Source organism: Culex quinquefasciatus, chromosome 2 (genome assembly GCF_015732765.1).
Source record: "Culex quinquefasciatus strain JHB chromosome 2, VPISU_Cqui_1.0_pri_paternal, whole genome shotgun sequence".
NCBI lineage: Eukaryota > Metazoa > Arthropoda > Insecta > Diptera > Culicidae > Culex > Culex quinquefasciatus.
Genome location: NC_051862.1, coordinates 89,787,950 through 89,860,038, shown reverse-complemented (window position 1 = coordinate 89,860,038; position 72,089 = coordinate 89,787,950). Strand labels below are relative to the sequence as shown.

Here is a 72,089-nt window from a genome sequence, read left to right as displayed (position 1 = left end):
TCCAGTCGCCAAAGTATTCGGAAAGAACGTCAAGACCCTTCTGAAGACGGCCAACTAAATATCTGGTTATTTTACCCTTATAAATAACGGCAGTGTCATCAGCAAAAGTGACAACACACCATTACCAGGAAGAGTAGGCAAATCAGATGTAAAAATATTGTACAGAAGTGGGCCAAGAATACTTCCTTGAGGAACCCCAGCATCAATGTTGAATAATCCAGAAGCAATCCCATTCAGAAAAACCCTGAACGATCTCTCCGAAAGATAGTGCTGGATAATTTTGATAAGATACATTGGAAAACCGTATAAATACAGTTTATGTATCAAACCATCATGCCAAACATTGTCAAAAGCCTTCTCAACATCCAACAAAGCCATAGCAGTTGATTTAGACTCAAGCTTGTTCTGCTTGATGATTTTAGTTACTCTCGTAAGCTGATGAGCAGTATTATGTCCTTTCGGAAGCCAAACTGCTCGTTCAAAATTATATTATTATCGTTGGTAAAATCCAAAAGCCTTGAATAGATGACCTTCTCAAAGAGTTTGGACAGACTACTCAAAAGACTAATGGGACGATAACTTGTTGGCGATGTTGGATCTTTTGAGGCTTCAAAATTGGTATGACTTTGCCCAGTTTCCAATTGGTGGGGAAGTAACCAAGTTGCAAACATTTATTGAAAATATTGGCTAGATGTTGAAAGAACTGATCACTCTGTTTTTTCAACACTAGATTAAAATGTTATCAAAGCCAGGAGCTTTCATATTTTTCATTTGTTTAACTGCAACTTTGACTTCCTCACCAGAAACATGGGAATCTGCAGGAAATTCAAAGGTAGAGTTATTGATTGTTGAAATACTATTGGCAACTGATGTTTCTTTACGGCTGGTCATGGAAGCGCCAAGATTATGAGAACTAACAAAATGAAGCCCAAGTGCATTTGCCTTTTCCTCGGATGTAATCAAAGGAGAATCCTCAACAATAAGAGGAGGAATAGGCTTTGGTTTGTTTTTAAGAACTTTTGAAAGTTTCCAAAATGGTTTTGAATAATTCCCAAGCTGGCTTACATGTTTTGAAAATTCTTGATTTCTGATATTGTCAAGTCGGTCTTGTATGATTTTGTTCAAATTGTTTACTGAAATCTTTTGTCATAGTCCCCAGTCCGTTGATATTGTCTCCTATAAACATTCCTAAGTCTAATCAAGTGTTTAGTATCTACGTCAATATCAGTTACCTTAAAATTAACAGGAACCTCCCGAACGTTGGCAGCCTCTGCTTGGTTGATAGCCTGCTGGATCACCTCCAGCGAACGATCAATATCAGCAGAAGTTTCCGGGTGTTGATCATAGTCGATGTTGCTGTCGACCACTTGCTGAAACTGCTGCCAGTCAACGTTGTGGTAATCTTTCCGGGTTGGTTGCCGCTGCGGAGTAACGGAAGCTCCAACCTCCACAACCACCGGATAGTGATCAGAACTCAACTCTTCAAACACCTCAGGATGAGCCACGTTCTCAGCCATATTGGTAATGAAGAAGTCGATGATTGAGTGATTCCCAGACCGAGCCACCCTCGTTGGACGATCCGGACTCACAACGTTGTAGTATCCGTTTTGCAGATCGTTGTGCAGAATCACTCCGTTCCGATTCCTCCTGCTGTTGCCCCAAACTTCATGCTTCGCGTTGAGGTCACCAGCGATGATGTACTTTGCGCTCCGCCGTGTCAGCTTCTGGATATCGCTCTTCAGTTTTGCTGCTGAACCATCTCTGGCATTCACCTGACGTGGGCAGTATGCAGCAATGAAGAGTACTGGGCCAACCGAAGTGGGAATTTCCACCCCAACGGCCTCGATGATGTCCAGCTTGAAGTGTGGCAGCCGGCGTGGCTTGAGATCACGATGAACAGCGACAAGCACACCTCCTCCTCCAGAGGTGGTCCTGTCGAGCTGCGTCGCGATCTTGTAGTTTTGCAGATAAACTTTTTCACCGGGCTTCAGATGAGTTTCCGTGATGGCAGCTACGTCGATCTCCTTCTCGCGAAGAAAATCCACCAGCTCTAAATTCTTCCTCCTAATGGAGCAAGCGTTCCAATTCAGCAGCTTGAGGGACCTACGATCCATACTGGATGACGAACGAGGTCAGCACTTCAATCTGCTGGGTCTTGGTTTTGCATCCACGCAGTGCAGCGGACATCTGTTTGAAAATATTGAGGAGTTCGGTTGAGGTGTAAAGATCATTACCATTTTCCTCAACTGCTGGTTCTTGGGTTGGTCTTGGCTCCTGGCTGAAGCCCGGTGGTGGCGGTCTCGGCTCCTGGCTGAAACCCGGCCGTGGATGATTCATCTCAGCTCTCTTCCTGGGATCCAACGGCAACGGTGCCAAGTTCGGGACCTGGCGTCGCGGTTGAAGAGGTGGAAAATTTTGCTCCACCAGGGCTGGAGGAGTTCTACGACGCTGAGGCTGATTCTTCGTCGATGCTTGCTGCCGAATTTTCACGAACTCAGCTCTCTTGGGGCACTTTCGGTCGGTTGACGAATGCTCACCGTTGCAGTTGAGGCACTTCACCAGCGAATCTTGGATGCACTGGGATGTGATGTGCGCATCGGTACCACATTTGGCGCAACGACGCTTTAGGTGGCAGTTCTTACCTCCGTGCCCGAAACCCAGGCAGTTGAAGCATTGTGTGACGTCACGATGCACTGGTCGGTATCGCTCCCACGACACGATAATGTTGAAAACCGCTCGGATTGCCTTCAGCTCAGGAAGCGTCGTCGATCCCTTAGCCAAATGCAGCAGGTAGAGCTGGTCACGGTACTTGATGTCTTTGTTGCGTCGGCTCATTTTGTGCACGGCCAACACATCCAGTTTCAAAACTTTTAGCTCGGCAGCTAATTCCTCCACTGGCATGTCGTACAGACCTCTGACGACGATTTTGTACGGCTTATCCATGCGACATCATGGGTAAAGTACTCCGCCTCGTTTTCGGTCAAGTATTCCTTGACCAGTTGATAGTGCTGCCTGGATTGCACCAGCACCTTAAATCCGTCCTGACACAGACGAATGTTGCCTTGGACTTTCCCAGACTTGATGAGTTCAACCAGCCCCGCTCGAAAGTCGATCGTTGCTGCTGATTGCCGTACATAAAAAGGAGGCAGTTTCTCCTTTCGCTGTTTCACTTCATTCTCCTTTGCTTCCGCTACCTGGTCCTCGTCAGGCAGTCCAGCAAACTTGTTGTTCTTCAATAGCTGCTCCTCGTGCGACGAAGAGTTCTCCTCCTCCTCATCCATCGGTACAGTACCGTCGCTCTTTTTCGTCTTTTTGCTGTTCGATGTCACTTCCAAAAGCACCTTCCTCTTGGAAATCCCGGTTTTTGGCCATCAGTTGAGGCCTCAACCTTCCTTTGGAAATTCCCACTTTTTTGCCTGCTTGAGCCGCAGGTAGGGCGATATTGCCGGCGTTTTGCGCCGGGACGCGACGAGTCATGTTGAATCAGACAACCTTCTCCAACGAATGCTCGATGAACAATGATTCTAATTTGCTACGTTTAGATAAACTTACTCTATTCCACAGTTTTCAATTCTGTGAAAAAAAGTCCAAACTACAAAGCACCGATCGGATTAGTTTGATCCGATCAAAATTCCCAACATTTAGCCGCTTGTAGCGCCCAACTGGCAGCATTTGAGGTCTGTGAAACAGTTGTCGAGATTTTGGCTAGATTTTCCCCCAACTCTGCAAATGAGTCTGAAAGCTCGTTAAACTTTTAAGTTGCTGCCACACGAATGCACTCCTCGTCAAATGTTTGTCGTTTCGGGCTTTAGCTTAGTCATTGCAACAAACAAAAGTAAAAGCCTTTGGACAATCAATAAAAATCCGCTTGTTTACAATAATGAAAAAGCTAAACCGACACAAATACTTGAAAAGAAAGAATCGTTGTTCGTTTGATGAAAACCAAACAAGACCAAACAGTCTTTGCAACAAGGTGGAAAACCTTCACCAAACTCCAAACCTTTTGAAGGATGCATAACTGTTTTATCTAGAGCGCGCTAGCCCTGTTAGTAAGTGCAATTTAGAACCAAATTATCAAAACATGACTTGTTTTGAGTTTGTTTTAGCTTTTTTGTTCGCGAAGCACTTTCGCCGTCCTCAGTTATCCATTGTTTTGTATCTACACTAACCACCCACCACTTCAATTTACCTGTGTTGTCAGTTGCATAAAAAAAACTCTCAAAAAATATTTAAAAAAAAGTGTTACAAATTTAGTAAAAAATAATGTTTGAGCAAAAGCAAAAAAGGGTTATTTGCCAAAATTAAGAATAAATTCCTATCCATTCTTTTCAACGCAACTGAGTGCAGTCTAGCCAGAGAGCCCGTTCTACCCTCCAAAGTCACAATAGTCGCTTGCATCAGCAGCATAAGTGCAGTTAGTCAGTGATTTAGTACACAAACATGGCCGGGCAGCACATGATGCGCAAAACTTACCAACACACGAGGACTCACGGGGGTTGTTTCTAGTTGGTTTATCTATTGGACCACCTTCTGCCTCACCACGTGTGGGCAATGCTTGCTGCAATTGCGCCCACTTTTCGCGCTCCAGTGGAAACGAAATGAAAACAAAAGTGTTTTCCCACCCACTTGCTTGCTTGCTTGTTTGTTGGCTTGGCAGAAAGAGGCCTCTTCTAGAAGGAACGTTCCTTGGGCTTCTGTAGAAGGCAACGCGGGTGGGATCCATTTGCGAGATAACCCAGAAAGGAGCGATTTTAAGGTTTATCTAAAAAAAAAGAGTTTTAGCCTAATGGGTATTAGTCATCATTTGATGGAAATACTTCGTTTCTACAAATAATTTTATTTCTCTTCGTTTCTCAAGATTATTATCAATCATATGAAAAACATTTTTTTCATTGTCGACGAAAATAAAGAAAACATCAATATTTATCTACAAAAATGTACCAAACCATTAAAAGTTACTCTCTGGTCCTTCATGCTCAAGCCTAGTAAAATATTAAAATTTCAACTATTAATGAAACAGTGAAGTTGTTTATTGATTGAAGATGATTTTTGAAACATTTTTTTCATGTGATGGGAGGTAATTCTTGCAACTAGATACACAACAAATCTAAATAATTAATACACTGATTTTTTTGTACACGTTTGCAACGGAATTACCAGAGCAGTTCTCTACGGAATCGGTCTTTTTTCTTTAATTTTAATTTTTGTATTTTTTAATCCGGCTGAAACTTTTTTGGTGCCTTCGGTATGCCCAAAGAAGTCATTTTGCATCATTAGTTTGTCCATATAATTTTCCATACAAATTTGGCAGCTGTCCATACAAAAATGATATGTGAAAATTCAAAAATCTGTATCTTTTGAAGGAATTTTTTGATCGATTTGGTGTCTTCGGCAAAGTTGTAGGTATGGATATGGACTACACTGAAAAAAAATTATACACGGTAAAAAAAAATTTTGTGATTTTTAATTTAACTTTTTGTCACTAAAACTTGATTTGCAAAAAAACACTATTTTTAATTTTTTTTATTTTTTGATATGTTTTAGAGGACATAAAATGCCAACTTTTCAGAAATTTCCAGAATGGGCAAAAAATTTTTGACCGAGTTATGATTTTTTGAATCAATACAGATTTTTTCAAAAAATCGAAATATTGATCGCAAAAATTTTTCAAATTCATTTTTCGATGTAAAATTGAATTTGCAATCAAAAAGTTCTTTAGTGAATTTTTGATAAAGTGCACCGTTTTCAAGTTATAACCAATTTTAGGTAACTTTTTTGAAAATAGTCGCAGTTTTTCATTTTTTAAAATTAGTGCCCATGTTTGCCCATCTTTGAAACAAAATATTTTTGAAAAGCTGAGAAAATTCTCTATATTTTGCTTTATTGAACTTTGTTGATACGACCCATATTTGCTGAGATATTGCCATGCAAAGGTTAAAAAACAGGAAAATTGATGTTTTCTAAGTCTCACCCAAATAACCCACCATTTTCTAATGTCGATATCTCAGCAACTATAGGTCCGATTTACATTGTTAATATATGAAACATTCGTGAAATTTTCCGATCTTTTCGAAAAAAATATTTTCGAAAATTTAAAATCAAGACTAACATTTCAAATGGGCGTTATATTGAATGTTTGGCCCGTTTGAAATGTTAGTCTTGATTTAAATTTTTTTTAAATATTTTTTTCGAAAAGATCGGAAAATTTCACGAATGTTTCATATATTAACATTGTAAATCGGACCTATAGTTGCTGAGATATCGACATTAGAAAATGGTGAATTTTAGACTTTGCATGGCAATATCTCAGCAAATATGGGTCGTATCAACAAAGTTCAATAAAGCAAAATATAGAGAATTTTCTCAGCTTTTCAAAATATTTTTCAAAGATGGGCAAACATGGGCACTAATTTTAAAAATGAAAACTGCGAAAAAAGTTACTTAAAATTGGTTATAACTTGAAAACGGTGCACTATAAAAATTCACTAAAGTACTTAATGATTCCAAATTCAATTTTACATCGAAAATGAAGTTGAAAAATTGCGATCAATATTTCGATTTTTGAAAAATCTGTATTGATTCAAAAATCATAACTCGGTCAAAATTTTGCCCATTCTGAAATTTCTGAAAAGTTGGCATTTTATGTCCTCTAAAACATGTCAAAAATAAAAAAATTAAAAATAGTGTTTTTGCAAATCATGTTTTAGTGACAAAAGTTAAATTAAAAATCACCAATTTTTTTACCGTGTATTATTTTTTCAGTGTAGTCCATATCCATACCTACAACTTTGCCGAAGACACCAAATCGATCAAAAATACAGATTTTTGAATATTCATACATCATTTTTGTATGGACAGCTGCCAAATTTGTATGGAAAATTATATGGACAAACTAATGATGCAAAATGGCTTCTTTGGGCATACCGAAGGCACCAAAAAAGTTTCAGCCGGATTAAAAAATACAGAAAAAATCGAATGACCGAAATCTCAGAGAATTGCTCACCAGAAAACAATCCTAATCCTAATTTTAAGAATATGTTTTGTTTTGTGGAAGTTTTCAAAACTAATCACATCTTCTTTTCCTCTAACTTTCCCTCATCCATTAGCTATTACGAAGGTTATTTTTTGAATTTTCCCCCCTTTGTTCTAATTCTTTACAATTTGCAATTTTTCAATATTTAAACAAATTGTTTTGTAAAAGTTTTGATAAAAAACTTACTTGCTCACTTCCCATTAAGCTATTTATTGCTTGAAAAGGGTCAACCTTTGCTTGCTGTAAAAATCTGTATTCAAACGCCAATGCGCTGATATGATAACATTAAGTGCCCGATAGAAATATATCCCATTCCCTTGAAATGAAACGCAATGAAAAATCAAACCATAATTATGAAAAGAACCAGCCAAACGAAGGACAAGTACGAAAGTTTATCACCCCTAAGCTTGCTTTGAATACGCCCGGTGGGTATGCAACTGTCGCGTGATATAACATTGTGTATCACCATTCACCGATTTATGTTGCACGCTTGCTGTACGTGTTCAATGCTCGTGTTGCACAGTATGTAGGCAACAATTTTATAAAACTCGACAAATCGAGAAAATCGAAATTATCAATTCTATTCAAAATAAATTTGATGAACTAATGACAGAATGTAGAGTTTTGGAGATCCTTACAATTACAAATTGAATCAAATACCATTATTGGATGAAATAAATCCCAATAATTTAAGTCAATTATGCGAGTGCGAAATAAGGTTTATAACTGCTACTCTTAAGGAGAATCCATTGATCATTTTGAAGATAATTGATCATCACTATGAAATATTCTGTATTAAATTCAATTTAACGAATTTCTGCACCAAAATGAATCAGCATGTGCCGATTGTTGCCTTCTTGAAGCCACTGAAAGAATTTTTGATCTAAATCAAATGTACTTCAAAATTTATATAATTTTGTGGCACAGTCATAGACGTCCTAGTTGGCAATCATTGATTAATGACGATTTCCATAACTTTACAATGAATGGAATAATCGTTACCAAAAGGAATCAGCATGTGTAGGGCACTATTCTAAACAACTTGTTGAAGGAATTTTGTCAAAATATTGAAAGCGACGCAAAATTTACATCTTGAACGAAAAATCATGACAATGAGGGAAGTCTTCACGTTAAATCGAAACTATGTTCAATAAAAAACTTGTTTTTCTTTTGACAAACTCACGAAAAACTTTGTTTTACTAAAAAAACAATATAAGTACCGTAAATCGGAGAGTTTTATTTTTAAAACATGAACTGGGCTGGGTCCATGCACTTTTTTCAAAAATGCTTTGACCCTTTCAGAGTTAAAGTCCGGTGCCGGATCCGATAGTGCAGTGGTGTGATAGCCTCTCATCCCAGTTAGGCCTGGGTTCAATCCGACTCACCACACATAACCTTCGGACGCCTAGAAATGAGCAGAAGCTTGCAACAGAGATCACAAAAGACCCGAGGGTTGTTAAAGTGAATTGCCTTGCCTCAGGCCTGAATTTCAAAAAAAAAGTTAATGATGGGAAAATGATTTTCATGGCCATACGAAAATTGAAGGCTAATTTGGAAATTTTGATTTTTGGGTCATATATGACCCATCAGGCCTGAAAGTAACCCTTAGTTTATCAATAGTTTCGTTGAAAATTGTTATTTAAAAAAACGGGGTGACACAGTGCTTCCTGCAAATTTTAACCTAAAAGTGAATAAATTACGTCAAATTGATCATGCGTAAGGTTTCTTTTAATGTTATAATTGAAATATGTACAATTAAATGTTTGTTGAACAATGTTTATTACTTTTAAATAAAATTTATATAAATTTGCAGTTAAGCGTCTAAAAAGATTTAAGTTTAATCAAAATGCAATAGTTTAATAAATTTCTGTTTCCACCATATTGAAGCAAAATTCATAAAATTTTACAATTTTACATTGAAAATTGTTCTACTGAAGTGCCTATAAACTAAAAGATATTTTGATTACTATTTCAATAACACTTGTTAATTGTAACCTAGAAACCAAATAAAAAATATAAAAAAAATCAGCCTATCAATGTCAATCCCAGTTTACGATATGTGAATACTACGATCTTCGAATCATTCATGTTTTTTTTCGAAAATAAAAATAAAAATCTCTGAGTCAAAATTGAGTTTTCACATCTGCAATATTAACCAACACATTTTCAAAATTTGGCGAAATTTTATGAAACCTATCTAAAATGCCAATCGTTAAACAAATTTCAAGCCAAGTTTTATTTATTTTGAAACAAGAGATGCCATGCTACTGTTACAAAATTTAAACAACTGCCTGGCTAACAGAATTTATACTAAAAACATAATTTTATCAGCAAAATCAGAAGTCGTCAAAACATCCCTTCAAACAGATTGAAGTTTCGTTGATAAGAACCTGAAAATTAAACTGTCACTGAACCGTTTTTGTGAATGTCGGCCCAAAACAAAAGTTTCAAAAAAAATCAAAGGACTCGTTCCCAGTGGAGGTGATCCATCTTAAATGCCGACTTGTTATTTCAAACGTCCACAGCCAAACTCGAAAAAAATAAATTTTCAACCAATTTAAATCAGGCCTGCCCAACCTTTTCGGCTCAATTTTCACAATTTTGATCGTTAAAATTATAATTGTTGATTTTTTCATGGTTTCTTTGGTTTCTTTCTCCGATGACCAGTGAACATAACTTTGATAATAGCTTGAAAAAATATTTTTGCAGGTCGTTTTTATTTTAGGTTACGTTTCGGCTTTCGGTCACTTGATAAAATCAAACACCAGTTTGCTTTCTTCTCCGACGTTTCGGTTCATATAGAACCTTTTTCAAGGAATCTAAAATCGTCGTCGTTTTTATGTAAGTTTTAAATAAAAAATTGTTCCGGCCCGCGGGCCGGATTGATTTTTAACGTAAAATGTAGTTAAAAACGACTTGTATGAATATTTTTCCAAACTTTTGGTAAAGTTATGTTCACTGGTCATCTGAAAACCGATTCCATCAAAGAAACCATGAAAAAATCAACAATTATAATTTTGACGATCAAAAATGTGAAAATTGAGCCGAAAAGGTTGGGCAGGCCTGATTTATATCATTAAAAAGCATTAGAAGAACTCTTACATTTTTTGAATATTTTAAGGTGGGAAGTCTGACTTGGTATGAGATTTTGCCAAGGTTTTTAACACTTAAACTACCAAACACGCCGAAAACACTTTTTTATATGGAACAAACCCTGGCCGCGTGCTGTTAAAAATGTAATTTTTCAGAGGTCAACTCTGGCTGATTTTTTTATTAACACTTATTATATTTTAGGCAAAAATAAGTAGGTATGCTGTATTTTTTGTAATGTCCCAGATCATTTACAAAAAAAAATAAAAGTGGCTGTAAAAAAAATTTAAAAAAAACTTAAAAAAAAATATGTAGAATAAGCCAAGTACTATCAGAAGCAAAAATTTACAAAACAAGATCAATTCATATTACAAGACTAAAAAAACAGAAAACAAGAGCAGATTTTTTTAGAGCATATTTGCTTGAAATGACCCCACAAATGGGCGTAGAAAGGTTAATTATTACAAATTGGGTAATCTCCCCAACTTCTAGGTTCGAGAAAAAACTTGCAATAGAGACCATTAAGAGGCAGTATTTGTAAATATTGCTCGGTTTGGTCTAGTTGTCGTATCGAGGTGCTCCGATTTGGATGAAACTTTCGTTTTTTTGTTTGTCTATACACGAGATGAATTCATGCCAAATATGAGCCCCTGTGGGTCTCGTGGCGCAGGGGTAGCGGCTTCGGCTGCCGATCCCGATGATGCTATGAGACGCGGGTTCGATTCCCGCCTTATCCACTGAGCTTCTATCGGATGGTGAAGTAAAACGTCGGTCCCGGTTTCTCCTGTCTCGTCAGAGGCGCTGGAGCAGAAATCCCACGTTAGAGGAAGGCCATGCCCCGGGGGGCGTAGTGCCAATGGTTTCGTTTTTTTCATGAGCCCTCAAAGGGAAGTGGGGTAAAACAGGTTTTGAAGTTTGAGGTCGAAAAAACATAAAAAATCTTAAAATTGCTCGCATTTCCGTAAAACTTCATTAATTCCAACTCTCTTAGATGCATTCGGAAGGTTTTTTGAAGCACTTCAAAATGTGCCATAGACATCCAGGATTGGTTTGACTTTTTCTCTTTGGCAAATTACTGTCCAAAATGGATTTTTTTTAAAACCTTGATATCTTTTTGCAACAGCCTCCAACACCCATACTCCTATAGATCAAAAGATAGGTAATAGAGCGTCCAATTTCCCGGGGTTACAAATTTCCCGGGAAACGGGAAATTTTCAGCCAATTTCCCGGGAATTCCCGGAAAATTTTAAATTTATTTAAAAATTTTATGATCTTGGTTTTAATTAATATTATGCAACAAAATTGTATAGGACATCAACATTAATGGTTTCAATAAGTGTGATGATCAATTATCAGCTTGACTGTATGTAAAAAATCATTCAACTACAAGAAAATGCATTTTAATATTTGAGAAAAAAAAATGCAGAAATTATGTTTTTCATGACAAATACTGGTTTCAGCTCTTGAACAAATGGTAAAGCTTTTTAGTGTTGGTTTTACTCCAAACAACCCAATGTTTTCAATACGATTAAATTATACGATAAATTAACATCATTCCACAAAAAGTCTTCTATTTTTCACCTTTAACCCTCTAACACCTGTAGTTGAAATTATACGATAAATTAACATCATTCCACAAAAAGTCTTCTATTTTTTCACCTTTAACCCTCTAACACCTGTAGTTGCACCAGTGCTCCATAATTCTTTTACTTAAAATTGTAATTTCTTTAGTACTAGGTATTCAACCCATTGAATTAATTCTTTTTGCACAAATTCGATTTTCATCTCATTTGATCATGGTAAACAAAAACGTAAAAAAATCTCAATTTCAATTTGGAGGTAAGGAGTTAATATTGTTTTGATGAAATAACGTCAATCTGTTAAAACTTACCTAATTGTAATTATTTAATACTCATTAAGCATGATCTATTCCCAGTTGCTTCAAAAAATAATATTATCAGAAACAATTCTGATATCATAATTTCTGATAATCTGATTAATTATATTTAAACCAAACAATACATTTAATTGAACAAAATTATGTTGCGTTTGTTCATTTATTATTTTTCAGAGCATTTTTAAAAAATAGTTCCAGAAATTTAAGAAAATGTATACTTCCGCTTGAATTTCGGGAATTCCCGGGAAATTTACAAATTTCCCGGAAAACGGGAAATATTTTTTTTCGGGAAATCCCGGGAATTCCCGGGATTTTTTTTCCCGGGACGGGAAATTGGACGCTCTAATAGGTAATTTCATGCTCTATGGTATTAACTTTTTGGCCAATCGCAGTTTTTCTCATAGTTTTTCGATTTTTCTAGAGCAAACATTTTACAACGTTAGTTTTTGCCCTGTAGGCCAAGAAGACGGCACTTTTTGGTCTCAATTTTGTCATATTCGGAATCCTCGGACAATTTCACGTAAGTTAGAGGTATTGGAGTTGTAATATTGATATAAAAAATAATTAAAGTGAATGGTTTGTTTTTTTAATTCTCGCGAGAGCAGAAAAACTCGATCAAACAAAACTTTTCTGGCTCTGGTTACTAAACACCTTTTTAATTTGAAATATTTCGGGGACTTGTCATCAAAGTAAGAAAAAATCGAGCTCTACAAATAAATACAAAATATGTTTTATCGTTTTATCATTTCAAGTACTAACATTTGAGTTGCTTAAGATTCCTTCCTAATAGTTGAATTCTCGATGTGTAGGTGTTTGTATGTAAGTGTGTGTGATTAGTATGTTCGTCCGTCCGTCTATGCTCGTCGTATAAAATCAAACGTTAGCGGTAAAATTAAACTGACAATTCCTGTATTGTTAGGGTATTTTTTAAACGTTGCGTTAAATATCCAATATAAATAAAGCAAGTCCAGCGATAGAAACCAGTACACATGTGTATGAAATAATATTGTGTTAAGAAGACGAATTATAAATACAAAAGTTTATTTTATTTATTTTTTATTAGTTTCGTTCCTACTGCAAAAACGCTCACATCCACGAGACGTCGTCAAAAACGAGAAAATCTTTGGATATATTGCTAAATGATTTTGACAAATAAATGAGCGCAAGAAGCAAAATGATCCAACTCTCTCCGCTCTCTCTCTCTCTCTTCTTCCAGTCACAACCCTCTCCCGCGTTCGCAGTGCAATGTTGCCACACGTCGTACAAAAAGCAGACAAAAAAAACACGCACGAAACAACAACCGACCGTTCAACTCAGTTATGCAGATTATTTCTTTCCCGTAGAAATATTGCCTGAATGGGGTCTTCTCTTTTCCGCTGTGTGTTTGTGTGTGTGTGTGTGTGTGTGTTGGTTACGGCATTCGTGGACACTTCCGTGGGAGGCACTCCTAAATTCAAACACTATCTCACACTCTCGCTCTAACTTACTTACGGTTAGCCTAACTATGTGTTTTTTTTTTCCTTTAAAGATGATTTCAAGTGAGGACGATTTTTTTGGTTTTCGAAATTTTTAAGTTTTCACCGGAAAAATTGTTGGATTTCTGTGATTCTTTACGATTTTTTTTTTCGATTTCGATGGCCGAACGTTTTGCTCGATTAGTAAGTATGCTGAGATCCGAGATATTTGATGAGTTGTTAGAACATTTTTTTGTCGAATTAGGGACTATTTCTTCGGCCTGTGATTCTGGGTGTGTGTATGTGACTGTATGTGTGTGTGTGAACACACACACATAAAACATCGTTTCGATATTTATCTAGCTAAAAATAATAAATAGGTAAAAATGCTTCTCGACACAACCGAGAGGAGAAATCCCTTGGGGACGCACACAGTCGCAATCGGCTTAGACGCATTCACCCTCCATTTCGTCGGCGCACTCTTCCTGCTCGAACTCGTCGTCGGCCGTCGCTTCCTGGTACTGCTGGTACTCGGACACCAGATCGTTCATGTTGCTCTGTTGGAGGAGAAGAAAGAGGGGTTGGTAAGTTATCAAAGTCTGATTGAAGCTCTTTTTGCTACGTACCTCAGCCTCGGTGAACTCCATCTCGTCCATGCCCTCGCCAGTGTACCAATGCAGGAAAGCCTTACGACGGAACATGGCGGAGAACTGCTCGGAGATACGCTTGAACAGCTCCTGGATGGCAGTGGTGTTTCCGATGAAGGTCGACGACATCTTCAGACCCTTGGGCGGGATATCACAGACGGCGGTCTTGACGTTGTTCGGGATCCATTCGACGAAGTAGCTGCTGTTCTTGTTCTGCACGGCCAGCATCTGCTCGTCGACCTCCTTCATCGACATGCGGCCTCGGAACACGGCGGCGACGGTCAGGTAACGTCCGTGTCGGGGATCGCACGCGGCCATCATGTTCTTGGCATCGAACATCTGCTGGGTCAGCTCGGGGACGGTCAGGGCACGGTACTGCTGGGAGCCACGGGACGTCAGCGGGGCGAATCCGGGCATGAAGAAGTGCAGACGCGGGAATGGAACCATGTTGACGGCCAGTTTTCGCAGATCGGCGTTCAGCTGACCCGGGAATCGCAGGCAGGTGGTGACTCCGGACATGGTCAGCGACACCAGATGGTTCAGATCGCCGTAGCTGGGGTTCGGGACCTTCAGCGTGCGGAAGCAGATGTCGTACAGGGCTTCATTGTCGATACAGTACGTCTCGTCGGTGTTCTCCACCAGCTGATGGATCGACAGGGTGGCGTTGTACGGTTCCACCACGGTGTCCGACACCTTAGGCGAAGGCACCACCGAGTATGTGTTCATGATTCGGTCGGGGTACTCCTCACGGATCTTGGAGATCAGCAGCGTTCCCATGCCAGATCCGGTACCACCGCCCAGCGAGTGGGTCAGTTGGAAGCCCTAAAAGAAAAGAACCACAATCAGTAAATCCGCAAACAAAACCCAAAAAAAAAGCAAACCCACCTGCAGGCAGTCGCAGTTCTCGCACTCCTTGCGCACCACGTCCAGGACGGCGTCCACCAGCTCCGCTCCCTCGGTGTAGTGTCCCTTGGCCCAGTTGTTGCCGGCGCCGGACTGGCCGAACACAAAGTTGTCCGGACGGAACAGCTTGCCGTACGGGCCGGAGCGCACCGCCTCCATCGTGCCCGGCTCCAGATCGAGCAGGATCGCACGCGGCACGTACTTGCCCCCGGACGAGCGGGAATAGGCTGTGAATTAGGAAAGAAATTGGAATTAGAATTTCCGCAAAACGGAAGCACCTAACATCGACATCGAAAAGTGCACCTGTGCTTCATCATGATTCAAAAAAGCTCAAGAAATTCATTTACGGTACAGCACACTGTGCGATGTTCTCTCTAGCCATATTTATCGATGGAGCGAAATTCGTGATCATCAATTAAGGTGCCGGGTTGCGCGCTTCGTTGCGCAGAACAAAAAGATGCGCGATGGTCAGCCAAGTGCAACGGCACGGCGGCGGACGGATTGATGGTGTGGCATGGATGGACGCTGGCCAGGAGTAAGAGAATGAGCAAGAAGTCTCGGCGGCTAACGGATCATTGAACTACTAAAGTTAGAGGCCGGTCGAGGTGGTTTAGTAAGCATTTCTTTTATGTTAGTTTTGAACTTCTGACTTACAATTACGAAAGAATTCTTTAAAAAAATATTCCTTAGATCAATGAAAATTCTAGCTTATTATCGCAGAATAATCAACTTTAGAAGGCCTCGAAGATCCCTATTTACATATTCTTGGGTTTCCGACAAAACTATTCAAAGAATAATAAAAAATAATGTCAGGCGACCTTGTCATGAAGTAGCACCACTTTATGAGATTAAACGGAGTTAGCTGTGAATTCCGTGCCTATATAAAATCATTCACAAGAATAGATTTCTGGAGTTTTTTAAAGGTCTAATAAACCAATTTTTCTAGTTCTGCTTTCTGGGTGTTTTTAAAACCGCCTTGAGTCAGGGGTATTCAAAACATCAAAAAAGCAAAGTAATACAAATTTGGACCTTTTCAAAAAATACTCCAGAATTGTTGAAAAGGTATTTTTTCCCATGACCTACAATCTGATCATCACTGGCAAGTGATAAAATAATTTCTGGATGATTTAGATATTATTTTATGCCGAATATCATCACAACAGACCGTATTATATCAATAAGTATTACGTTATCTTTCTGCCAGTATGGAAACACTGCCAGAAACTATCAATCAAGAAACTATAAACCATTTTAAAAATAGATTTTATTTTGCTTTTATCTCAAGTGGCTGCTAATCAAATTTTAACACAAAGTTTTATAGAATTTGTAGCATAAAAAAGCAGCAGTAAAAAGCGGGAAATCATATTTCAAGTAAGATTTAAAATTACTAAAAATTATTCAAAAAGTCAGTGCAAAAAAAAAGAAACATGAAAATTACAATAGCAGCCAAAATATGTTCCAGGGATGCCACTTAGTTTTTTGAAATGTCTGTAAAAAAGTCTGTGTATGTCTGTGCATTAGTCTAAAATTCAAATATATCAATTCACAGTCATTGAAATCCATCAGAAATCGCGTTTTTAAGCATTTGAAGTCTAACGAAATAAGTTTCGACGAAAAAGATTACAAAATATTAATTCAATGAAGTTTTTTAAATTTCTGTGTACCTCAAAAAATGTCTGGCACAAGCTCAAAAGTCTGTGAAACACAGACAAATCTGTGTATCTGGCATCCCTGATATGTTCACAAAAAAATAATAAAAAATATCAAATTATTTTGAAAGAATAAGATTTTAATTGATCTAAGAATATTGAATTGGTCATTGCTAAAAATTTACTTTTTTTTAAATCGAAATGTTAAATATTATTTTTTATAAAAACTTTTTATTAAAAATAATTATGTCCCTCAGCTACAATCAAGGTCGAGAAAAACATAAACACATTAAAAATAAACAAAATTTGAGCCTTATTTAGAAAAGCAAATAGTACCACAACATGATTTATACATCATAAAAGTAACACTACTGTCACAAATTTGCAAATATTTGAATGAATCTATAAAAATATGTTTTCCGTCTTTCTTCGATCTGCAGTTCAAAGTTTGTAAAAAGATTAAAAATTCTTTATAACATTTACACAGATAAACCTTATGCAGCATGCTAATGTTTACTTGGGTGATATTGATAGCCGGGGTGACAGTGATAGAAACAAGATTTTTTTTGCAAAATAAAAAAATCGAATTAAATACAAACGGATCGGTCTGGAACAGTATTGAGCTTGAAAATAAAATGTAAAAAGTACCTTAAGTAGTATTCAACAAATTTTGAAAAGTGTTCAAATTTAGTTTACTGGTATTAGGAATACATTGATGAATAGGATTATTTTTATACACTCAAAATGTCATGTTTTTTTCTTATTGAGAATGAGTTCAAGTCAGCAAAATGCATGCTTTTTATGTATCTCAAATTTATATTAATTGTAAGATTAGTTAATAAACCTTATAACACAAACATTTAACTTAGATTTTTTTAAGTTAAAACTTTTAAAATCAGTTGGTAGTGAGATTTTCAAAAACTTTAGCAGTAAAAGTTTTCATTTTTTAAATAAGAATAAAACTTTTAATGAAGCGAATTTTAACCACTTTTTAATTCAAAACTTAGCTACTTTTGCCATTCCAGTAATATTTTTATGTGTGCGGTAACTTCAACGAAAATAAAATTTGAATGTTTAGCCACCAAAATTGTCTTTGCCCCCATGATTTTTTTGTGAAATTTTGAAGGAGAGGGGGACAAAAAATGAAATAAAATATTGCTGCCTTATTTGCTGCAAATTGTTTCAAGCTGTTGAAATATTTGAATACAATAAATTTTTTAACTATTCTCAAACAATAATGAAAATATTTCGTGGTTTTAGATTGAAACTTTCTTGAAAACAACATCAAATTGTTTTAAAAAAAGTATAGATTACAATTATTTCAACACAAATACGTTAACTATTCAGAATAAATTTTTGCATGGAATATCAAGAAGTTTTGTTTTCAGTAGGAAAATTTAAAAATATGTAAAGGGTTTTAGGTATTTTTTGCTTCAATATTTTTGAATGAATCCTCAATTTTTGATGTATTTTCATATTTTTTTATTAAGATTAAACAATGATTCGAACCTATAAATTATTTCAGTACAAAAATTAGTTTCCAATCAATTTCCAATAAAATATATGAAAATTAGTCAAAATTTTGAGCCAATGAAATCTTAGTTTTACACTATTTCTAATTTGTACAACATCTAATGTCTTAAGCATCATTGTCTACCGTTTGTTCCAAAACCTACCGGATGCTTCATTGTAGTACACGCTGACACGTTCCAGCTGCAGGTCCGACTCTCCGTGGTAGATACCGGTGGGGTCAATTCCATGCTCCTCGGAGATGATTTCCCAGAACTGCGAAAGAAGAAGAAACAAAAAAACGGGGACGTTAGTTAGTAATTTACAAAGGCCAAAATTGTTGAAGCGTTTTGTCCACAAAACGACGATTTTCTAGCCCCGAAATTACACAGCAGACCTTTGTAGGACAAGTTCCCGCGACAAATCGGAGTCGTCGCCGTCGCCGTCACGCATCGGTAATTGTCTCAAATGGAGTTTCGCGCGCGGTCAAAAACCTCAACGGCGCGCAGAAAAGATGTCAATCAAGTTTCGAATTGACTGAAATTGAAGGCTCCTCTCGAACCACCTCTCGCGTGTTTTGAATCATCAATTTTCGTTGTGGAACCCAACCAATCATCATCAACGGCGAGAGGAGGACCAACCGCGCCGCCGCAAAGCATTATAATTAGTTCAATCTGCGCGCGATCTGTTTGTTGTTCTAACGGGGAATATCGTCGTCAGATTGGGCAGCCCCTCGGCGCTGATGACCAAGGAGAGGGGGGGCGTTCACCTTTCCAACCGAAGATCGCCAAGATTTCGAGTTCGAGTCGCAGCCAACTTGGACCCGCTTGACAACTAGCTCAACGCAGAATTGTGTTTGACAGCGGTTTTGACGTGCGAGAAGTGCGGTGAAAGTTCTAAATCGAGTGCAACTGCACTTCTGCACTCCCGCTGAGAAAATAACAAATGACAGCTTTATTTATAGAATAAAGTTGGGTCTTATAATTTATGGTCCCCATTTCGGTGTCGCGCAAGGTTTAAGTCCCGGGCCCGAGTGATTTATTCAGGTTCCTACCAGCCTACTGGGTTCTAGACATTTTAGTTTGAGAGCAGTGTGCGTTGGGCAAAAAGTGCACTCTGTTGTCAGGGCGGATGCAACGTTGAATGATGGGACTTGTCGATCGGACTTCCACTTGGAAATGCATTAAAAAGGGGAAGGAAGAGGAAACCTTACAAGTGCGCACAATGTTGCATCCGAGAAGGTGGAGTTCTGGTCTCATGTGAAAATTTGACCAGCGATCTAGAATAGGGTCAATCACCCTGCTTTAGTGGGATGAAGCCCAGGAACCGTCAGTTTGTCTATTCAAGTGGAACGTTACACCTGATTAAAATGAGCCTCTTGTCGGGCCTCTGACGTCATTCGAACAGCTTAAGGCTTGTGGCCGGGTATTTTAGTTGGGACCTCAAATACGAACCAAATTTAGTTTTGCGACATAATCTCCCACTTAAAATAGGATTATTTTATATATTGGAAAGTGATCGAACAAACGCGATCAGTGACCTATTTCCAAAATTCAAAATTATCACACTAAATATCCTTTGGGGATAATATTCAAACTCGTTCCAACTTATATGTAAAGCAAAGATCTTTTTTAATTTGCTTCAAAAATCAGGAATTTTGTATAATTAGAAGCTTATCATTCGACTCACTTCGGTCAGTATGGTTTTTGAATAAATTTGTGTTAGTTTAAAGCCAAAATTTACAAGAGATTGCGATGTTTGACCCCATTCAGCATGTTTTTGAAACATATTGAAAATGGATCAAATTGGACCAAAATATGAATTTTTGTTAGCTCCAACTTTTTTCGCAAAAACTATACCGTGTACGGTTTCAACAGTTCAATGAAAAAAACTGTTTTAAAATGGGTTTTTTCGCTTTTAAAACAAATTCAACGAAAATAATATTGTTTTTGAGATGAAATAACATTTTTGCTGTACTGTAAATAGATATTTCAACATAATTTTAAACACGTCCAAACATGTAAAACATGATCATTAAGACAGGAAATAATTCATGCAGCAAGTTGCAAAATAATGTTTTTTCAGCACGAATCGAACATTCATCCAACGTGACTTTGCCGAGTCAGATAAATACGATGAGTGCTGGAAAAAATAGTTTGCATACAACATATTTTGGAATTCCCGAAACATTTTTGAAGAAGATTATTTAGTCAAACTTTTGTTTCCCTGCTTTAGTTCAGCGTTGTGTGATTGGTCAACTAAAACATCAATACAACTTGAACTTTTCAGCACTCAAATGAGTGCTATAATGCACAATTCAGCACTGTTATTTTTGTAATGATAAGTATGCCATTTCGTTACTACAGCCTTCGAAAACGGAATTGCAAAAATGTGTTTTAAACTGGATTTAGTTAACTGCACTTCTGCATTGAAATTTGTCGAAAAAAATATATGTTTGCTCCCTAACATAAAAAAACGACCAAAGCTTAAAATAAAAAAAAATAATGGGACCTGTCTCTAAAAAGATAACTTTTTTTTAAACTCAGGGTGTTCTATATGACTAAAAAATAAATGAATTATGTCACTCGACATACACAATTTTGAACCATTTGAAAACCATTTATGTTCTCAGTACAAAAACTTTTTTCTAATTTTTAATTTGCTTTTAAAAGCAAGTATTGGTCAATTTGGATCAACTTTCTAAAGAATTGCATTTTTTTTTTTTACAGAAACGAAGGAGTAAATCAATGTGTCCAACATCTTTAAAAATATTTATTTTTTCTGAGTCAAAATTAAATTGTTCACAACAGGCAGCATTTCAAATTTAATATCTGGTTAAAATCATAAATCGCCTTTAACCCTCTACCGCCCAATTTTTTTTTCGAAAATGTTTATTTTTCCCGTGTTCAGAAGGTCATTTTGAGTAACTTTTGTTCTACGAAAAACTTTACTTCTCTTGTTTTATGTTTTTCTTGTTTCATTTTTAGTATTTAAATTTGCATTTATTTGGGTTAGTTCATTTTTATTTTTCGTAGTATTTAACCTATTCTACAACCTCTTATCATTACATTTTACCTTTCTAATTTTTCATGGTTTTACAGTTACTTTTTCAATTTTCGCTTGTTTTCACATTCTCTGCTCTAGAATGGCACCATTATCATTTAAACTGTAGAAAAATGCGTAGACGCATAGTCTGAGACACTACACAAATTACTGCATACTTCATTTTATTGAAAACATAACAAATGTTAGTAAAAACACAGCCAAAGTTCACCCCTAAAAAAAATACATTTTTTTAAACATTGGCAAAGTCACATAAAACAAGTCTAACTTTGAACCCTAAAATTTTAAGAGGTCTTCTTTCCAATGTTTTTTGAAGATCAAAAATTGCTTGAAAAATTGTATTGAAAAAAACAGCTCAGAAAAACTTTTTTATGACCAAATCTGCCAATTTCAACTCATTTATGTATGTATCAGCAACAAAATTCCCAAGCTCGCAAATTAACGTTTTTTATGTGAATTGTAATTTTGAAAATATTTAATTTTTGTTATATTCTTTGAGGTTTTGTTTTGCTTGCCTAAAACTTATTAAATAGCAATATTATCAGTTCATTATTATTATTCATTTTTAAGCGTTGATTTGCAAAAAGTGAAAAAAGTCTAAAGTCTTCACCATTTCTAATTTTTGTTTAATTTAACAACAATTTTACATTCTGATGTGAAATAATCTAAAACACGTTATTAATCTTTTGTAGTCAAATCAAAATCAAATTATTCGCTCTACAGAATTGCCTTGGCGTTCTCGATTGCGAGATTCCTACTCGAAACTAGGTGTTCGAAGGCTTGATTGTTGAGGCAATTGCAAACCTCTTTTTACACCTAAGCTTCCATCCACCCCGGGATTCGAACTGACGACCTTTGGATTGTTAGTCCAACTGCCTACCAGCGACTCCACCGAGACAGGACTCAGGGAGACGACTCCTACACCTGGACTGAGCTAACGACCTATCTAATCTAATCTAATCTAATCTAACCCTAGCGCAGCCAGTCTTTCGAGGGCATCCTGGAAAATGCCTTAGGTTGATTAACGCCTAGCATCCTCTTGTCATTATTAACAATTGCAGTGCCCCAATGCAATAAATTGCTTTGAAACATCACAAAAGTTAAAGCGGCCAGGCCAACTGCGTAAAGTTTACCGCAAAGATGATTCGTTGAAGTGGGTTGAGTTTGAGCACGAATGTTCAAACAACAACACAATTCTGAATCTACAGGGGGAGGAAGAAACGTGGGGATCCCCCCGCTCACGTTCCTGTTTGTTTAAGCAATAAATCGTTGGGAGCACCATGCTAAGAAGTTTTGGTGCTCCGGGACCCTCGGGGATGGGACATTGTATTTCCACAAATGCCCTGGACACTATTTGCCGTGGTTATAGCGCCACAACTCGCTACATGTTGGTAGAGAAAATAATATTTAGTAAATAGTACTAACATGGATCACCACTTCTGGTGGGTTTAAAATTTTTATGAAAATTATTATTTAATATTTTTACATGTGTGCACATGTCATAATTATACATTGCAAAAAATCATCAGACTCACCTTGAAGAAAACTGCTGACTTAACATCTGAAAAAGGAAAAGCATACCTGAGGTGAAGCGAAACCCCCTTGATCCTCAACCTTCCCAATTTCTTGCTCTCCGACCCCAGTCCTTGCGGGCACCAACTGTCGAGTACGCGAGCGAACAGCGAACTCTAACATCATTGCAGCATCCGCCAAATGCAGTCGGCAAGCGCAACAGAAATTTCCGTCGCTCTCCCACCTGGAAACGGTGGGGCAGCAGTCAGCCTCTGCACACGAAACTCATCCTCCCACTCCCCCTCAGCAAGCGCCACAGTTCATCGATCAATCTCCTCGCTCTCTCTCTCATAAGCCGGGCATTGCCCGTAGCCCAGAATAAGAGAGTCATCGATGACGGCGGTGCAGTGACGATGACCGTCGTATCATCGACGTTGACTGCCTCTCACACACTCGCTCTCTTCAACACACACCTGGACTGAGCTAACGACCTAACATTTTTTTTAGGTTAGTCCGGGGCCAACATTTACTTCCCGTCCGACGGAAGGCGTGATCAGACAAATCTCGTCTCGAAAAATGCCACCGGGACCGTCTGGGATCGAACCCAGGCCGACTGGGTGAGAGGCAACCACGCTTACCCCTACACCACGGTCCCGGCTAATCTTTTGTAGTCTTGTAGGAAAAACTTGACTTAATTTTCATTTTATATCCACGTATCTCTACAATGATATAAAACATCTTTATTTTTAAATTATCAGTTAAATTTATTAGAGCAGATTGAATCTTTTGTTTTCTTTTTTTTTTTTTTGAAAACTAGTCAGAAAGCATTGTACAATATTTATTTATGCCTTTTTAATAAAACAAAGACTTCATGAGATTTTTGAATTTGGGGACAACTGATTAGTTAAAGACTTAAGAGTTTAAAAAAAAATATTTTCATAAATTCATTGATATTTTGCTAATTTTTAACAGTAGCACCAACTGTTATGATGTATAAAGCATTTTGTGAAACTCTTCTCCTAATAATGTTTTGAAAACCAGGCTTGAAATTTGAGATTTAGTTTTATTTTGGCAATTTTTCTAACAAATCAAGCAAAACAATATGTATAATGTAAATGGCCAAAGGCGAACTGTGAACAAAGAGTCTGTCCTGCTCGTTCCAAATGTGAACATCCACTGTCGAAAGCAGGACAGAGTGATTGTTTACACGGCATTGGCCCATTTACGATGTTTTGCTTGAAATTTTCTCAATTCTACAGCAATCACCAATCCCAATTAGTATAAATCTGAAACTTCCCAAAAAATAACAAAAAAATCGCTCCAGGATGCAACCGATTCCGATGCCCCCCCCCCCGATAATTGGGTTCTCTCCGCCCCAATCCGGTCCAACATCGCCTTCCGGAGATGGCCCTAGCACGAAGCAGCCGTCTGTCACGTCACGCCAAAGTGACACATCTCACGCGTTCCCTTGACAGCCTTTCCACACTCTCTCACGAGAAAGAAAGAAAGGAAAACACTTTTCTTCCCCGTCTCGAGTGTGTGTTTTTGTTTTTGTTCTCCACTCCACAACTTAGGTTGCCTTTTTTACAGTTTTCCCTTCGGGGTGGAAGACGTCACACGACGAGATGCATCGAGGTTGGCCAAGATGGAAATCTCTCCGGACAGGGCGCTCCAAGGCCTGGCTAAGAATTTGAGAGTAACTTTTGGGAGGGGCGTAACTTTTTGTGCAACTCATGTTTACAAACAGTTTGTTTACACTCTTTTGAAATCTTCTTCTAGAATTGCAACGACACGTCGCGGTCTGACGCCGAGAAAAGGAAGTTGTTTTGTAGAATGAATTGGCCCGGGAAGAAACCATTTATTAACACCTAACTTTTTTTTTTCTCATCTTAATTTTCCCTCTTTCTTTCAGAGACGCTCGATGCCCTCCTTTTCCGCTTTCATTTGCGTTCTTTTTGTTTCTCTTTTCGGACCTGGCCACGTGACGGAGCCAGTCGTCGTGAGATGCCCGTTAAGATTTTGATAAATATTTACGTTCTTAATTACAGGTCGAATTCGAGTTCGGATTTCATTTTGGGCGCTTTATTTTTTGTTTGTTTATTTTATTTCTAGTGCACGACGCCGGAGAATGCTTTCTAAATTAGAGATTTCACGGTTTCGTGTGCGGTGGAGAGGCGGATTTGGCTAAAGTAACAAATTAAGGTGTCACACAGCACTACTGTTCTAAGTAGTTTGTATCTGGGATATTGAACATTAATTTATAAAATCCATGTTTGCTGTGCAAATCAAAAATGCAACAAATGCATCAATTCAGGAAGTCTGAATTCAACTTAAACCTCTCATAACACAAATTGTCGAGATAGGAAATGGAAGATTTATATTTTGAGAGCATTTCCCATCTCCAATTTTCCATTTCCCCAATTCAAAACTCCATAACTACAACAATAATATTTATCTGCCCCGTCAGAGCGACTGACGGCGTCGCTGAAAGTCGTAAAAAACGGGCAGCACTAAATCTAATTTTTATTAATTCGTTAACGAAAAAGTAGCTGTCATATGGCACCGCCGCCACACCGTGGATCATCTTTTTAAGGTTATGCCACGTGATTATGAAGTGACGCTGAGCGCTGTCATCTGTGGACAGCACTCTGGGTTCAGCGGGTCAGTGAAAGATGGGAAGTGATAAATTTATTTTTTGGTTTTTGAATATCTTTGGAGTGGTGCATCTATGAATTTTGAACATACTTTGTGAGTTGCTTTCTTGCAATGTTTAACAACGATGGAGTTTGATTGAGCAATCACTGAAAAATAATTTGAAAGATATAGATTATGCCTTCTCTCTTGCGCAAAAAGAAGATACAATTAAAGCTTTACTCTTTACAACCTAACCAAACCTCCAGACGGGCTTTTATCTAAAAATTAGCCAAAAATCCATTTGTAACCAATTATTGATGTTTAATTGGAAAGAAAAAACGAAAACGAAGTTGACTTTATAGCTGTCGGCCACCATTTCTAGTACCAACCACTAGTGTCTTCCTTTTTATCTACAAGGACTTCGCCGCCCTGGGCTCCTAAGTGTATGAAAGTATGGCACGGAGCGACGGCGCCGAATACCCATATTTGGAAAGAAGAACTCTTAAAATTATAGAAAATTTTGGGGTTGGAAGTTTGACTTGTTTTATGTAAATTTGCCAATGTTCTTAGAAATGTTTTTTTTTTTTCAAGGGTCAACTTTGGCAGTGTTTTTTTACTAACATATCCTATATATTTTGTTAAAATAAGTATGCAGTAATTTTTGTAGTGTCCCAAACTATGCGTTTACGCATTTTTTTACAATTTAAATGATACTGGTGCCATTCTAGAAAATGTGAAAAAAAGCAAAAAATATAAAAAGTGACTGTAAAAAAACATGAAAAAATGTGGTAGAATAGGCCAAATACTACCAAAAACAAACATAATCTAAACAAATTAAAATACTAAAAATAAAACAAGAAAAACATAAAAAAAGAGAAGTCAAGTTTTTCGTAGAACAAAAGCTGTTCAAAATGACCTCCTGAACAAGGGGATTTTTTTTTGAAAAACAAATTTGGGCAGTAAAGGGTTAAAATATTAAATTTCCAAAAAATATACAGATATAAGGGTATATTTGCAGAAAAATCCATGTGAAATCAATCAAATCTAGTAAGGTAATATTATTTTTTTCAAAGTGCTTGTCACTAAATTTCAACCCCCTTATTTTTAAATCAGCTCGAAAAATCAGGGGGCAGAATTATATTTTTTTGAAAAACTTCAAAATTTTAATAGACATTAAGTTTTTAAATGAAAACTATTTAAAATGTATTTCCTTGTGTTAAGGAATCATTTTTGCATGTTCGAGTTCATTCAAAAATAATTAGAATTTCATTGAATTTTCGATGTTTTTTCGTAATTTTTTTTAATTTTTTTTTTTTAAATTACTACTTAGACTTACATTTCAAAAAGGCGTAAATCATCTATGGCCTGACGATTCACGCCTTTTTGGAATGTAAGTCTAAGTAGTAATTTAAAAAAAAATGAAAAAAAATCAGGATATTGAGAAATGAAATTTAAGTCGTATTTTTGAAAATTTTACAAAGCTTAAAATTTTTAACATTGATTAATGATTTCCAAGATATCATCGGTTGAAAATTGTGCTTGGAGAACTTGAAAAAACATGTTTTAAGTAATTTTCATTCATATTTAAAAAAAAAAACAAGGATGGATACTATTTATATAAATAAGAAAATGCAGTATTGTTGAATAATTTAAAATAAAAATCACTATAACTCAAAAACGGTGCACTTAATCCAAATTTAACGAAAGGATTTTTCCATATAGAATTGAAATTATCATAAAAAATGTTTATTTGAATTTTTTCGTGCATTTTCAAAACTTTCCAAAAAACACAACTTTTTCAAAAAATCATAACTTAGTCAAAAACAAAACGTCCGTCATACCCCATATCTCCAAAGTTGACACTTTTGCCTACTAAAGTATATCAAAAAAATATGTTTTGATCTTGATGATTTTGGGAAATTAAAAAAAAAGAAACTAATGTACAGTTGAATCATGAGGAGTAAATTAAAACCATTTTCTTAAAGAAGCTTGTTTTGCACATTTTTTCTGCACGGATCATTTTAAAGTATGTAGAAATTACTGCATCTAATAATTATTTCCATTTGAAATCAAGTGATAAATACAGCTATTATTTCTATTTCGATCAAATAGCTAGTTATAAATTTAGGTAATTTTCTACTTCTTAAAAAATATTTGATTTTAATTTTGAAACTGGTTTTTTGGCTATGGCCAAAAGATCTTTTTTCCAGTGCAATCCATTCGGTCCGGTTCCGGGTCCCATAGCTTGATATTGAAAATTGCAGGGTTTTATTAGGGCGTTAAATAGTTATAAATAAACATTTTATGTGAATGTAAAAACAGTTTATTTTAAGATAATCTAAAAACTCAACAATTTTACCATGAACTATTGTGGTTGTATTTGGCAACTACCTTTTTAAACCTTCTACTGTAAGGACTTTTTATGCAAATATTCAGCCGTAATCAAATACAAACCAGAATCTTTTGCAATTGATGTTTTCGGGAAAGCATCAACCACTGAGGTGGCTTAAGTAAGGTTCTGTATTTTAAAGAAATACACTTGACCCAAATCATAACCAAAACATGTTTTGTGTATTCCACTCTAGAACACTAATTACAAGCCCTAAAACATCAACAGTTAGCTCGCCGTCTATTTTATCAAAAAGAAACGGGTCGGTCACGTCCAACGTCACACACTCACTCACAATAGGTGGTCCGTCCAAAAGTAGAGCCACACGCGTACCACCTGACCCATTGGAAAGTCCGCACACTCACTTTTCTAGGCCAGCGTCCGACCTGTTGTTTTTCACTGTCACTGTGTTTTGTTGCGGTTGTAATTGTCGAGCGAACGTAAACCGTGTGTGACATTACTAGCCATTAAACAGGTAATGTGGTGTGGTCATGAAAAAAACACGAAAATTAAACCCACTTCCTGGGGGCTTCCCTTGCAAGTCTCTCTGTCTTTCCAAAAAGCACAACCAGCACACACACGTGACCAACCCCCGAAAATAAAGAGTCAACGGTTACGGTTCAGGGGATTAAACCGCACTAGAGTCTGGTCCCTAATTAAAATTATTATTAGAAGAAAGCTCACTTGGCAAACAAGCGGCAGCAACTCCGAAAAGAAATACGTATAATTTGACTTCCGCTGAACGGGGCCATTTGGCCCCACTCTTCAGAGTCATCAAATTTCGAGTTAATGCGTTTTGGGGGCCCCTCCGTCCAAGTCTTTGGATTCAGCGGCGTGTGATGTATGGCTTCGCTACATGTGTCCAAGACCTTACCGAGCCGGGACGGAAATCCACCAGCCAGCGTCGGATTAGTGGTCCTTACGATTAATTTGATACTTGAACCGGGTGTAAAATTAAACAGGGGGTGTCGGACTCCGGGAAGTTGAAATTACCTGAAAGGAGAAGAAAAGAAGATGTTGTTGAAATTGTTTTGCGAAATTAGTTTCTATGTCATATATGATTTGTGAGCCATGAACAATAGTGAAGTTATTACCAAGTCTTAAAACTAAATCAAACTGAATCACTTCCACAAACGATCCCATTCAAAATTGCCATCATTTCTCGTTTATCACGTACAAATTACCTGTGGTGTGATCCACTTTTGCCTTCCTCACTGAGGTAAGGCTATAATCCTGCTCTAAAAATGAACTTTTTATTTAAAGCTCGAAAACCCACCTTGATGTATACATATCGACTCAGAATCGAAAACTGAACAAATGTCTGTGTGTATGTGTGTGTGTATGTGTGTGTGTATGTGTGTGTGTATGTGACCAATAATGTCACGCAGTTTTCTCAGCACTGGCTGAACCGATTTTGACCAAACCAGTTGCATTCGACTTGATTTAGGGTCCCATACGGTGCTATTGAATTGTTTGAAGTTTCGATAAGTAGTTCAAAAGTTATGTATAAAAATGTGTTTTTTCATATTTTTGGAAGTTGAATAACTGGCAGTAAACTTAACCAAACATCATCATGTTATACATCGTTAGTTAGATAATTGAAAGACCTTTCTAACGAGTCCAAAACATTGATAATCTGGCAACCCTGTCTCGAGTTATAACCACTTAAGTGATATTTATGTACTTTTTTGTAGCCAGATCTCACTTAAATGTATGTAAACAATGTCCGGATCCATCATCCAATCCATCGTTGGTTAGGTAATTGAAAGACCTTTCCAACGAGTCTAAAACATTGAAGATCTGGCAACCCTGTCTCGAGTTCTAATCACTTTAGTGATATTTATGTACTTTTTTTGTAGCCGGATCTCACTTAAATGTATGTAAACAATGTCCGGATCCATCATTCGACCCATCGTTGGTAAGGTAATTGAAAGACCTTTCCAACGAGTCTAAAACATTGAAGATCTGGCAACCCTGTCTCGAGTTCGGACCATTTAAGTGATATTTATGTACTTTTTTTTTAGCCGGATCTCACTTAAATGTATGTAAACAATGTCCGGATCCATCATTCGACCCATCGTTGGTAAGGTAATTGAAAGACCTTTCCAACGAGTCTAAAACATTGAAGATCTGGCAACCCTGTCTCGAGTTCTGACCATTTAAGTGATATTTATGTACTTTTTTTGTAGCCGGATCTCACTTAAATGTATGTAAACAATGTCCGGATCCATCATCCGACCCATCGTTGGTAAGGTAATCGAAAGACCTTTCCAACGAGTTTAAAATATTGAAGATCTGGCAACCCGGTCTCGAGTTCTGACCACTTTAGTGATATTTATGTACTTTTTTTTTAGCCGGATCTCACTTAAATGTATGTAAACAATGTCCGGATCCATCATTCGACCCATCGTTGGTAAGGTAATCGAAAGAACTTTCCAACGAGTCTAAAACATTGAAGATCTGGCAACCCTGTCTCGAGTTCTGACCATTTAAGTGATATTTATGTACTTTTTTTGTAGCCGGATCTCACTTAAATGTATGTAAACAATGTCCGGATCCATCATTCGACCCATCGTTGGTAAGGTAATCGAAAGACCTTTCCAACGAGTCTAAAACATTGAAGATCTGGCAACCCTGTCTCGAGTTCTGACCATTTAAGTGATATTTATGTACTTTTTTTGTAGCCAGATCTCACTTAAATGTATGTAAACAATGTCTGGATCCATCATCCAATCCATCGTTGGTTAGGTAATTGAAAGACCTTTCCAACGAGTCCAAAACATTGAAGATCTGGCAACCCTGTCTCGAGTTCTAACCACTTTAGTGATATTTATGTACTTTTTTTGTAGCCGGATCTCACTTAAATGTATGTAAACAATGTCCGGATCCATCATTCGACCCATCGTTGGTAAGGTAATCGAAAGACCTTTCCAACGAGTCTAAAACATTGAAGATCTGGCAACCCTGTCTCGAGTTCGGACCATTTAAGTGATATTTATGTACTTTTTTTTTAGCCGGATCTCACTTAAATGTATGTAAACAATGTCCGGATCCATCATTCGACCCATCGTTGGTAAGGTAATCGAAAGACCTTTCCAACGAGTCCAAAACATTGAAGATCTGGCAACCCTGTCTCGAGTTCTAACCACTTTAGTGATATTTATGTACTTTTTTTGTAGCCGGATCTCACTTAAATGTATGTAAACAATGTCCGGATCCATCATTCGACCCATCGTTGGTAAGGTAATCGAAAGACCTTTCCAACGAGTCTAAAACATTGAAGATCTGGCAACCCTGTCTCGAGTTCGGACCATTTAAGTGATATTTATGTACTTTTTTTTTAGCCGGATCTCACTTAAATGTATGTAAACAATGTCCGGATCCATCATTCGACCCATCGTTGGTAAGGTAATTGAAAGACCTTTCCAACGAGTCTAAAACATTGAAGATCTGGCAACCCTGTCTCGAGTTCTGACCATTTAAGTGATATTTATGTACTTTTTTTGTAGCCGGATCTCACTTAAATGTATGTAAACAATGTCCGGATCCATCATCCGACCCATCGTTGGTAAGGTAATCGAAAGACCTTTCCAACGAGTTTAAAATATTGAAGATCTGGCAACCCGGTCTCGAGTTCTGACCACTTTAGTGATATTTATGTACTTTTTTTTTAGCCGGATCTCACTTAAATGTATGTAAACAATGTCCGGATCCATCATTCGACCCATCGTTGGTAAGGTAATTGAAAGACCTTTCCAACGAGTCTAAAACATTGAAGATCTGGCAACCCTGTCTCGAGTTCTGACCATTTAAGTGATATTTATGTACTTTTTTTGTAGCCGGATCTCACTTAAATGTATGTAAACAATGTCCGGATCCATCATCCGACCCATCGTTGGTAAGGTAATCGAAAGACCTTTCCAACGAGTTTAAAATATTGAAGATCTGGCAACCCGGTCTCGAGTTCTGACCACTTTAGTGATATTTATGTACTTTTTTTTTAGCCGGATCTCACTTAAATGTATGTAAACAATGTCCGGATCCATCATTCGACCCATCGTTGGTAAGGTAATCGAAAGACCTTTCCAACGAGTCTAAAACATTGAAGATCTGGCAACTCTGTCTCGAGTTCTGACCATTTAAGTGATATTTATGTACTTTTTTTGTAGCCGGATCTCACTTAAATGTATGTAAACAATGTCCGGATCCATCATTCGACCCATCGTTGGTAAGGTAATCGAAAGACCTTTCCAACGAGTCTAAAACATTGAAGATCTGGCAACCCGGTCTCGAGTTCTGACCACTTATGAGCCCTTGAGTGATATGTGTGTTTTTTGTGTTCCTGAACTTAACGAAATTAGACGAAAATTGTGTCCAACCCCATCATATTTCATATCACCCATTTTTGGAAAAGAGTGAGGAAGGCACCAACCACATAGGTGGATTAAGTTAGTTTTTTATTATTTATTCACGCATCATCGCGCTCGGCAATTTTCCCCCTTTTTCATCTTGCTATATCATTACCCATTGTGTTGTTGTATGTGTTGTTACATTTAATTTAATGAGTGCAATTTGAATCAGTTAAATGGCTGTTAATAGCAAGGGAAAAGCTGCGATCCACTTTCCTTGGAGTTCGCAGAAGAGACCGCACAAGTGCACGATTGCGGAATTAAGGAATTTCAGAACATCCAAACCAAGCGCTGTGTCTAAATTAAACTTGGAGCAGAATCCCATGGGATTGAGCGCAGACTTGTTCAGTCTTGGGAAATGTATAAAATTCTTGGAGACCACATTGCTGCTGCCTGGCGATGATTTATTTCCAATTTAGACCGGAGAGGATCGTCGTGTGGCAATACGGTTGTTTTAAGAGCGATCTAAAAACATCTTCCACTTGATTTAGGAAGTGCCGGAATTTGGGAGATTCCATACGAAAACAAATCGTATGGTGTTGAAATTGGAGCTGGCCTCCGAGTTTGGGATAGTCTAGCAAGGTAAGCATGAGAGATTTGGTTGGTAATGAACAAGATTAGATAAAATAACTTTAAAAATATGTTGAAAGCATATTTTCTGATACTGAAATCAATGCCATACAATTTTCTTTGGTTTGATTATCTTTAAATTAGTATTGTATTCTTTGAGTTATGAAGTACTTGAAACTAATTGTAACGTCATCAAACATATTATTTCTTCACGCTCAATAAACCCAATCATTAGCCACAAGAAACATATGATTGAGCGTATCAACCCGCATAAAACCATTAAATTCCAGACACTATGAAGCTATAAACGCATTTCCGATTTAAATACGGATTGATACTTTACAGCATATCGTTTACATCGCGTTATCTTGTCGCAAAATAAGTGAAAACTGTTATGTTTACATGATTCTGTAATGTTTATTTCTAACTAAAGGAGCTATTGGACTATGGCAAACAAACAAACAAACTCGCACTTTTTTGTGTTTGACAGTATGCCAAACTCTCGAATTTGTATGCGGCAAACTCGCAAACAAATCAAAATGTATGCAGGCTGACGTTTCTGCAAACAAATGCAGGCAAACTTCCAAACTGTTAAAAAGTTTGTTTTCTCAATTTGAGATCAGTCTACTCTCTAATTGTCGATATTGCTCTCGATTGTCTCTCGATTGTTCCTTCAGTTCATTCTACACAGAAAAAATTATGGTAATATTCATCAGGAAGTGATGACAAATTTGGTGTCAAAAAAGTGTAATATTTCATCAGGAACTGGTGAACTTTTATCAGGTTCATATTTTTACACATTTGGTTATTTTCAAAAAAGAGGTAATATTCATCCTACTAAATTTCCAACCTTCAAAAATTCATTTTTTTTTTCAATAGAACTACATATTTCGATGCTCTTCTTGTCTCGATATTCTTCCCATCTCGATAAATCCCTTCTTCAATAGTCCCTTAAATTTCATTTGCTTCAAAATGCTCTAAGACTGTCAATATTTTGCATTCCTTGATTCTGTCACATAGCTGAATGTTTCCAATCGAGTCTTCATTTTGCATTATTGTTTAAACTTATGATTCTCTTTCTCGATGCTTCTTTCGGTATTGACATCCATAATTTTTACTGTATTCTATTAAAATCACTCAATTTAAGCAATTTTTATGCCATTTGCTACAAGTTAGGTACGTGAAAAGTATGGCATTTGGCAGAGCATGAGAGCATTGGCTTTATATTGGCCGGATTGCCCAAAATTACACGCGGCAAATCAGCCTCGAACTGTGCGCCGCACTTTTGAGAAAATGCGCGCTGTCAAATCCCATACTGTGCATTTTGTTTTTGTTGTTCTTCTTATTCAAATCGGGTGACATTGTTGCCAGATATGTTTCTTATATATAGCACTAAAAGTGCTGAAAATCGCTGACAACGATTTCTACGGCATATTTTGAAATGCCGCTCGGTAGGCTATCTTGGTTTGCATTAGTACAAGTGCATCACTCCGCGCCTCTAAAACCAGAACAATAACAAAAGAACAACGAACCATGCCAGTAAAACCAAAACCTAAACAAAATTTGTCACACATTTTTGATGATTTGAAAAGTTTCCCAAAATTGTGTGTTTTCAAGAAACACTTATATGGGAATTTCAATTCATGCCATTTGGAGTGATGATTGATTGTAATTCAATGCGCACAAGTTTTACAAAAGTCGTCGCTAACAACTCGGAATCTGTCAAAAAGTCCATCTTTTCAGTAAAATACTACCAAAAATTTTTTTAGCAGTTTTTATCAAACAGTTTAAATCCAATAGAGTATGGTGCTTACTTGCTTCTGTAAAAAGATACAGCGTGTTCAAAACTCATTTAAAACGTGTTTTTTGCTCGAAAATCACGTTTAAGATAAGTTTTGAAGATGCTGTATCTTCTTTCAGAAAATAGTTAGCACCATACTCTCTCCGGAAAAGTTGTAGAGCACCTTCTAGAGCATCCGAATATGAGTCCGAGTTTGATATAGAGTGAAACGTGGATTTTTAAATGTCAAAATTCAAAAAATGATTTTTCCGAATGAATAGAAAAATTGCTGTGCTGGAAAATCTATTTTTTGTATTACACCCTATTGTCCCATAACATCAGATTTATGTAATAACGCTCTATTTTTTGTCCAATAACCTATCGCCAATCAGTGTCTTGCGAACCTTCGTGGTGAACGGACACTAGAGCTGCGGTATTTTTTACTACCTAAGCTCAGAGTTATTTCAAACAAAATTCACAGTCTTTTTAAAGACTACCTGAGTTACTTTCCAAAATTCTAAACAGTCTTTTCAAGACTAACCCCACCTGAAATTTTGCTGTATTTTACAAACGAAGCCATCTTTTAAGAGAACTTTGCTTGCAAAATGCGTCAAAACAAAGGTAAACGCAAATCTTCTGAAGATTTGATCGTTACGTCGGTGAAGCGTTTGAACGCTAAACCGGCTAACGGAAACAGAAAAGAAAACAGCCTCATCCGAGGTCTGATTCTGATTCTGAAAGTGAGGTTAATCCTCCAATCCCATTGGCAAATAGTTTCGGTGTTTTATCCGAAACTGTTGACAAGGATCCTTCTCCTCGTACTGAGCCTTCTGCCGTCGAGAAACGAGTAAAGGCTCCGCCAATTGTAGTGACTTCCGTCTCCGATTTGGCCAGCTTTCGAACGCAACTGAAGAATTGCAAGGAAACTTGCAATTTGAAGGTTTCGTTCCAGCTTGGTCGAAGAGGAGAATGTCGCTTGTTGACGGAATCTTTACAAGATCACCAAACTTTTGTTGGTTATTTGAAAACCACAAACACAATTTCTACACGTATGAGACCAAGAATGCTCGTCCATTCAAGGCGGTCCTGAAAGGTCTCTCCAACGACTTGTCGGTGGATGAGATCAAAAACGAACTTAAGGTGTTGCTTGGCTTTGCCCCATCCCAAGTAATACCAATGAAGAAAAAATCAAACGGGAATATTTCTCGCTTTGGTTTGACTTCACAATTTTATCTGATTCATTTCAACAGAAATGAAATCAACAATTTGAAACTTTTGGACAAAGTACAGTTTTTGTTCCATGTACGGGTAAAGTGGGAGCATTTTAAGAAACATGGCGGTAATGGCCAGAATCTGACCCAGTGCCGGCGTTGCCAGGCATTCGGTCACGGTACTGATCATTGCGCCATGGTTCCAAAATGCATGGTTTGCGGGGATTCTTCTCACGACAAGGACAATTGTCCCGTGAAAGAAGTCACCCAATTTAAATGTGCAAATTGTGGTGGAAATCACAAATCAAATTTCTGGGATTGCCCCATCAGAAAAAAGGTTTTGGATTCTCGTGCTAAGCATCAGCCGAAAACCAAACCGAAATTTTCTCAAAGTCAGGTTGTACCTGCATCTTTAAATCAAACGTTCGTGCTGTCTCACTCGAACAATACCCCTACCGTGGAAAAGTTAGGTAACAGCAATGGCATTTCTTATGCCAACGTCGTTTCGGGTTCGGGTTCATCCACGAATTTTAAATCCTCTACCAATTTTCAAATTGGGCAGGTACCTCAAATTTCATTTGAAAATTTTTCTGCTGGCAACGCTTTGGGATCTTCTGATCTCGGCGATGTTACGTTTGAAAAATGACTTTTTGCAAAACTCACTGTTTGGTTTGATTCAAACAATGAGTAATGCTACATCCATGATGGAAGCAATCCAGATTGGATTAAAATTTGCGAATGATGTTGTTCTTACCCTGAAGTTTAATCATGGATCTAAGTAATTCCATCAATATTATGAATTTTAATGCTCGCTCTTTAAAAGCGAAAGAAAATGAATTTTTCAACTTTTTACGAGTTCATAACGTGCATGTTGCTGTTATAACCGAAACATTTTTAAAAACTGGCACTTATTTGAAAAGTGATCCAGATTATAAAGTTATAACCAATAACAGAATGAATCGAAATGGCGGTGGAGTTGCAATAGTTATCCACCGTAGTATGACTTATAGTACGTTACGTGACTTTAAGTTAAAAGTTATTGAAAGTTTGGGCATTGAACTTGAAACTTCTTTTGGGAAAATTATGATTGCAGCTGCATATTTGCCTTTCCAATGCACTGGGGAAAATAAAAATTATTTCAAAGGGGATTTGAATAAACTTACTCGGCATAGATCTCGATTTTTGATCATCGGTGATTTTAATGCCAAACACCAATCTTGGAATAATTCAAAAGTAAATTCCAATGGTAAAATTCTATTCAGAGATTGCACTTCTGGTCTTTATTCGGTTTTATACCCGAATGGGCCAACTTGCTTTTCTTCTGTTAGAAATCCATCAACAATTGATTTGGTTTTGACAAATCAAAGTCAGTATTGTGGTCCTTTAGTGACTCATGCTGATTTTGATTCTGATCACCTTCCAGTAACTTTTTCACTTTCTCATGAAGCAGTTACCAGACCCAATAGTTCTGTGTTTAATTACCACAAAGCTAATTGGGACAGGTATCAGCATCATATTGAGAATAATTTAAATCATGATTTTGTTTTAGAAACCAAAGCTGATATTGATTCAGCCTTGGAATCTTTAACTAATGCCATTTTGGATGCTAGGAATATTGCTATTCCTAAAGTCCAAGTCAAATTTGATTCTCCCATTATTGATGACGATCTTCAGCTTCTGATTCGTCTGAAAAATGTTCGCCGAAGACAGTATCAACGTTCTCGTGATCCTGCACTGAAGCGAATTCAAAAGATTTGCAAAAGGTTATTGACCACAGATTCACTCTCCTGCGAAATGGAAAGTTCGCAAGAGATGTCGAACAAATTAAACCTTATTCCAAACCTTTTTGAAACTTTCAAAGGTTCTTAAGAAACCTCAAAAACCAATCCCTTCTTTAAAAGATGGTGATAATATTTTATTAACTAATGGGGAGAAAGCTCAAAAACTTGCTCAGCAGTTTGAGAGTGCTCATAATTTCAACTTAAATGTTCTGAGTCCTATTGAAGATCAAATTTCAATAGAATTTCAGAATATTGTTGAACAAGAGTTTTCATTAGATGATGTTTTTAATACGGATCTGAATGAAATAAAATCTATTATCAAAAAATTTAAAAATATGAAAGCCCCTGGTGAGGATGGCATTTTTTACATTTTAATTAAAAAATTACCTGAAGCAACTTTAAGTAGCTTGGTCAAAATTTGCAACAAATGTTTTGATTTGGCATATTTTCCCAGTAGTTGGAAAAATGCCAAAGTAATTCCGATTTTAAAACCGGATAAAAATCCTGCTGAAGCTTCAAGCTATCGGCCCATTAGTTTGCTTTCATCTATTAGTAAATTATTCGAAAGAATAATTCTTAATAGAATGATGACGCACATTAATGAAAATTCAATTTTCGCTGATGAGCAGTTTGGATTTCGCCTTGGGCATTCAACTACTCATCAGTTGTTGAGAGTTTCAAATTTAATTCGAAGCAACAAATCTGAGGGCTATTCTACTGGCGCTGCTCTTCTAGACATAGAAAAAGCATTTGACAGTGTTTGGCATAAAGGTTTGATTGCGAAATTGAAAAGGTTTAATTTTCCGATTTATATCGTGAAAATTATTCAAAATTATTTGACGGATCGTACTCTACAGGTATGTTATCAGAACAGCAAATCTGATCAACTACCTGTACGTGCTGGCGTCCCTCAAGGAAGCATTTTGGGTCCAATTTTATACAATATTTTTACTTCTGACTTGCCTGATTTGCCCCCAGGATGTCAGAAATCACTTTTTGCTGATGATACAAGCATCTCCGCCAAAGGTAGAAGCCTTCGTGTCATCACAAGAAGATTACAAAAAGCTTGGATATTTTCAATTCTTATTTGAAAGAATGGAAAATTACTCCAAATGCTGCAAAACTCAACTTATTATTTTCCCTCACAAACCAAGGGCTGATTTTCTTAAACCAAAAGTCATCACATTATAAAGATGAATGAGGTAAATTTAAAGTGGGAGGATAAAGTGAAATATCTTGGACTTGCTTTTGACAAAACCTTACTTACAAGGATCACATTGAAAGTATCCAGGTTAAATGTAACAAATATATTAAATGTTTGTATCCACTTATAAACAGGAATTCTAGACTTTGTCTCAAGAATAAACTGTTAATTTATAAACAAATTTTCAGACCTGCCATGCTTTATGCTGTGCCGATCTGGACAAGCTGTTGCTTAACCAGGAAGAAAAAACTTCAGAGGATTCAGAACAAAATTCTGAAAATGATTCTGAAACTTCCTCCCTGGTTCAGCACCAGTGAACTTCATCAATTAGCCGAAGTTGACACTTTGGATGTTATGTCCAATAAGATAATTGATGCATTTCGACAAAAATCATTGCAGTCTTCAGCTGCATTGATCCGCTCTTTATATAGTTTATAAGTTAGTTTTAAGGTATCCCTTTTCCCTTTTGTACATGTAGGACCTCCTACATTTGAAATCACTGAATAGCGAAAGCTAAATATTTCATGAATAAATGAAAGTTGCTAGTATTTAAAATTGAGGTGAAAAGTCATCGATTGTGATTGGACACTCAATAATATTTTAACTGAATGAATGTACATGGAAGAGAAAATCAAAATAAATATAAATTAAAAAAAAAAAAAAAAAAACCTATCGCCAACCCTCGATCCAGTAACTACTCAACGATCAAAACAATCCAATTAATTCCGTAGAGGCCAAAGGTACCTTACCTTCACTTTGACATTTCGACGTCGTCGTGCTATCATGTCGCACCCGCCATTTTGACGTTCCGAGAAAAACGCGTTTTAATGTTTGGCCTTGAATATACAAAAACGAGAGCACGCAATGTAAACAATAACAAACACATTTTGTTTGGCTGACCATTCTGTGCATTGTCCCGAAGTTTGGTTGAAGTTGGTTGCTGGAGTCCCGAGTTATAATTACAAATGTTTACGGAAGTCTAGCTTGTACGTGCGACAAACGCATCCTGACTTTCCTGGCCTGAAATCCCTTTGGCCTTTTGTCGCACTTACATCAATTTTCATGGAGTGACAAGATAGCACGACAAGATTGAAACTACTTTCATATGTAAAGTGACAAAAATGTACGGAGTTTTTTCGGTTTTTGTTGAATATCTCAGCATTGAAATAGAATTTTGGGGATCTGTGAAGGTCAAAAGGTGAGGCATTGTGAGCTGCACAAAATGGCGTTCTTAACTCAATTTGGCCTAAAATGCACGTACGACAAGTTAGCACGATGGCGACGATTTGACTGATCTTGGGCGCTCGCCACAAGCCTAATTTTCTTCTTCTTTCGCCTCTCTCTCTTCTTACGTGATCTGAGCGTTTCGCCCATAACCTCACATGTCAGAAGCCGCTCCGCACGCTAATCTACCGCCAAGTCAATCAAATGAACGCCGAGAAACAAAAGACCCCCTAGCCCAACTTCCTCGCGAATTGGGGCTGCAAACGGTACCACGGTGAGGCACACTTTCGCGAATTTTCGCTTTTTGCAAACCTTGGCGAATTGCGCGAACAGATTTAGCTACGCACCCAATCGATTGGGCTTAATCGCTGGGGCACATACGGTTAAGCAGATTATCTGGGTGGAGCCGATGCAGCGCGCGGGGTGACCCTGCCCAAGGGTGATAAGCTGAAGCTGGGCTGGCGATGCCGGGAAGTAGGTAGTCGCTGAGAGCGGTCAAACTGGAATTGGATTTTTCGCGAATTTGAACCAGGTTATGTTAGGTTATGTTTTGATTTAAGGTGAGGTATCTATTAGAGTCTGTGCCGTCTACTAGGAGATCTAGTAGAAAACTTTTATAAATCATTTATCAGTTTCATTAAGAAAGGAATTAAGGACCAAACCTAACCTTAAGATAATCAATTTGATTAAATTCTTGAAATTGGTCTGCTCTACTCTTACGAAGGCTCCCTAATCCAACATAGTTTCAGTAGAAAGTGGTCAGGCTCCAGTCGCCCTCGCCTTTCCCAGATCGAGTTGAGGGCGTTCCAATACACCGTCCAGACGTGAGGTTCGGTCCCCGTCAATGGGTGCCACTTTTGATTTGATTGAATTAAATCTCGCTCTCGATTCGCGCTGGCAGCCTCGACAAAGGCCAAAACCAAACAACAGCCAAATTTGCCAAAGCCAGCAACAGGACTGGTGGACGTTTCGTCGTGAAACGTGGCGCGAAATTCGATAACAAAAAGCCCCACGTTGATCAATGTAATCCATCCTATAAAGGTACGGCTATGTTTCTACAGTTGTATTGGTGTAGGGACCAAGAGAAAAAAAAATTGTCAAGTTTAGCTACGAAATTCAATTTTATGTAACTTTTCTCTCCGTGCACTGTCAGACTAGAAAAATTATGACGTCATACCGTTTGTTTTGCTAGCAGATATGAAGGAATTTTAATGATTTTAAGGTTTTGCTAGGATTTGAACGAACCTGTGCTGCGCAAATGTCCTTCTGCCGGAAGAAAACTTCACGAAAAAGGTAAACAATGTGCTGAGAATAGTTTTATTTTTACTAATTTGGTTTATTTCAGCGGTATTAGCGGGCGAGTCAAATCGGACAGTCAAATTACGGAACCAGAATCGCAACCCGCTTGTTGCTCAATTTCTGGCAGAGAAGAAACGGCCAGCTCTTCTGTGGACCGATGGGAGAAACAGGAGCGGAACTGGTGATTGAACTGTGGCGCGACAGAACAGTGATGGAATCGGAGTACTAGCAGCAGCACTTTTCGTCAAGCATTCGGCAGGAGCAGCGCGGCAGTGATGCGTTCAAGTAAGCGCTGCACTCAAACCAGTCCCCGCACTTTGGTGGCGACCAATTCAGCACCGATTATCAGCTGCAATCAACCCCGGGATGGCCAACAGCAGTACCGATCGGCAATCTCCAAAGCTCAGTGTCAAACTCTACCAAACCCGCACCACCGTGAGACTGCTGGCTGTGGACAACGATCAGCTGCAAAAGCAGCTTCAATCCCGGCAGGTCACCATGTTGACGCACGGTATGCATCGGCACAACGTTGGACTGCCGCCGCAATCAATTATGCTCCCCAGCAGCAAAACCTCTTTCGCAAAAACCGCAGCGCCAGGTCGTTGCAAGGCGTGATATGAAACACATCCGCAAGTTTGGCCAAAACTCCAAGCTGGCCCCTCCCCTGCAGCAGCGACAGTAAACGTCGATACACCAGCAGTTTTGCGTCGATTCCAAGGAAACTGTACGGCGTAGAACCTGCTTGAACGTTTGGCCATTTGGATGACAAGCTTACCAAGAATTTGGCAATGAAGGTAAACAAAATATGATATTCGTAGTAGGAAAAATAAACTAAATACATACAATTTATTTTAGCTGTTGCAGAATTTCGGAATGCGGTCGAGTCAGCTTGGAGAAAAGCGTTTGGACCGGAAGAGCAAGAAGATAGTTGAAAGAAGTAGTTAAAGTAGATGGCCGTAGTCGTGAGGCAACAAGTTGGCAAACGTTTGTGGCAGTAGTTTTTGAGCCATTGATGGAGGAAATGGTGGCGAAACCGATTGGAGCTACTTCTTCCAGAACATTTCGATGCCACCCCAAAAGCAGCAGCAGGTTCTGCTATGCAATCAGCAGCACCATCACGGCCGGTGGTGGTGTACCTCTGCACGCGATACACTTGGAGCAGTCGCAATACGGCGGCGCCTGGCCCATGAACAAGATGAACGGTTACGGCGGCCAGTAAATGTTCTGCATCAAACTTCATCATGACTTTGACGGGTTTTGTCGACGGTTGGTATCGGAGACTGCCTCTGGCGATGGCTTGCGCGGTTCAGGTGCAGAATAGTTTCGCGTCAACTGGGCCTAGGCCATCGCTTTGCCCAGTAAGTCGTCACATCAACGTGTCACGTTGTATTTCCGCCGCCAAAAGTTCGCAACACAACACCAGACAACATGCGCAAGTTTGGACTAGACTTAAAACTGGAAGCCACAACAGAAACCAGCTAGGCGATCAGCAGGATCTGCAGCCCCTTGAATTGAAGTACCAATCTTGGTAAACCAATGGGGAATACGCAAAACTTCTTCAAAATAGCCAAAACAAAAATAATCATCTATTTATAATTGATTGCGTAACAAAACTTTTAATCAAATATCTGTTAAGATTCCCAATTCGAAAATAAATGAAATTCCTGAATCTAATCTTTCACTAAAATATGACAGAGAACCTCGAATAAAAAAAAAATCAAAAAAATACTCTGTATAATCTGAACTGAACCGTGGTTGATTCTGTCGAAATGTTGATTTCAAACGATAATCGTGAATTTCGACAACTCACATTGTTTCGTAGAGTTTTCCTCTCATCGGAACCTCGTAGGATCATCCCTGAGGGCTCCCGTTCATTCCGGATTATGACCACCGAAAAAACCATTTTCGTACGCAGTATCGGAAACTATATTCATCAAATTCTTATGATTCCATAAATTGTTTCCCTGTCGGGACTTTCCTGAGAGCTTCCGGTAATTCAGAATTATGGTCATTTCCGTAAAAATGTCTTCTTATGGTCTGTGCCTTGTTAAATATATACTAAAAACGCATTATTTATTATTAAAATAGCAATTTCCATTAAATTCCTATATCGCCCTGTGCAAGCAAGAACGGTATGACGTCATCAGTAGAGGCATCGCGAATGTTGACACTTTTTCGCTTACTAACACTAAACCAACCCGTTCTCAGCCGGACCTCTTAATATACGGACATTGCACGTTGATGGCCAATAATCTGCAAACCGCGACGCAAGGGAAGTCAAGGAGTCTGAGCGTGTGAATTGGATTGGATTCGCGTGTGAGACATGGAACACATTCGGGTTGGCTGGTGATGTTTATTTTCTGAAGATTTGTTGAAGGAAACAAATTTCAACTTAAATGGACAATATTGCAGATTATTGCCATACATTATTTTTCAAAGTTTTTGTCCCTCGGCTCTGGCCGGGGTCGAGGGGGGGGACGTTGGGCAAACACAAAAAATATATATAAATATTCAAAAAACAAGCCATAGTTTCAACATTTCCATGGAAAAGGTGTTTAAAAATGCATTTTACAGTAGTTCAATTGTTTTGCAATCATTAGTTTTCAAAAAATGTAAGATTTGACGAAAACAAAAAATTTAGCAAAACAAAAACTTTTTGCGATTATAAGCATCGAAAATTTTCAAAAACTCAAACGATTTATAAATCTACCCAAACATATTAATACTAAAAATGATTATAAACGCAGAGTAAAGTATTTTAAATTGATTGATTGCACTTAAATTTACATTGAAATTTTGAAGTTTTTTGAAAAAAAATTGTTTTGTTCCCTGATTTTTCGGGCCAACTTTGAAGAGGAGGGGGGACGAAAACTTTAAATAGAATGTGTACCAGCCTAATAGCATTTAATTGTGAAAGTATTGCAGATTGCAGCGATTTTTAGACAATCGTGCAACTTGTGGAAAGCTCTATACAAAAGTGCACACCTCAAACTACCACTGCCACTGTGGTTAGAGGAAGAAATCACAATATAAAATTGAATAATTGATGTAAGCTGTTGGAAGGAACTGAAAATCCCATTGAAATAGAGAAAAATGTTTAGAAAACAAAGATTTGAGCATCGATGGTACTTTATTTGTTTTTCTTCATAAACTTATTAAATTTAATCAAATTTCACTTTAATAACATTTTGACTGCCATTTTATTTTCAAGCTAGAAATACAAAAAAAATAAGAAGATTAAAACATGGTTTATTGAAGAACAAATTAAAAATATTGGTCTAAGCAAACAGGCCTTATAATATTGAGCATGAGCATGAGCATGAGAGACCACCCATGGTTGTCCTTCTCCGTTGCTGAACAGGACCGTAATATCCTATCAACACAACCGGTCATACGCTTCAACGATCAAATAATGTTTCCCTTATCAACAGCATGCATGAATGCGCTGAAAAGATAAAACATCACGGTCATCAAAACTAGAGCCGTTGCTAATAGGAAACAGTCATTGGCCACCAACGGCGCCCGCCATGTCAGTTTGTAGATCTCGAGGGAACGGGACGGGAATGTTAGTTAGCACAGGCTGCTACCAAGGGTGGGTTCTATACGATATCCACACCCCCGCGTGTGCCGGAAAACTACTTCTACTTGGGATTTTGTTAGTGGGAAAGGGTAATGGCCAGGTTTCATCATAGAGGATGATGATGTGGCCCAATAATCAATGAATTTCGTTGAGTGATAGGGTGATGTATTATGTATTCTCAAGGCAAACAATCGGATGATGCGGATGAGACCATTCCCGGTTATTTGGTGTTGAGTTTAGCACAGATGATTTAATCTTAGACAGCCGGCTGTGGAAAGATAGAATCAAAATTGTGTGTGATTAAAAGGTGGAATATTATACTCAGCGTAACACATTTACGTAGAGTTGACCTGAGACTATTTATACTTTTAAGTTTTTATAAGATGAGCGACCAATTAATTGCTGATGAGTTAAGAGTTATCTGAAGGACTTGAACAATCGCGTTGAAACAATATTTGTCACCGTGCTTTACGAGCTATAATGCTAAAAGGTGATTTCGCGGGAAACGAAAGGTCAAATATAATTTATATTATGCTAACGCAATTAAGATCGAATCTTCCCATGAAACAATCGCAAATCATAGAACAAAGAAACCCGACTGACTAACGAGAAAGACGATCGCGATATTTGAACTTTACAATCTAACTAAGAAGAAAAAAAGCCACGTCAATAGAAAGGAATAGACAAACATACAGGTAACCACAAAACGGACTGCCTCAACTGTCATCGTGACAACCAGAGCAAGCCGCACATTCACACACACACACGCGCGCACTCACCCGACAAACTCACCGACGACGAACGACGCGAAAAAACATGCGACCCGACGGACAGGCATCGCAAAACGGACGCTTTTTATTTTTTGTTATGATTAAGGAGACATAAAATGCCATCTTTTTAGAACATTATAGAAAGATGTTTCTTTGACCATGTAATCTAAGCAAACAGGCCTTATAATATTTGAGATTTTTTCTTTTATTTTTTCGTTCTTTTTTCAATTTATAGATTTTGGTACAGATTGGGTACAGATTATATTCTTGCTTCAAGCCTTATCAAGGAATTTCTTGAAGGAGGATTTATGAAAACTTTTCAGATCAATTTTTTGGACTGTAATAGATTTTCAAAGTATCATATAAAACTCAAGTTAAATTAATAATTGTGGCTTGAAAAGACAATAAAAACATATTTAAATTTTTAAATGAATTAAATAAAAAATAGGTGAAAAAGAAGCGAATCAGTTGAAACTTTTAAGCGTTTTAAAGCAAATGTTGTGAAAAAATAAACTATAAAAAATTTAACATACGCTTGAATAATATGAAATTAAGTTAAACAGTACTTTCTGTAGCTTTAAAATTAGATTTTCAAGCCTGTTTTAAAGGTCCGTGAAATTTAGCTTTTTGGAATTATGGTCCCCGTGAAAATTGCATTTTTTTAGCGTGAAAAACTTAAAATTCCACATTCTGACATTTTTCGTTACAGAACTGTTGAAAATTGTATGTACTTTTCAAATCTGCAATAAACCAGAAAGGGTCAATTTCTGATTTAGAACAAAAAAAACATATGTAAAATTCGTGTTTTTGTAACATTGCATGGTTTTATTTTAGAGCCTAACAATATTGTACAAAGTTGTAGAACAGACAAAAACAAAAATTGTATTATAAAGTAACTTTTTCTGTTCCTCTTTGTTTCGTTATTTGTGTCTGTTGCGTGACCTTCAACGGCGATGAACGACAAATGACCAAGTTTTTCAAAACTTGCTTTTCGTAAAATCGTAAAAACACTAGAAAGCGACATGATCTAAATGCAGTGGATGAAAAAATAAATGATTTCAAGAGATATTTGTGGAATTTGTTGAATAAAAAACATGGGTTTGCTCTAGAAATATTGTTATGGATCTTTTGTTTCTAATTTTTATTAAATGATCATTATATTGCTTTATTATATTTACTTGATTATATAACAACACTATACTTTACACTATAAATCTGTACTTTACACATATAAATCTGTAAACTGGAGCGTTTGGTACGGTATGTCCACGCATGCTTCCTCCCCTGTAGATTCTGTGAAATTTGATCCGTTCTCAGAATCCTCTCTGCGATAAACACAACGAAGTAGGGCTGGCCGCTTTAGTTTTTGCAATACATTTTCGGGTGTTCTCGGATATACTGTAATTATTAATAATTACAAGAAAAGTGCATGGGGCGTAATCTAATCACAAGACTTTCCAGCATGCTTTCATCGGACTGGCTGCGTTTGTGTTAGATTAGATTAGATTAGATTAATTTTAATTGTAAAATATGTGCATTGACAATCCCCTCGTCATTTTTAGATCAGCACATATAGCTCTCAGTCCAGTTACCGAACGAGTACTGTAAGTGGAAGCGTTATCACTAGGCTACTTGGTTCAGTCCTGTTCTCGATATTGACCCTTCTAATGTTGGCATATTTTGCAATCAACACATGTATTCTCTCAGTCTCTTGAAGAGACTCTCATCACTGTACCTTTTTACTCTAAGTCTGAACTTCTCTGGGAATATTTATCTTTATACCTTTATAGTTCAAATTTCCAAATGTCTTCTAGCATCATGCAACTGTCACCACCAGCCATGCCAGATATACAGATAAATCTGTATTATACAAATTTTTTGATCCCAAAAATCACAAAAATCTGTATGTACAGATTTTTTAAAAATGATTTAATTTGAAAATTTTAATAATTTAGTAATTGAATTATGCTTTAATATGATTAAAAAGCTTAAATCTGTTGTGAAAAGTCTAAAAAAATCTTCTATGGCTTCGAATTTGACATGATACAGATAAAATACAGATTTATTTTTAAGAAAATACAGATTTCCGATGAAATAATCTGGCAACGTTGGTCACCACAGTCCATCGTAATTACGGTGTCATTCTAGAACTGCCTCACCTTAATCTAACTTAGGGGGACATTGTGTCAGTTGCATGTCTTCGCATTCAACATTTTCGATTCCCCCTTTTTTAGGGATGCATTCCCGCCCCGTCCAAACCACCACCAGCGCGGTAATTACACTCAAATTAAACAACCGATTTCTCATCGCGCGGGACAATCAATATCATTAAGGTCTGTGCGCGCCCATAGGGGACATTCACCAGCAGTAGATCGATGCATGGTGGGAACGAAATCGGATCATCGCTGGCCGCCGCTGTTTGAAAATTGTAATTAAATATCGTGTTACATGGGCGATGGTCGAGGAAACGCTGAAGGGGGTAGTTTCAGGTAAGTCGAAATCACTAGAAACAGTAGTAAAATGTACCAGCGCTAGACGATCGGTGGCTGGCGGCGACTTGGAGTCAGTCATGGGGAAACCCGTGCACGGACATTCACCTCGGCTTTTTTCGGACCATCTTCGATACTTAAAATGCCGCTACGAAGGGGGTCAGTGGGGTAAAGACAACTCTGATCTACTTACAGAAGATCGTTATTGATCCCATTTTTGACAAATCCTAGGTCTTGTGACTTCTGGCCGTCTGCCAAATTTGGAAAGTCCACTTTACCCCACGTGTCCCACAAAAAAAGTTACGTTAAAACAAACCGGCGTGGCGTGGCGGCTGGTTGCATCTGCCAAGCTGATGATGATGATGGTGATGGTTTTCACTTTAGGACTCCACGGTCCACCGGATAGTACCTCTCTCTCTGTAGAGTTGAAACACGCGAGCACACGTGGCGGCGACGGTGTTATTTCCAAAAATATCTTCGTCCCAAATGTTTCAAGCCGCAATGCATCACGCAATGGGCTAGAAAAAGGGTTAGACCAGGCTGGGAGGGGACACTTCTTCGGGACAGCAGTTTTTGATGTTGCAATCACGTGGTACATGATGAAATGATGTGTTTTCGGACTAATTAACAGTTGGTTAGAACTTCCTGGTTTGACGGAGATGATGTGCTCAAGACTGATGTTTCTTGTTTAGAATGATACATTTTGATGGACGTTTGGAACGACCTTAGATTTTTGTATGAATAGTAATTATAATAAATAGAAATTAGCTCACATGGTTTCAAGAAATTTTATGTTCCCACGAGAAATAAATAAAACTGATTTTATATGGCTATATAAAACCTATACAAATAAGCCTATTCAATCAAGGTGTGGAAACCCCACCATACAAAGTTTCGCAATAATCAATTTTCACTTGGCGCACCAATTTTCTCCACCAGACTGGCGTCATCCAGTCCCCCCGTAAATGAATTGCAGTTAATTTCCGTTCAAAATTTAACAGAATTACCACCCAAGCGCGGCAAACACACACACAGAGATTGCATCCGCGATCAACGTCAACGAAAATCGATTATCGAAATTAAACCAACTCCTCACACTCACAATGTGTGGCGGCTTTTGTGGGCAACTTTTCCGCGCGCTTTCCTTTTTGGAAAATTTGCAATTGAAATCGATTTTCTCAGCGATTAGCGCCGCCGCAAGGTAAAAGTGTTGCCGCACGCAACACCGACAGCAGCGAGTGTGTTTATAAAAGCCGTTTATTGTTTCGAATTTTTACGACCATTTGCAGATATAATTCGAGAGTTGAGCAATTTTCACAAGATTCGCTAATGGGCGGGAGCGTTGCCATAACTGACAATTTTCCGACGAGCGCGAAGGGTGTGAAGATTGGCGGGTGGAGTCGTTGCTTTTGATAACTTAATTAGTCCTAATTCCAGTGCTTGCAACAATGGTGTGTACAGAAGCTTCAAGGAGCATTAAGTTGTGCGGTTATAAATGTAAACATCATTTATCACCTACTTGGAGGTGGAGTTAGGAAAAAAATCACCTGTTCCATTGTTTTGAGCCTGGATGGCGCATTGCTTTGATGGAGTTTGCAAAAAAAAAGTTAATTTCACCAACGCAGATCCACAAAAAACATGGGTTTGGATTCGGTAACGAGATTCGATCTCGAGATCATTACATTATCAAATAACGGTTCGATGAATATGTGAAGGTTACTTGTCAATCAGATGAATGGTCCGGAGATAACTTTCATTCAGAAAAGTGAAGCCTGATTTTCAACAAACTACATACATATCACTTAAGTGATCATAACTCAAGCCAGGGTTGCCAGATCTTCAAAATATAAAAACTCATTTAGAAGATCTTCCAATTACCTATCAAACGATGATATTATGATACGATTTCTGGTCATTTATCAAACATCCGGGTTAATGGGTAAAAACATGTTTATACAAAACTTTTGAACAGAATGACATTTGTTCAGTTTTCGACTCTGAGTCGATAGATATCAAGGATCTGACACGCATGCACCTTCCTGAAGTCACCGCCAGAGGTGCAATATTGTTTACGTGTGGTTTTTGAAAAGGTCGTATGAAATACAAACATAATATTTTTTCCAAATTTTTTTGTGCGTTTTCGATATCTTATGTAAATATATTTTACATAATAACATGTAGTTCTACTTGACCATTCAAGCAATACAACACAAACAAATAAATTACGTTTAATTCTACCTGACCGTTGGTTTAAAATGAATTGCGCTTTTAGAATACTTACTAAACTTCTAAATACTGTTTTAAACTAGTATTAACTGAACACCATAGTGCTGATAGGCCAACATTAGATGCTCGCTTGAAATGTGAGATTAAATTAAATCTTTTTAACCCTCTACTGCCCTATTTATTCGAATTTTTTTAGTTTAGGATTCTGGGTTCGATTCCCATCTGCTCCAACCTTCTATCGGATGAGGAAGTAAAATGTCGGTCCCGGCCTTGGTTGTTGTTAGGTCGTTAAGTCATTCGAGGTGTAGGAGTCGTCTCCATGCCATAAGTACAAACAACACACCAAACCAAGAATACTCCGGTGGAATCGCTGGCGGCGGTTGGACTCACAATCCAAAGGTCGTCAGTTCAAACACTGGGGTGGAAGGTTCCTTGGAGTAGAAAGAGGTTTGGGTGCTCTCCCCATTCAAGCCTTCGGACTCCTAGGTTCGAGCAGAAACTTGCAATAGAGACCACAAAAGACCCGGGGGTTTTCTGCCATAGAATGGCATTAAAATTGTAAAAAAAAATCGTATGGGCATAGTCTTGGACACTACAAAAATTACTGCATACTTCTTTTTACTTTAAATATAGGTAATCTTAGTATTAAAAACGTTACTTAATCCACCTTTAGGTGGTTGGTGCCTTCCTCACATTCATAAAGTCAATACATTCAGTAAAAATAGCACCATTCCCTTAACATGTTTAACAAATCAACTTTATTACTCATTTCTTTTAATAGGGTTCGCAGACCTTCAATTTTTCTGGCTCATCGGCAAGGTCTGATAAAAAAAACCTATCCAACGATAGTTCACATGAAAGATTCAGACAATATTTTTATCACAATATCTGAGATCCGGCCTCCAAAAAGTATATAAATAACACTTAAGTGCCAATAACTTTTGATAGGGTTGTCAGATCCTTGATGTTTTAGGCTCATTTGAAAGGTCTTTCGATTATCTAACTAACGACAGGTCGCATGATGGACCCGGACATCATTTTCATTGAAATATCGGAGATCCGGCCTCCAAAAAGTGCATAAATAACACTTAAGTGCTAATAACTTTTGATAGGTTAGTCAGATCTTCAATGTTTTGGGCTCATTGGAAAGGTCTTTTTAATACCTTTCTGAAAATGTATAACATAATAGGGTTTCTTGCAAAAACCACCCTTTTTACAATCTTCCGGACATACGCCAAAATCGTTTTTATAGCATAACTTTTGAAGTACTTAACTAAACTTGCTGATTTTAAATAGAGACCTATGGGACCCCAAGACGGATCGAATGAGACTAATACGGTCAAAATCCGTTCATCCAGTCCGGAGATAATCGAGTGACAATTTTTTGTCCACCCGCCTACACACATCCACACAGACATTTGCTCACAACATGATTCTGAGTCGATAGGTATACTTGAAGGTGGGTCTACGAGGTCGAATTAAGAAGTTCATTTTTCGAGTGATTTTATAGTCTTTCCTCAGTAAGGTGAGGAAGGCAAAACAGCCAAAGTTACCCTAAAAAACATTTTAAAAAACATTTTCAAAGTTACATAAAACAAGTAAAACTTCCAACCCTGAAATTTTCTTAAATTCTAAGTCTAGATTAAATTTTCAAAACAACCTATCCCTCATGAGTTTCCGATGCAGATAGGACCTTTTGAAAATTTAATCGAGAGTTCTTCTTTCAATGCTTTTTTAAGATCAAAAATTGGTTAAATAATGAATTTTTGGCGAATATTTAGATCGATGCCCGTCTAGAGGCGGGGTTAGATTGTAGAGGGTAAAAACAAATTAACAAAAAAAAGTTTTAATTTTTCTACATTATGACCGATGGCCATACGACCTTTGCAAATGCCACGCGTTAAAAACTTGGCTCGATTTTGGTTCGATTTTGGATTCACTTGCTTTGTATGTGGATGACAGTCGTGATAGATATACATGAAGAAGGGTCTACGAGCTTTACGTGAAAAGTTCATTTTTATTCCAGGATTACTGCTTGCTCTGATGTTTTCTGCAGACACCACCAGATTTGGTATTTTTTCTCAGTTTGAAGACATTGTAATTTCTAGTGATAAAATGAGACTAAAGGGTTTTTCAGATTTTACTTCAGTGAGAACTCAGTGGAACTTTTTTAAAAGACACCAAAAAAAAGAATGAAAAGAGAACAAACGAAATGATACGTTCGTCCTTAGTGAGTAAACCAAGCAATTTTTTTAAGTTTATAAGTTTCATAAAAGCTATGAGAACTACATACAGCCTAATCACTAATCAGGCATTTATGGTTTACTAAAACACTTTACTTTAAAATTCAACAATATTAGTTTCAAATATTCCAGAGTGTTCTTCAGTACAGCAGCATGAGTCAATGTTTATTTTTGCACCTAGTCAAACTCATGAGGATGCATCCCAGCAGCGCATTGAAGAAATTCAACAAGACGGCATCTTTTTTCTCACACTGCACTCCCAAACCAAGTGACACGGTTTATCACTTTCGTGAGGAGCCAATTCGAGTCCCCAAAGAGGGGGGCATAAAATTAGAACCTCCGCGCAATGCAACGACAACGATTCGGGTGTTCTGGGCAAGCACATCAACAGCTCAAGTTGGGAACTTTTCATGCATTTTCACTCCCTGATAAGTTGGTTGTCACGTCGTTAAAATTGGAAAGAACACTCTCCAAGCGAGTGTGTGATTCTTATTTTTAGTACGTTAAAAAAGGGCAAAACGACCAAAGGTAAAAGTGAAAATTAACGCATAACGCAGCATGTCGTTTACCGCGTGCAGGAGAGGCTTATTTTTAGAAAGAGATTTCCCTCCTGAGATAGACGAGTGTTGGATGCAGTTTTTAGAAGGACTGTGCATTTGTTCAGAAGGAAAATTCTTTCAAGATCTGTCAAATGTGATTTCACCTTAAATGTGACGACTGATTTTATGATGTTTGAAAGAAACAATGAATAATCACAGTAAATTGTTTCTTTTGTTTGAAAATTCCTTTGAAAGTCATTGTAGTAACTTCCAACTGGATATAATAAAACAAGATTGTATCGCTCAACGTAACGACAATCGCATTATTTTATTAATTGGCACACAATAAAAAAACGGCACCCACTTCAAATCCATCTCATCTCGTCACGCCCTTAATTCAGCTTGACACTTGCTGCGTAACTTCCGTCAAAGTTGAGCACCCTGGGAGATTTCCGGCCCCGATAGTTCCACCCCGGTGGACCTTCATCACCGTCAACGATGTATCACATGACTTTAAGTTATCACCTTCATCTCCACTGCCTTTCACCTGTTTGAAGTGCCTTATTAGTGGCAAGTTTTTTTTCTTCTCCTTTATTTTCTCAAATCATGAACCTTTGCAACCATATCGGAACTTGTTGAACTTGGCAGCTCGTATATGAGCGAAGCCGCGTTCCGGTGGCTGGAGCCGCTCCCGAAAACGTCAAAATATACCTATTGACTGGGCACACTTCAGCATCTTGTGTCAAGTTTTGCCGCTTGTCAACAAACGAAGCGAATCTAATTTCTGTTGGCAGTTTTGCGTTTGCAGTTGGAAGGTTTGAAGACAAATTTGAAGAAGTTTATGTTTGCTTAATAGATAAAGGTGAAAACAATGACAGCTTATTCTGCCGTTTTACGGCGATATGATGTATACGCCATTGAGGTGATTTTGCTGTAGACACGATTTCTGTTTTTGTTCATTTTTTCAATTTAAAATGAATAATTTAAGGTCTGCTCTGTAGAAACTGTTAAAAAGTACAATAAAAATGTGGCCCCTACAAAATTTCTTGATTTTTCCTAATCTCTACGATTTTAAACCACAAACATCATTTGGCCGTAAAAATAGCAATAAAAAATCATTACTTTTCCTTCCCAATGATGTATGTATACATTGCTCGATCAATGCAAGCTATATGTTTTGTGCCAGCTATTTTGACAGCTGAACGGGATATTTTAAGGGGAGGTGGAGGGTATTAGGGAGCGTTCATTTATTACGTAACGCAGTTAGGGGGAGGGGGGGGGGGGTTCGGAGGCCATGTTACGCTCCATACATTTTTTTTTTAAATTTGTATGGAAATTTTGTTACGAGGAGGAGGGAGGGGGTCTAAAAATCCGATTTTTTGCGTTACATAATAAAAGAACGTTCCCTTAGCAATTGTCTACGCTCCATAAAACATTTTTGCATGTCCGTAAGAGAGGTGGGTAGGTCCAGAATTTTCAAAAAAGTGTCTACGTGGGTGTGAATAAGGTGTCATCCATTAAGTACGCCACATTAAAATCAGCCAAAATTTACTACACCCCCCTTTGTCACAATTTCCCTATGCTTTTAACGAGCAATGTCACGCTTGCTCAAAGCCCCCCTCTTCCCTCAGAACGTGACGTACTTTATGGATGATGCCTAATGGATGTCCCCTTAAGAATTAAATCGAAATAATGTAATAATTAATTTCCAAGTCTTGATTTGGTCCCAAAACCTCAAATCAACATTCAAACAGTATTGAATTTGACTTCTATCAATTCTCAATGTATACATACATCATGATAAGTAAAATTGGCGTATACATCATTGTTTGTTTGCTTAATATAATGGGCCCTAGAGCAGCTTTTTGAAAAATTCTTTCGTCAGGAGGTAGCTTCTAAGATTCTTTATCAGACTGTACAATAAAATTGAAAATGTCCAAAATAGCGTATACATCATATCGCCGTAAAACGGCAGTTATTTGTGAGAACATAATTCAAAACAATATTACAATCTAACTTTTCCTTAGTTTTCATTATTTTTATATATTAATCCAAGACTTTTATAGGCCAAACTAGAGCGTTAAACTTCCAGGGATTTTCTGTAAACATATTTTTAATTTAAATGTTTGTAAATATTAGTCACATTCTCTCAAACTGGTCACAGAGGCATGTTTAAAGGATATTTTATGGTTGTAAAGTTGGAGTATGGATTTAATTTACACATTGCAAAAAAAAATCTCATCAAAAATTCCACCAATCTTGTTTGCCTTTCTTACTATTTGATTCATTGTACGATTTGAAAAACAGCTTTTTAGAAAAAAATAAATTTGTTTTTTAGGAATATTACATATTTTCTTGAAGATGTATGACTTTTTACATGTACTCAAAGGAAAAGTTGATGATCACAACAATTTTTAACCATTTAAGTTGCTGTCCTATACAATTGTGTGGTTTAATATTAATAAGAACCAGGATTTCTACATCTTTTAGATCTCTAATTAACAATCCTTTTTATTTTAGAAAATTGTTATTTCAAATTTTCTAAATTTTGTAAGGTTTTTTTTATCAAAAAATCTACTAACACACTCAAAGGTGTCGAGATGATTTATTGTCCACATAATCATTGTTGGTGGTTGGTTCATCCCATGAAAAATACGCTTTGACAAATTTGCTAAGAGACATCAGACTGACTTTCACTGAAATTTGGCAAGGTATTGAGCCAAAAAAAATCAAATAGAGTTCAACACGCTAATGAATTCTCTCAATTAGTTTTTTTTTTTTTTCAGTGTGGTAAGAAAGATTTAAATTTCATTACCACAAAAGCATTATTTTCAGTTTTTATCTGTATTCGGTTTACACAAATAAAGATTATTTAATATGGCAATTTCAACATTGCAGACATTATTATCTTTTATTCAAAATGAGAACTATCAGATGGAAAAGAAAGCATTCAAAAAATATCTTATGCAATGCAAATACAAACGTTAAAACTGAAGAAGTCTATTTCATATTCTCCTAAATCCCTAATCTTCGTTAGAATGTTTAGCTAGACAGGTTTAATTAGAAGTATTCAAGTGTTCAAATTGCACAAAAAGTTTCAAAATCAGAGTAACTTTTTGGCTATTTGACCTTTTTGAGCAAAAGTTCAATCCATCTTTAAAATGCAACAAAGTATAACCGCATTTTAAAACCTCTCGTTAAACGGCGTCTGTACGATGCGCCCCAACTCTGTCCGCGATGATTAAGTGAACTAAATTGCTCTCAACTTGCTCTCCCGATTACTCAACGCGCCGCTTCTTCTGATGAATCAACCAAGCGCGCTTGCTCACTCCAGATAAGATAAGTCTGTTTTCCGAAATCATCTTCAATTTAATACAGCTCAATTAATTACTCACTGTTGGTCAGCGCGCAATCTAACTGTGCCACGCGACATCCCAATTAGTTTTGGGAGGGGGCTGCACCAAAAATAGTACCAGCAGTCTGGAATGACTTAGACCTTAGTATACGAACGTACCTAAAACGAAACAAGAGAGAGAAAAATAATAGAAATTAGCCAGTGGAAACAATGAAACAATCGAGCAAAGAAGAAGAAGAGGGAGTAATTCAAGCGCGAAATTAAGAATGCCAATTCGCTTAAGGGTACCGTTTTGTTCAGCGCGCTGTGTACTAATCACAGAGCGTAGACACGAACGCAAATTGGCTGAGCGGTTGCGTTTAGCTTTAGTCGATGTAATGGTGTGTAGTACAGGCAGACAGTACTTAAGGTCAAACTGTACACAGTATTGGCTTGGGGCTGGATTATGGCGCCGGCACGTGAATCACACGGGCTTCCTGACGGCTTTCCTAAGTAGGGATTGTGGGTAGAAAGGTGTCACCCATTGACGCACTTTGTGGCAGGTGAAATTCACTGGAATTTTACTGTATTGGCATAAGATAGTACAAAAGTACTTGCTGGAATTCCATGTGGAAATAGTATTGAAAACTCATTCTCAACAATTTAAAATTGGCATTTTCAAATGTATCTCCTATCAAAAAAGAAGTAGATAGTGCAAATTACCCCCAGTCGTAAATTTACCGACATCCATGCAGTGTAAACTTGTCCCACCAAACCTTCGCATAACTAATGAGCTTAAAATTGCCATCCATCACTCAGGTCGGTTGGTTGGTATAAGTTCAACACACTCATTTCGCAAACTGCCAAAACATTGACAACCTCACGAAATATCGTGATCAGCGCCACGCTATAGAGCGTAATAAAAACCCCGAAATGGGTTCGGTTGAACCTTTCCACTCTAGGTTCCATCCATCAGCGTAAAAGTATTAGATTGCAATCTGACTTTTTCACACTTTCACCCACCTCGCGAAGAGGCAAGGTTTAGGATTGGACCACGACTACCTTTCATCTCTCTCAAAAAAATAAACTGCACTTTTCGCTTTCTTGAGCTAAAGTCAGGTAGCACACCACACCGTTGAGAGATGAGCTCTGAAAAGTCTTAATCATCCGCATCCGGACTCAACAGTTGGGCAGTAGCAGCAGCATTCCCATCAAACCATTACCACCCATTAAGACCGCGCTGAGATTTGTTGAACTCTGCAAAGCTTTGCTACCTCCTCTCACCTGGTTGATGGTTCGTGATGGAGCAACATTGCCACCTGACTGACTGCCGAGTGGGGCTTCGAAAAGGCTAGTTATCACGAAATAAAACCAAGCCAGAATCGCATTTTGCATGTCTTCATTGCCTTCGCCCAGCTGGAATCAGCGCGCTGAACCGCGAACTCCACACAAACTGAACTTCCCGCAGCCAGGTGAAGAGCAGGTAGGAATACAACAAAGACACACTCACACCGGATCGTCAGGTGAAGCAGAAATGCTACCAGAAGAAGAAATCCCCGCTTCCAGGCTTGAAGCGGGCAAACTGTGGCTCTTGTGGTAGCTCGGCAGGAAAACCTCAAATATGACATGAGCACGGAACCTCCACCTTCTCGCCGCTTCTTCAAACTCTTTCTCCTCTCACCCAGTGGGAGTTCACACTCTGGCCAGGTGAGCCGGCTGGCCGGTAAGACGATCTTGATTCGGTTTATAGTTTAATGGTTTTTGTTATGTGGGACTCAGGTTAATATTCAGGGATGATTTTTTTTTTCAAAATTATGCCGTTTTAAATAATTGATAAAATTCTACAGTTTTTAAAACATTTATTAGAAATTTTTCGTGAACCTTTCGAATACAAGTTTGGTATTTTATCTATTCTCATTTCAGCGCTGTTCAAGGATGCCAGATGCACGGATTTGTCAGTGTTTCACAGACATTTGAACTTGTGCCAGACATTTTTTTTAGGTGCACAGACTTTTAAAAACTTCATAAATCAATATTTTTTTGAAAATATCAACCAAAAATTATTTCGCAATTTTTTAAAGATTTCACATTTTTTTTATAGATTTTCACAGACACACACATACTTTTTTACAGATATTAAAAAAAACGGAAATAAGTAACAATTTTTAGACAGTGGTCTAGAGCACAAAAGACAGTGTTGGTGCTAGGTAAATTTAGAAAACAAATTTCAAAAGATTAAAAAAATAATGTCAAGTACACAATTAAAAAATCGTGGTAACATTACATCTGGAAAGTAGAGAGCCTGGATCTTATTAGAGGACGGACATCTCAAACCAAAAGTACCAATCGAAGCACGAGAACTGTCAAAGGGAGGTATCAATCGAGCAAAATCCTTTGTCTTATGCTCGATTGGTACCTCCGTTTGACAGTTCTCGTGCTTCGATTGGTACTTTTGGTTTGAGATGTCCGTCCTCTAATAAGATCCAGGCTCTCTACTGGAAAGGGGTGCATCTTTTATGTCATAAAAATTGTGTTTTCATACCTCTGAAAATGTGTAATTTTACCACTTTTCTGGTGTAAAGTCACTTTTTCAGTCTAAATTGAGGTGAAATTACATCATAATTGAGTTAGTATTCAACCTTCCAAATTTATGCATTTTTTACTGTGTGGGTAATTCTCCACCAACTCACACAGCAGTTTCGAATCTACATTGACCCAGAAGGGTAATTTTTTCATTTAGAACAAAAATTTTCATCTTAAAATTTCGTGTTTTCGGAATTCTGAGTACGCCATCAAATCGGGCGTCAAATTTTACATAAAAGTCCTTTTGACACCAAATTTCTATCTCATCACCGTTTCAGGCTGCAAATTATTGAAAAACACCTCTTTTTTCGCATGTTCAAAAATGGGAGGGGTCGTACCGTCCCTCCGTCACGAGATATCGAAAAACGGACCTCGGATTCGTGATCAGGGACAAAAGTTACCCCTTAGGACAAAGTTTCACGCAAATCGAAGAGGGGTCGGGGCAACTTTTCCCGATTTCGTGTGAGTTGGTAGAGAATTACCCGTGTATATTAAAACCAAAAAACAGAAATACCATTTTTATTGAAATGCTGAGACATAACATTTATCATAAGAATCTGTCATAAAAATTGTAATGAACGGGTTAAATGGCAAAATTGGTAAATTTTAGTATTTTTTTATCTTGACTCTCGAAAAAAAAATCTCGAAATTTCGACAATTGATAGGCCAAAACATTATTATTGCTGGAAATTAAAAAAAATCATCGATGAAAAGTGTACAATTGATTGTAAACTATTTAAAATTCATTGTGTATTTTTTTTTGTTTGTTTTTGCCAGTGTTCCCACGAGCCTAAGCCATCGGCTAGGCTAGGTTTATTTTTTTGGTTCAGGTTCACACCACACGTCGGCAAGCACCGTCGGCTCAGGCTCACTGAGTGCCGTGAGCCATGGTTCATTTGGTTCAAACCAGGCGAGGCTAGCCAAAATGAACCATTGGCTTGAACCTGGCTTGAACCTGATCAAAGAATGTTCGGCTAAACGGCAAGCTTTGTTACACCGTAGTATGCTCAAACCGTAACATTCGTTACACCGTAGTATGATTACACCGTAACATTGTTACACCACAACATTTGTTACACCGTAACATTGTTACACCGCAACATTCATTACACCGTAACATTGTTACACCGTAACATTGTTACACCGTAACATTGTTACACCGTAACATTGTTACACCGTAACATTGTTACACCGTAACATTGTTACACCGTAACATTGTTACACCGTAACAATGTTACATCGTAACAATGTTACACAGTAACATTGTTACACCGTAACATTTTTACACCGTAACATTGTTACACCGTAACATTGTTACACCGTAACTACGATGCAACGAATGTTGCGGTGTAACCATGTTACGGTGTAACCAAACTACGGTGTAACAAATGGTACGGTGTAACGAATGGTGCGGTGTAACAATGTTACGGAGTAACACTGCTACGATATAACAATGTTACGGTGTAACCAAACTACGGTGTAGCAATGTTACGGTGTAACAATGTTACGGTGTAACAATGTTACAGTGTTACAGTGTTACAGTGTAACAATGTTATGGTGTAACAATGTTACGGTATAACAATGTTACGGTGTAACACTGCTACGGTATAACAATGTTACGGTGTAATAATGTTACTGTGTAAAAATGTTACGGTGTAACAATGTTACGGTGTAACGAATGTTGTGGTGTAACAATGTTACGGTGTAATCATATTACGGTGTAACTGATGTTACGGTATAATGAATGTTACATTGTAACATTGCTACACTATAATATTTGTTACACAGTGCATTAAGCCATGGTTCATGGTTCACTGAACCAGGATTGAACCACAAATTGAGGCTTAAGCCGAACCAAGTTTATAGGTGAACCTAGCCTAACCGGTTCATTTGGGAACTCTGGTTTTTGCCTTGCTCATCTCAATGAGGAAAGGCTAAAAAATCACTTGAAAATTGAACTTCGTAATTTGACCTCGTAGAATCAAATTCTGAGCAAATATCCGTGTGGAATGTTGATCAATAACTGGTCACTCGATTATCTCAGCACTGGCTGAACCGATTCTGCCCTTTTTGGTTTCATTCGATCCATCTTGGGGTTCCATAAGTCGATATTGAGAATTGTAAAGTTTAGTTAAGTACTTCATAAGTTATGCTAAAAATACAATTTTAACTAAAGTCCGGAGATTGTAAAAAGGGTGGTCATGTTATACATTTTTAAAAAGGTATTTAGAAGGTCTTTCCAATGAGGTCAAAATATTGAAGATCTGGCAACCCTATCAAAAGCATAAATAAAAAAAATATTTATTAAGTGTTATTTATACACTGGTTTAAAAAAAATGTTGTCCGGAACTATTATGCGACCGATCGTGCATGCGTAATAAAATGATCTCTCCAAAAAGCTTAAAAAAATCAAGATCTGGCAACACTGTCAAAAGAAATCAGTGATAAAGCTTATTTGAATGATGCTATTTTGACTGAATATATTTACTATATGTTACTATAATGTCAGGAAGGCACCAACCACCTAAAGGTGGATTAAGTAACGTTTTTAATTAAACAAGACACTTTTCGACTTTTTGCTAATTTTGAATTTTAGGACCAGATCAGATCGGAAAAAGACATAAAACTTTATGAAAAAAGCATAAATTCAAATTTCAAGACTTGAAATGTTTAAATCCAGATTATTCTGTTGAGCCATACAGTTAAATGAGATGGCAATACTGAAATAATATAACTGGGGCTCATGATACTTGACAAGGCAGTATTTTCTGAATAACAAACACGAATCAACATTTACTTATTTATATTAGAATGTTGATCAAACAGGTAGAATCGAAATTTAATGGTATAAAAAACATACTTTTTTTTTTAACGACTTTGGAGTTTGATTATTTTTTGTCCTTTTGAAATATAATATTTTGCTTTTTACAAGATTCACAAAACAATGCTAATATTGTGAAAATGCTCAATATCTTAATTTAGAAATAATTACTGTTGTGGATTTCGTGAATTATTTGTAAAAAAAAAATGTGTAATGGTTTATTTTAAGAGTACAACCCTCCTGGTACAATCCTCTCGATTCAAACGATCCCGGAAAGAACAAACATAATTCTTTCCACTCTTTCACACACACATCACTCTAGGACAGCTGCGATTAAACTTGTCCCATTTCGCCTGAGCATCCAACTTAATCCAACATTAGTCAACGCACTAGTCTGCACTAAGTCCACACCACAAATTTAGCATGAGTGACGACGACTTGCGCAAATTACGCCCAAACCCCGAACCCAAAAGTCAGCAAATCTCGCCAGCCATCGCCAGCGGATCAAAAGTGCTGATTAATTCCGTTTGCCGGCCAGAAGGAACGCCACGGATGGCTGGTCTCAAGTCGTGTTCAGCTTGGATTACGTCTCTAGCTCTAGAAGACGTTCCTTCCACGCCGGTAGACACCAGAGTCCGCGGAACAGTATGGTTGCATCTGGTCATTAAACTCGACGCGGCGCGAAATGATCGCCGGATCGCTGGAAGAGTGTGTTGATGATCGTTGATGATGATGACGATCAGTCAGCTGCGGGACCCGGCCGGCTGCGGGCTTTATTGTTGGCCACCGCACGCCAAGATAGCGGATATTTTATGAAGCCTGAAATTAAATCTAGCCCAGAGTCCGCGCCGCGAGTCCGCAGCGAATCGGCTATGGATTATGTACTCTCTCTGGCTCTATTCTGCTGACTGTGCCGATGTGGGGTTTCTTCGCCGCGTACTTGCTATGGGAAAAAACTAGGCCCGACACATGGTGGATGTGGGCTGGACCTGGGACCGACCGGGTGTGTGTGAGCAATTTCGGAAAGAAGCGGGAAATGGGATTAACAATGGTGCCGGAGTAATAAAACTCATTATAGAGAGATCGCGGTGAGCTGTTGGACGGCTTGGGCAACAGCGACAGTCGTCGTAGACTCCGGGAGAAGATTTGATGACGACTACCGCTGGCGCTGATGGGCTTCGTTTGCCCGCTTGTTATGATTCGGTGCAATTCCGACGGAGTCAATCTGGAAGAAATCACCGTCGGACGTGGTGATTGGATTGCATTCCAGGGTAGATTAAGTTGAATATTAGCACGATTGTTCCTCCTCTTAGGCAAAACATATTTTTTTTTTTTTAAGGAGGGAGGCTTAAATGACCCTCAAATCAAAATTGAGATTTTATTAATCAAGATTTAAGGATTCCACGAAATTTCTAGACTAGAGCATGTTAGTTTTTCAGCGTATGGAGAAAAGGTCAAAAAGAAAACTATAAGTCAAAAATAGAGTACAACCATGAAATGTATGGAATTGCATTAAATTGTATAAGGACTTGTTAAAGTACCATAAAATAAAATTTTCAACGGCAATAACAACTTTAACTATCAACAAAACACATTCAAATAATACTATTCCTCATATGCAGTCCATCCATTCAAAAAGATTTTATGGAAATAACAATTATATTTTTCAAGATTGAAACTTCATTTGAATTTACAAACTACAATGTATCTTATTCTAAGGCAATATTATTTGAAACCTTATTCAAATGCAAAAATCTTAAGTCACTCCTTCAGAAACCACGTGGTCTCTTCGAACCTCTCATTCCTCTGCAATCCAACACCATTTCCGGCCATCCAGCGCACTTGCTCTTGCTCTTGTTTTTCGCGCAAAACACCGGCAGCACTCTCCGGGGGCAATCCATAGCTGTACATGACTCTGGCTGTTTTTCTTTCTCCGCCGCGCAGCGGCAAAACCTCGACATTCGTTCAGCTTGACTGGATATCTAGCCTGACCGTGGCCAGCCAGCGTCAGTAGCAGCGATAAAGAAGAACACTCTCTCTGTTCATGGTGTACAACAACAAGAACATCAACGCCAGAGTTTGGAGTGGAAACATCCCGTACAATCCAGTACATCACACTCGCTGCGCTCTGCTCAGACGTGGATTCGCAAAACCATTTGCGCAAGTACCGATAAGTTTTACGATTTTTTTTTTGCGAGCAGATGAAATGAAAGAAATCGCAAACGAAACTGGGAAATGTGATTTTCGCACAGCGATAATAATTATCGGACCCGTTGCGCGAGCTTTTGGGAATCCCTCGAATTATCAAAATCTCCTGTTGTTCTACATCGCGAAAAACTGTTTGTTCAAGATTTGAACTCAAATCAACACGCCCTTAACATCCATCAAAGTCGGCAGGAAGGAAACAGGGTCACCCCGACCACAACATCCGATTGAGTTATCATCTCGCTGTTGATGAACTGCTGCACTTGGTCCACTTCTGCCCCAAGAAGACAGAGCAAAAGGGTTCAAATGCTTTCCGGAATAGTCGGAATAGCCAAAGAAGATTGCGCGCACAAGTGTAGGCAGGCAGGCTGGCACTTTATCTTGGGGAAACTGAAAAAAATGCATCAGAGCAGGCCGGGTTCGAGGTTATGAAGAAATATGAGATGCCTTCGGCATGGGAGGTTGTAATTGGGAAGGACACAAACACCGTAGAACCTCGGTAGTTTGACACCCTTCTGTCAGTTGGGTGAACTGTCACTTTTTACGCATTCTGACTGTCAAACCACCGAAGTTCAGCTGTACGCATTCCTTGTTTGTGGAGAAGCATAATTGCATACTCGCACAAGGGACACATGACATCATGCTTTGTTTGGAGCAAATGTGCCCACAAAGGGTCAAATTAAGCGATGAAATATGGCGAGTGCGTTTGTGAGGAAATTTGCAACGTGCCAGTGATGGCATATTAGAGTGTTGTTGAAGAAGAACGAAAGTTAATAAGTTGCATTTTGCAAGTGGATGAGTCATCGGCATTGTTTAGTTTCTGCATCGATAATAAAATTTGACTGAAAGCGATTAAGCATATTTGAGACTTACGCAAACAATTCAGCAAACAGTGATTTAAAACCAGTTTCTTTTTTCCAAACAAGATATAAAATGATAGCAAAAATGTCTCATATTTTTCTCTAATAACAATGTCCGACCTACAATCTTACGGATTGAACTTTCAATCTTTCGGATTGAACTTTCGGTCTTCTGAATACGCATCCAACGATAGGTGACAAGATTGATCCGGACATCATTTTCATCAATTTATCTGAAATACGCATTCAAAAAAGTGTATATTTAACACTAAAGTGATCATAACATTTGATAGGGTTGTCAGATATTCAATCTTTTGGACGTGTTGGAAAGGTCTTTCAAATACCAAATATTATATTTTCTTCCAAAAACAACCCTTTTACAATTTTCTGGACTTAAATCATTTTTTTAAGCATAACTTCTGAAGTACCTTTCTTAACTTATGGGAGGACTTATACTGCCCATGTTCGCATAAATGTCCCATTAGGGTGTAATATGGTTGTATGGAAAAAAATAAAGTTGTCCAAATTTAGCGAGCACAACCATTTTTCAGTTCCTTTTGGGGTCCTAAACAACTCCCCAAAGTTTCGGAACGATTGGTTTAGTCCTCACTTTGCGCAAAGCGATTCAATTTTCCATATAAATTTGTATGGGAAAAACCATTTTTTTGGATTTTGATATTTATATAATCTACGTTTCACGCTGTACTAAAACCGGATTCATATTCGAATGCTCTGGAAGGTGCTCTACAACTTTCCCGAAGAGAGTATGGTGCTAACTTGCTCCTAAAAAAAGATACAGCGTGTTCAAAACTCGTCTAAAACGTGTTTTTTGCTCGAAAATCACGTTTTAGACGAGTTTTGAGGACGCTGTATCTTCTTTCAGGGACAAGCTAGCACCATACTCTCTTCGGGAAAGTTGTAGAGCACCTTCCAGAGCATCCGAATATGAATCCGGTTTTAGTACAGCGTGAAACGTGGATTTTATAAATATCAAAATCAAAAAAAAATGGTTTTTCCCATACAAATTTATATGGAAAATTGAATCGCTTTGCGCAAAGTGAGGACTAAACCAATCGTTCCCAAACTTTGGAGAGTTGTTTAGGACCCCAAAAGGAACTGAAAAATTGCTGTGCTGGAAAATCGATTTTGATATTACACCCTAATGTCCCATATGCAAAAACAGCAAACTGAGATAAACGCATTTGAAGTTTGTCCCACACATAAGGCTACGTGTTAAGTTTTCGCGAAAAAACTGGATTTCCTCCTGATTTCTAGAACAAAGTACTGGATGTTATAGGCTCTTTTGAAAGAGCACACGATTTTGAACCAAACTGCATCAATAACTCAAAAGTGATGAAAATGCATATGGGACATTTATGCGATCATGGGCAGTATAGGACCCAAAAATGGATTGAATGAGACCAAAACGTTCAAAACCGGTTCAACCAGTGTCGAGATAATCATGTGCAAATTTTCGGTGCACAGACTTACATCCCCACACACACAGACGTTTGCTCAGAATTTGATTCTGAGTCGATATGTACACGTGAAGGTGGGTCTATGAAGTCAACTTTAGATTTTTCAAGTGTTTTCATAGCCTTTTCTAAGCAAGGCGAGGAAGGAAAAAATGAGCTAAGCAATAGAATACAAAGTTGTTTAAACCAGATTGATCAATTTCGCAAAAATTTCCTATTTGCAAAAACAGCAAGCTGAGAAAAAAAAACTAAAATGCTGAATAAACCGGAAAATACTACGGTTTAATAGAACAATATACTGCATATTTTCTGTTATTCTTCAAGTTCACAAAATTTTGAACAAAACTGCAAAAGTGATTAAAAAAATGCAATTGGGACATTTATGCAAACAAGGGAATCATTTGATTTACTTGTTAGAATTTCGTATATAAAAAGTTTTTTCAAACATTGTTACATAGATAACTCAAAAGAATTAAAATATAGACGGGATATTTATACGAACATAAGAAAATCTGAACATTTTCGATAATTGAATGGAAATGATGATTTAAAATGCATTATACACCTGTCCAATTGTTTTGATCAACAGTTCAAAAATATTTATTTTCTGCAATTTTTTTTTTGTGTGGTGCTGTGAAATGGAATTTTATAAAAAATTCAAATATTTTTAAACCAACTCAAACATGCTAAATATGATTATCAATGTAGAAAAATGCATTTAAAATTGTTTTTAGTAGATTAAGCTTCTATTTTTATTAAAATTTTGAAGTTTCATGAAAACATTTTTTTTCTTCTCCTGGAGCTTTTTTTTTTATCTTCAATAAGAGAAACAAAACACTAAATTTGAGAAAAGAGGTCTATCGATATCGAGTTCAAAATTACCTCAAGAATACGTCAAAAACAAAAACTGATGATGAATGTTTTAAATTTAAGAGAATCATTAACTTGATTCGTAAGAATTATTTTTAACTAAATTTACCAATCCACCAACAACATTTCAATAGTTTTTTTTATGAAATTACAAAATATTTATTATTCTGTCTATTACAAATTTTCCCTACTTTAGTTTAACAAATAAAAAATAAATTTATTTGATAAATAATCATAGAAAATTAGTATGAAAAATCGATTCCGTTTTTAATAGTGAAGTAAATAGTTTTAACTTAAACATTCTTTTCTAACATTGTTAAACCTCTAACACCCAACCCTGCCTCTAAACAGGCTTTGATCCAAAATTTCGCAATAAATCAAATTTTTGCAAATTTTTAATCTTTGAAAATCGTTGGAAAGTGGAACCAAAAGTTAAACAAAAAACTTGGATTTGATGATTTTACTTGTTTTTTGAGACATTGCCAATGATTTGAAAAAAACAATTTTGCTGAGGTCAATTTTAACCGTAGTTTTAACTAATATCCCCTACTACTTGTGTCAAAATAATTATAAAATATTTTTGTTATGATGAATTATTTATGTTTATAATAGATAAAAACTAATGATTGCAGTTTGTGAAATAGGCCATAATCATACAATAAATAACAAAAACTTATCTAGATAAAAGCACACAAAAGTACTAAATAAAATGAGAAAAAAACATGAAACAAGATTTTCATTGAACAAAAGTTGTTCAAAATGACCAACTAATCAAGAAAAACATAAATATCTTTCAATGAAATTAGGCAGTAGAAGAGTTAAAAGCATTGTTTATGTAGACAACTCAAACTCTTAATCAGTATTAAAAGTTCATATAGGTAATCGAAATAGAAAAAACATCTATTCCGTAATTTTTTGTCAGTGCTCATTAAGATAAAGGTTGTGATAAAGAGTCAAACTGTTAAGTTATGCGACATTTGTTTTAAAGTGGTTGATCATCAAGAGAAACCAAAAGGACAGTTTGAAAAACACGTGTATTCTTTTTTGAGAATTCCAAAGTTATTTTGAATTAATTCAGTTAAAAACCAAGCATCTAATTCAAATATATCATTTAAAACAGTATTAATCAAATCTACCCTGAATTTTCAAAAAGCCTTAAAACTTTAGTATCAGTAAATGTCACTTATTAGTATCAACTAACAAATCCAGGAAATAACCATCAATCGTTCCGAAGAAATGACTGCCACAAAATACTTTCTCGGAACTGCACCCAGCATTCCACTTTCACTTAATCATTGTTTTTCCCTTGAACAAAACTCATTATTCACTCCAAATCACGAGACGTCGTCACCGGCAACACAAACTGCAGCTGCCTTATCGCACCAAATTTCTTATCAACAAACAAAAACTCCATGTCCAACCGGCAACATGTGTACTCCAGAACTGCTAAAACTTCCCCCGACCAATCAATCCAATTCTGCACACCCAGTTTAGCAAATGTTCGACCTGCACAGAGTTTTGTCACGCCGATAACAGTCGAGGCAGCGTTCGTCACCAGCTGGGAAAGTACAACGGTTACGATTGATAAGCGAGGCTTACCTTAGCACCAATCTGGTTTCCGCACTGGCCGGCCTGCAGATGAACGATTTCTCTCATGGTGATGAACGGGGGTTTTCACGAAAAGTTCACAAAAAAATCGGTGAGCTCTGCTCTTGAACTGCTCGCTAGCACTGCACTTGCACAACTGAACGGAACGCTGCTTGTTCCGCGACGTCAACCCAAAAAAACCGAAAACCACGACTTCACGGAAGCTGGAAAACGGCTGAACAGAAACCAAAAAAAAACTTTCTTCTCCTAGAAGAGGTGTATCCGTACGATCCGACGATCCGCACTCGTATGGCCACTGGGACTGCTAGGCAGCTTGCTTTTGCTCCTCAACTCCACTCACTAATGCTCTCTCGGGATCCTAATTAATGGATCGCTTCAAATTTCTCCGGTACTCAAAACTTGCACAAGTTCCACAACCGTTCCGAGCAACGTGCAGGCAACGACTGTTCAAGAATTCAAATTTGAAACGAAATTTTATCATAGAAAAATCAAACCCACCAAACGCCAACAAGGCACATGGAAGAAGAGAGAATTCGTGTGAGAGAGCAGAGAGCAAGCCGGATTCTCTCTCGCGCGCATGCCGGTATCGTTGCGCGTTGCGCTTTTCCAACCCAGCCCAGCCCAACCCAAACGAAGAGAGAAGCCGGCAAGTGAATGTTTTTCATGTTTTATCCATGAGCGCAGTGCTGTGTGAGCAATGTGAGCATATTTTTCCACGCACTCTGATTTGGGCGAGCCCGAGGCGGTAGATGTGATAGAAATTGAACAAAAAATAATTAAGATGAAAAAATTTACTTTTATTTTTCATGCTTTTTCGTTCAGCAATGTTGTGTACTAACCGATAATTTCATGTTAACGTAACTTAAAACTTGCATTAAGTACAATATTATCCTATTTCGTTGATTTTTTTCACTATTTCTTACCTACTGATGAGTTTATCTTTTTGAATGTTATACAATATTAATTATTTGATACTTCATATATTGACACATAATTGCCGGTAAAATTGAGATTTGCTCTCCAAGTATTAAAGCATGTCCTAATGCATCTTCTGTAACATGTTTCTCTCAAAAAAAAATTGTTCAGCTTCAGCTGCCAATGCGTAAAACCAGCTCTAGCTTTTAACAGATTTTTATTGATTATTTACGTCCAATCAAATTTTGGAGCTATTCATACAAATGTGCCAAAAGAATAAAGTGAGATTAAAAAGACATAAGATCTACAGAAGTGATTTTCTGATCGATTCTGTGTCTTCGGCGAAGTTGTATGTTATAATTAGGACTTTTGAGAAAAATGGGTACCGTTATCTGGAGTGAATCGGGACAGCAGTTTTAGCAATGTTGCTGCCTAATATTTTGTTATTTTGGAGTGGTTTTGGTTATACCAGATCCAGAGCAACAAAATGTGTGCATTCATTTCGAAATTTTAAGCTTTTAAGTGCTCTTAAACGTGGTGCTCCCTATTCAGGCTGTAGTGTTGAGTTTCAGTTTCAGTTCTTTTTGTTTCACTCTTACGACAGCTCAATTCTTGTCCCTTCCATAGGGACGTGGCGTTACATCGTGCTGCCATCTGGTTTTTTTAAGTGCATGAGTGAAAAAGTGCTGAGTCATCGTCTTAAAAATAGACGGCGTCCTATCTCGCCCAGCAAAATGAAGTCGATAAAGTAGTCGGTTTCGATGAGAAAAAGTGGAAAACGTGGTCTAAAAATAGCGACACCATCCCCCTATAGCATCAAATGGCAAAAGCTTCGCTGCTTTTTGATTGCAAATTTGATTGTACATCTAAAAATAATATAAAATATAGTTTTCGAAAATCATGATTAAAAAATCAATATTGGCAACACTGTCAATTATGGTCAAATTCAAAATTTTTTATTTGCGAATAATTGAATTTGGAAATTGTATTTTTGCCTTCCTCACCTTACTGAGGAAAAGCTATAAAATTACTCGAAAAATTAACTTCTTAATTTGACCTCCTAAACCCACCTTCATGTATACATATCGACTCAGAATCAAAAACTGAACAAATGTCTGTGTATGTGTTTGGATGTGGATGTGTGCACTGAAATATTCTCACTCAATTATCTCAGAACTGGCTGAACCGATTTGAACCGTTTTGGTCTCATTCGATTCGTCTTGGGGTCCCATAAGTCCCTATTGAAAATTTTGAAGTTTAGTAAAGTACTTCAAAAGTTATGCTGAAAAAACGAATGTGACTAAAGTCTAGAAGATTGTAAAAAGGGTGGTTTTTGGGAGAAAACCCGTCATGCTATACATTTTTAGAAAGGTTTTGAAAAGAGATTGAGATATTGAGATTGTGATAATTTTAAAACGTACTTCAGGAAGGTTTTATGAAACTTCATATAATTTTAAGGAAATTAGAAATTTCCACATTCTTCATATTATTTTTTTTTCGATGCAAAAAATTTCAGACATGATAACAAATCGTTAAAATTATTGTAATCCATTTATTTTGAAATAAACAAAACTGCCAAAGCAGAATTTTACAATAACGTTAAAAGTATCCATCAAAGAAAAGTTGAATAATCTGAAAAAAAAAACAAAACTACTCAAACATTTACTAGATACTAGATAGAATATGAATTTATTTCATAATATTAATTTTTAAGATTGAAAATCCTTGAATTTTTTTGAAAACCATGATTTTTCAGCAACTTAAAACGTCTTAAACTAAATAATCATGCTTTTTTTTTGCTCAAAACTGGTTCTAAAAACCTTATGAAGCCTGAGTAAAAATCTCTTATGGTTTCTTTTGAAACCTGCAAAAAATGCCAAAAAACTTATGGAAAATTGTGATTTTTGTGGAAAATAAATTTCACAGTTGAAACCTACTTTTTATTCAATTGTTAAAAAACGCGGGTTGTTTATATTTCAAAAGTTCGCAAATTTTATATCACACCCAGGACTTCAATTCCATCTATGTAAATGCCCCCAAAACGAAGTTAAATCCACTCAAAAATGTTAATTTAGCAATTCAATGGTCATTCAGATGAAATAAAAGTTTGCATTAAGTTAAGATACGTTTAATACAACTTTTAAAGTTATATAAACATTAAACTAAGCTGTTAGTAAACACAAACTTTTTCTGCAGGTTTTTTGCATTTTTAAAAGTATTTATTATGGAACTTTTTATAGAATTCATCTATTCATGAGCATTTGTGGCAAATGTTCAGCCTAAGTTTCTGAACAAAAAACGAAGGGGAAATAT

General features: G+C 37.3%; 1 protein-coding gene across 1 annotated transcript; it reads right to left on the bottom strand.

Annotated features, from left to right (window-relative positions):
* Positions 1-12,728: 12,728 nt before the first annotated feature.
* LOC6034296 (tubulin beta-3 chain) lies at positions 12,729-69,300 on the bottom strand. The gene is made up of 5 exons (XM_038252842.1): positions 68,853-69,300; positions 18,350-18,458; positions 15,007-15,251; positions 14,101-14,943; positions 12,729-14,031 (listed from the first exon to the last, which is right to left on the bottom strand). Exons 1-5 carry the CDS (start codon positions 68,907-68,909, stop codon positions 13,921-13,923), a joined length of 1,365 nt encoding a protein of 454 aa, XP_038108770.1. The 5' UTR covers positions 68,910-69,300; the 3' UTR covers positions 12,729-13,920.
* Positions 69,301-72,089: the final 2,789 nt, after the last annotated feature.

What these genes read in the sequence shown, in the direction of transcription:
- LOC6034296 (XM_038252842.1), bottom strand. Translation starts at nt 68,909, where the DNA reads ATGAGAGAAATCGTTCATCTGCAGGCCGGCCAGTGCGGAAACCAGATT. An exon ending in AGAACTGCGACTGCCTGCAG is followed by an intron (nt 14,944 to 15,006) that starts GTGGGTTTGCTT and finishes CTTTTCTTTTAG; the next exon opens with GGCTTCCAACTGACCCACTC. An exon ending in TGGAGTTCACCGAGGCTGAG is followed by an intron (nt 14,032 to 14,100) that starts GTACGTAGCAAA and finishes CTCCTCCAACAG; the next exon opens with AGCAACATGAACGATCTGGT.